Raw genomic sequence first — 72,089 nt, 5'->3', positions numbered from 1 at the left:
CTTTTAAAAGTTAATGGAACAATTCTTTTATTACACATTTTAATATTCATGGAACATGACAGGATAGCAGAGTGAAAAACAATGTTTGGAGGTAGAAGGCGAATTTAGCTTCGAGATTCTTAGCTAAAATCTTAACGCTGAGCAATTTTACTGAAGGAAAATTTTCAAATAAAGAGGCTGATAGTGAAAAAATTAACATTTCGTGTTTATTATTGTCGTAGCGTTACACACTATTAATCTGTTAGTTTCAAAAAATTGTTTCTATTATCATGAATTGTGAACAACTTTATATACCTGCAATTTAGAGTAATTTATGTTAGATTTTTTTTTTTATTTTATTGGATTATTTTACGACGCTGTATCAACATCTGAGGTTATTTAGCGTCTGAATGAAATGTAGGTGATAATGCCGGTGAAATGAATCCGGGGTCCAGCACCGAAAGTTACCCAGCATTTGCTCGTATTGGGTTGGGTGAAAACCCCGGAAAAATCCTCAACCAGGTAACTTGCCCCGACCGGGATTCGAACCCGGGCCACCTGGTTTCGTGGCCAGACGTGCTGACCGTTACTCCACAGGTGTGGACTTTATGTTAGACAAATATTCCTTTTTTTATATGTCCATGGGGTCTAATCTATCTAATGCTGATATTTAATAGCTGTAATGTAACAAAAACCATATGGCATTGTTACTTTTTATTAAATATATTGACGTATATTAAAAAACAATACTGTTTAATATTTAACCTTCTAAAGTTCAGGTATGTTTTGATGTTTTGTTTCCCGATTTCCTCTATTTTACTATGAATGAATGAATGAGTGAATGCACAAATACATAAATAAATCAATACATAAATAATTAAAAATAAATAAATAACAGAAAGAAGTAAGTAAGTAAATAAATAAGTAAGCAAATAAATAAGAAATTAAATAAATAAATAAAGAAATAAAGAAATAAATAAATAAATAACATGTTAACATATGTCGAACACTGAGTAAGGACAATAAAGGAAAAAACACTAGAGGGAAAGAATTCGATCTGGTGCTGTAGATTGAACTTCGGAGTAGCTCAATGGTTAGAGCGCTAGGTACGTAGTATCAAGGACCCGGGTTCACTCCCCAGCACCGTAGCGAATTTTTCTCCTCTAATATCAACTGTACAAAGGAACTAAAGGATTAAGGACACATTTTTAGCTCCATAATGCTATGATGAAAGATGAGTGGAACGGAGAAAAATTCTCTCCGGCACCGGGATTTGAACCCGGGTTTTCAGCTCTACGTGCTGATGCTCTATCCACTAAGTCACACCGGATTCCCATCCCGATGTCGGATCGAATCCTCTGAGTTTAAGTTCCACCTCTTGTGTTCCGTCTAGTTGCCTATCCTCATGCACTACGTCATCATGACGCAGGATATTTGCATGGATATATCATCTATTCTTCGGTACATCATCATAATATATGATATGCGATTAATCACTCAGTGATTTAAGACGGCGCTTATTCCGTCGGATCCCGGCCACTTAGTCACTCATAACGAGTGCACCTCTGCACATGTGTGTGGACATTGTGCCACTGTCATACATCTATGACGCAGTGCATGAGGGTAGGCCACTAGAGGGAACCCAAGAGGTGGAACTTAAACTGAGAGGATTCGATCCGACATCGGGATGGGAATCCAGTGTGGCTTAGTGGATGGAGCGTCAGCACGTAGAGCTGAAAACCCGGGTTCAAATCCCCGTTCCACTCATCTTTCATCATATGATGAAGCAGAATATCTGCACGGAAATATCATATGTACTTCCGGTACATCATAATAATATATATATATATATATATATATATATATATATATATATATATATATATAATGCTAGCCAATTAATTCTCTAATTGCAATATTACTTTACTCTTAAAACTAAAGAAATAAATGAGAATATGATACATATTTACATGGCAGTTTTTGCTGTGAATGTCTTCTGAAATAAGCTGCTTAGTTGGAGGTAACTCGTGAATCACCCTGTATACATTTTACGGACCAATTGGCCTACTGAGAAAGACGAGGATTATGATAAGTTATTACAGTAATAAATATACAGGCTGTTTCCGAGGTGGTGTTACAAACTTTCAGGAATGATGGGGAAGGAACACGTATCAATTTGAGATAAGGAACCCTGGTCCGGAAATGACTGAGTCGAAAGCTATAAGCAAAAATAGTTGTGTGGAAATGGAATTGTAATTTCGCACCACGTGCCCTCCTTCCCTTAACCTTTGGAACAGTCGTGGAAAAATGGTATGGGCAGGATGTCTCCTACGTGGGTACTAGACCCGATACAATCTGTGAGCTTGTCTACTGTTCCCACTGACTCATCCGTATTCGAAAATCAGTCCCGCATATTCCGCTCTCGTGTACTCCTCCATTTCACTAGGACTGATCGACTGGACACTGCAACTTGCTACACATACACTGCTGTCTACAGACGTGCATATCAGGACCGACCATGTCCGTTACACATTACGCTATCTGCATTGATTTAGTGTAGTTTCCTGTCCCCATCCCTCAGACAGCGCACTGAATGTAATACTGTAAAAAAACAGCGTAAACAACTCAGGTGAATAGAGTATGTGTAAGATGTACAGATAAATACACATAAATAAGGTGTACAGAGAAATGAAATTATTTCATTTCCACAGAACTGTTTTTGATTGTAACTTTCGACTCTGTCATTTCCGGACCAGGATTCCTTATCTCAATTTGATACATGTGATCTTCACCATCATCCCTGAAAGTTTGCAGCACCACATCGGAAACATCCTGTATACCAAAATACGGGTGCAAAACTATATGCACATTATCAATCGCTACTGTTACTAGTCCAAAAGGTCTGTTTACGTTTAACCCTGCCCTATCTTACGTTGAGTCAATGCAAAGGGACATGAAGCAGTGAGGAGACTATTAACCACCCCTTCCGTATTCGTCCGCGTCTTGGGAGCACGAGTTCGACAGGGATGACTTCAGTGAAGTTGAAATGCCCATAGTAATTCATTTATCGTAACATTTCCTACTACACAATCATATATGTAGAATAGTGGCAAAAAAACCGGACAGACTCTTGTAGCTGAATTCAGAGCCTTGTTCACTACAGAGCACGATAGACTGGTAACTAAGACTTTTGTGGTTCGAATCCTGCCTGGGAAGGAAACTTTTTTTTGTTCCTTATTCATATTTACTCCTAATTCTTTTGGATTGCAGCGATATTTTACTACTTACTTAACTTATTATTCCCAGAACATGAATTTTACCAGCAATCAAAAAGTATTCGGAATAAATTTGAATAAGGAACAAAAAAAGTTTCCTTCCCAGGCAAAATTCGAACCACTAAAGTCTTAGTTACCAGTCTATCGTGGTCTGTAGTGAACAAGTCTCTGAAATCGGTTTTTTTTGCCACTACTGTATATACTTACGCAAATTTAAGACTTTCGTGGTTCGAATCCTGCCTGGGAAGGAAACGTTTTTTTGTTACTTATTCATACTTATTCCTAATTCTTTTGGATTGCAGCGATATTTTACTACTTAATTAACTTATTATTCCCAGAACATGAATTTTATGAGCAATCGAAAAGTACTGGGAATCAATTTGAATAAGGAACAAAAAAAGATTCCTTCCCAGGCAGAATTCGAACCACGAAAGTCTCAGTTACCAGTACATCGTGCTCTGGAGTAAACAAGGCTCTGAAATCAGCTACAAGGGTCGGTCCGGTGTTTTTGCCACTACTATATTGGGTGTTCATTCAAAGTGTGTCATGGCGTCACTGTTGTGAGTTAGCGATTTGAAGGGAATTTCAGCTTTTATGTCAGAGAAGTTGCCTATTATTCAAGGCGTTGAATCTGAACTAGAGAACGTGTGCGGTATAACTTGAACGTCGTAGCAACAGATGGCGGTCTGTACGGTCTGTGTGCTACCATAACCTCTTTCGAACTGTGTTTTGCGCGGCCAAGTCGTACGCAGGGTATTTGTTATCATCGGTTGCGTACGGCAACATTCCACAATACAAATCAAATGCTCCTTGTCCATGTTGACCGTCGAAGTTGATGTCAACAAATACTGTACGTAAGTAATCGTCTTAACCCTCTCCCCATATCCCGACAGTAAGAAAAAAACTTGCCTCAGTATGTGTTTTCAAACAGTTCACATTCCTGCCACTACCGGCGTTACCGTACGTATCGGTAAGTACTCTTCTGAATGAACGCCGTACTTGCCAGGCAACTTCTCTGTTACATAGGTAATACGCCTCTGCGGAAATGTAGGAAGATTGAATTCTCTAGGCTCATCGACTAGCCACATGACGGCATACAGCGAGCCATGACCCACTTTGAAATGAACACGCAGTACATACTTATGAAGATCTTATTAGAAATTTAATGAAAGAAAGTAATTCTGCATTATAAATAATACAAAATCAAATATTTTATAATGGTTATAGTGTACAAGCAATATTAATAAAGACAGTCAGTTCTACAAGACATCGAATTGTCACAGTTAGTGTGTAGACGGACGAAAATAGGTTCCGTCACTGTGGCTGGAAATGGAATAGATATGAAGAGATCTGTGCCCATAACAGTCCAGAGCACAACTGTACAATCTTTCACTTGGACGAACTCTATCACAAAAAGCCGGACATTGCCTGCAGGTTGGAATATGAAGCACGCTCAGCGAGCAATGGCTTTGATCGGAAGCCGCACGAAATGAAGTAAAGCTCTGCGAATTTTTGCCAAAGCTGCTAGTTAATTAATGCCAACAAATATATCAAATAATTGTACTTACGCCTGATTTAACTTATTTGTTTTAGTGTAATCTTTAAATACAGAGCGTGCGTCCTAATATCCGATTTGTTGAAGTACGGGCAGACTTTACAGTTTTACGAAGAATACCAACTAAATATATTATACGAGAATATCGTATCTTCTCCTCCTGTCTGGCTGATATGATAGCGTTTTTGAATTGTACTGTATTGCATTGTATTTCATGTTCGACCATGCCGAAATGTAGTAATTATACACCTGGTAGTAGCCCTTTAATGCACCTCATTAAAGTACACCTATTCATTAAAGTTCAGGTGTTCAGCCAATGACAACTCACCTTTGCACCGTTATAAAACCGCAAGTATCGATTATTCTCGGATATGCAATCGAAAGACAATTAGCGAAAAGTCACGGAAGCTGGAAATCTAATACTGTCACAGAAGGTTATGTTCTGTTACTATAATAATTAGAGTTAATTGTAAGTAATGTTCAAATAAATTCAATTTGTCATCTCGTTTTTCAATTCTAAATAATTTTCTAGCTCATATCAGACTAATGTTCATCTTATTCTCTATCAAGGTCATTGATATTCAGCATCGGAAAAAATAAAAACTTTCGCGTCTGCGCACATCTCACAATTCAGGTCAGTTCGCACATAACCATAACATGACCTAATTTTGAATAATTTCAAGTTAGAATTATGGTCGAGCATAAAAAGTCATATGAAACTTGCCTATAATGGTAATTAAGACGCTCGTATGAAAATTATGAAACTCTCTTGCGCTTATTTTATAAACAAACATACTTGCGTCTTAATTACTAGTATTATAGGCTCGTTGCATATGTTCTATATTAACATTCCATGGTATTCATACATTGCTTCATAGCTAGAATAGGGAACAAGTCAAAAAACTTAATACTGTTATAAAGTCTTAATTTATAGTCACAGTCTAGATGAAATATATACAGAAGAGATTTACAATGTAGTCTACTAGTACAACACAAAGCTTTATTATCAATTTCATGAAGCGTTATTGAATGTCATGAATTCACCTACAGAATAGAAGGCGTGAGAAATTAGGTACTCCTTTAATTTGGCCCTAAATAATATTATGTTTTGAGTTCCATTTTTTATATCGACAGAGAGGTCATTAAAAATGTTTACTGTCATATAACGCACTCCTTTTTGATAGCAGGATAGACTTGCCGATGGACAATGAAAGTAAATTTTTTGACGTGTATTTATGCTATGAACTGTTGAATTAGTTACAAAGGTTTCACGATTACATAAGAGGAAGATTACTAATGAAAGATATACTGACAAGTCATGGGCATTATTTGTAGTTTTTTTTAATAGTCCTACAAGTTTCCCTAGATTTGGCACCTACTATTATTCCAATTACGGTACTCTTTTTTGTAATAGGAATATACTGTTACTATCTGTGGAATTTCCCCAGAATATTATTCCAAAACTCATTACCGAGTGGAAGAATGCAAAGTATATTGTTTTTAAGGTACTGATATTTACTATCTTTTGCATAGATCTAATAGCAAAACAAGCTGAATTTAGCTAGCTATTCGGATTCAATTCCAAGCAAAGGTATAAGTACTGGTGTTTATTTTTTACTATTCTGCGTTCTTAAACAATAACTTAACCTTGCCCTACTGTCACCAACTGTCACTGTGATGTGGCAGTTAACTCGATAACACCGTGCAGCATGATTTTCTACTAATTGAACCTAATAGTATTCCTTATCTACTTTTGTATGCTGATTACGAAAATGTACTTAGTTTTTGCCCATCACATCAGAATATTCCACAATTCGCAATTTTATTTTTAGTTAGGTCTATAGGACGCGGGGACTGAATTTTCAAACTTCCACATTTCTTGACAGATTTTCTTAAAATTTGTACTGTCAATTGACAGTATTAACAGTAATATTGTCCCGCGCCGTGACGTGTGGTCTAAGGTATCTGCCTAGGAATCGCGTTACGGAATGCGCGCTGGTTCGAATCCTCATGGGGGAAAACAATTTTCTCATGGAATTTCGGCAAGTGTATGGAACCGGTGCCCACCCAGCATCGTGATGCACTTGGGGAGCTACGATAGGTTGCGAAATCCGGTTGCAAATGCGAGCTATAACGGCTGGGGGATCATTGTGCTAACCACACGATACCTCCATTCTGGTTGGATGATCGTCCGCCTCTGCTTCGGCATGTGGGCGTGAAGCCAGCAGCCGGCTGGTCGGTCTAGGTCTTTCACGGGCTGTAGCGCCATAGATGATGATGAACAGTATTATTATCAAATTTGAATTTAATCGAAATAATTACTAAGTTATAATTCCTTTTAATACTTTGCAGACTGAAAACTGGAGATTATTTAGAGACTCTTAAAAAAAAAAAGACGTCTTAACCCTTCTACTACCAGAAATTTCGTGACACTGAATATCATGGGGCCAATCCTGACCCCAGTATTTAAAAAAATTCGAAAAAAAATTACTTACATTTTCAATATTGATTTTTGTGTAAAAAATTAGTCTTCAGCCATTATTTTTATAATAATTTATTCATAAAATTATTATTTAACTACATTATTAACATTTTTCTACAGTTACTGATAGTGAAGTGTAGCGAGATAATACATTTTTCAAACATTTTTCATAAGTGTTTCGAAGGTCTTCTTCAATCAGTGACTACAGTGTTCGCATAACAAAAGGTTTTGACATGTAAACTTTGAACAACTTGAGCAGAGGCGTGAATTTTTCGGTTTACAGAAGTGCCCCGAGAAAGTCTTAATCTTCCGATATTATCTATCACAACTGAGGCACTCAGAAGCAAAGTGATACAAGTGACGTTTAGTAACTTTTGAGATAACTGACTTTTAAGTTGAAAAGGAAATTAAAAAATCTGTTAGAGGTCTATGTTGCTGTGAATTTAGAGTTGTATTTGTTGGTACCTATATGTTTTAACTTCTAAATAGAAATTACCTATTCTAAAACAGTTTCGGTAAAATAGCGTCCTAAAGTCACTTGTATTAATTTCCCACGGATATACAGGGACATCATTTTATTTTTACTTGCATTTTTATTGTACCTGCATTTCTGAATGTACTTCACTCTCACCCCTTCACTAATGTCCTTGCTCCCGTCAGACACACAAACTTACGGCCGCTGTTGCATTCGAAGTCTTCAAGCAGTGAAGTAAACACTGCAGTGTATAATGTGTTTCAGAAATATGGTTGCATTTTCTATAGAAGAAAGAACCTATATTAATACTATCGTAATACAAAATTATATTCAAGAAACGCTAAATTGCATTTTTATTGTACCTGCATTTCTGAATGTACTTCACTCTCACCCCTTCACTAATGTCCTTGCTCCCGTCAGACACACAAACTTACGGCCGCTGTTGCATTCGAAGTCTTCAAGCAGTGAAGTAAACACTGCAGTGTATAGTGTGTTTCATGAATATGATTGCGTTTTCTATAGAAGAAAGAACCTATATTAATAATATCGTACTAAAAAATTATATTCAAGAAACGATAAATTCAATTTCATAGAATATGCTTCAAAATGTTTTTAATAATATGCGTACTGAATTGAAGCCTGCATTGTATTGAACGGCAACCATTTTCAGCAACTTGTTTAAAAATTCAGATTAGCTTTTTTTTGAACTGAGGTGGCTAGAAGCAAAGGAATACTAGTGACATTTGTAATAACATGAGTTAAGTGCATCCAGTGTAAGAAAAAGTATCTAAAATTTTAGTCGCAAAGGGATATTTTAATCGCATCACACATTAATATTTAAATAAAAATTTTACCGATTTTACGAAAGCTTAAATATTTAAACCCCATTTTCTCAAAAGTAACCTAAGTGCACTTACAGCCCTTTACTTATGACCCCCTCAATTTAAATGCACTCTCTATATTGTATGTTAACACGAATAATTAATATGCTAAATAAAGTAGACATTACATAACGAACATAGACGCCTGAAAAGTTGAGTTTTTGAAAAAAAATGTTACTACTCCTCTGTATTTTGATAAATTCCGTAAAAGTGATGATCAAACTGAAAATCGTAATATCGTATTTCCCTACAACATAAATGGATACACTACTTTTCTCTCCTTCTATACCCAGTAAAATGATTTGTTTACATATTGCACTAGTAACATCAAACTCTTGTAATGGAAGGGGGCAACAGTGTTTCCGAGTATAGGCAGGTTAATGTTGAAAATGTTGGTAAAAATAAAGTGATGTCCCTGTATTTTTGTGGAGAAGTAATATAAGTGTATATTTAAAATAAGAAGAACAAGAACATTGCTTATAACATTGAAAAATTTTTATCTTAAAGCATTTGAGCTTTCTTATTATCATATTATAATACAAAAATGTTTCTATATAATCGAAAGAAGTGGGTTAAGAATAATTTTAATTTTCAATAAAATTCAGCTTTAGTCGCTGTCCTTCACTAGCCTCATCTGAATCAGTCACATCTCTCTCTGCTGCAACATCTGTGTTTCTGCCATGAAGTGCATCTGTAGGCTTCCTACCTCGAGTATTCTTTTAACTTTCTCTTACATGTCCTCTCCCACGTCCACGTTCTGCAGTCCTTATTATAGGCCCCTTCTCATGCTTCAGGTCATCAAAGAAAGAGTGGTGTATGGATGGGATGAATTTCTTTAGCTCTTGAAAGTTGCTGCACTTTGCAAAAGTTGGTCAAGCTCAATGTGTACAGGCTTCTACGAGGATGTTTCGAAAAATCAGCGCTGTAACATAGTACCTATCTCCATTATGGCAAAGGAATTAGTCAAACAAAAGAAACACAACAACACTATGTAAACAACGCACTTGTATTAGTTTGCCTCTCAGTCAAAACTCTGTATGCATTATGAAGAAAGAGAGATGGAACGGAGAAAAATTCTCTCCGGCGCCGGGATTTGAACCCGGGTTTTCAGCTCTACGTGCTGACGCTTTATCCACTAAGCCACGCCGGATACAATTCCGACGCCGTTTAGAATCGTCTCAGATTAAGCTCCATCTCTTGGGTTCCCTCTAGTGGCCGCCCTCTGCACTACGTCATAGATGTCTATGAACGCAGGACCGAAGTCCATACATGTGTTGAGGTGCACTCAGATGAGTGACTGTTTGGCCGGGATCCGACGCAATGGGCGCCGTCTTTAAATCACAAAGTGATTTATTACGCATATCATATATATATATATTTTTTTTTTTTTGATGTACCGAAGTACATATGATATTTCCACGTAGATATTCTGCGTCATCACATGATGAAAGAGAGATGACGCAGAATATCTACGTGGAAATATCATATGTACTTCGGTACATCAAAATATATATGATATGCGTAATAAATCACTTTGTGATTTAAAGACGGCGCCCATACCGTCGGATCCCGGCCAAACAGTCACTCATCTGAGTGCACCTCAACACATGTATGGACTTCGGTCCTGCGTTCATAGACATCTATGACGTAGTGCAGAGGGCGGCCACTAGAGGGAACCCAAGAGATGGAGCTTAATCTGAGACGATTCTAAACGGCGTCGGGATTGTATCCGGCGTGGCTTAGTGGATAAAGCGTCAGCACGTAGAGCTGAAAACCCGGGTTCAAATCCCGGCGCCGGAGAGAATTTTTCTTCGTTCCATCTCTCTTTCATCATGTGATGACGCAGAATATCTACGTGGAAATATCATATGTACTTCGGTACATCAAAATATATCTGTATGCATTGTAATATAAGAGTAAAAAGCCAACAGGGGGTAGTTCTGACTGGAAGTGCACTTACATTACTTTTTCTTTGAGCAGAAGTGACGTTAAAGATTCAGAATATACACTTATCTCATTTTTTTTTATGTTACTTGTGTCACTTTACTTCTGAGTGCCTCAATTATTATTTCAGTCAACACAGAGATTTTAACCCGAGACACGCGACAGCGCTGATGAACTGTAAAGGCCCATTCACAATGAAAATTAAACATAACCGTAACATAAACACAGAAGTTTGCGCCCAACTACCAAATGGGATCATTCACAATGATTCACATAAGCATTGACATAAACATTACCGTAACATGAAAGTTTGCAAACTCCAAACTTTCATGCTTATGCTTACGTGATCTGCAAACAGAACACTGAAGTATACGACAGAATATGAGGAAATGGCGTCGTTGTTATGTTTCCATGGTGACCAAGTATGTTTGCTGTTGTGTGTTCCCATCGTGAATGATGTTATGACTTCTTGATTGTAATGTAACGTTAAGTTAACGCTTACGTTATGTTTAATTTTCATTGTGAATGAGCCTTAGGGTTTTATTCTATTTTCAGGACACAATAAGGATAGGACTTACTTTTTATACTTGGTTAATGACGCTGTATCAGCTAGTGGGTTATCAAGCTTCAATGGAATTGGTGATAGCGAAATTATATTTAGCGAGATGAGATAGAGGATTCACCAAAGATTACCTAACATTCGCCTTAGGGTTGCGGAAAACCTCGGAGAAAACCCAACCAGGTAATCAGCCCAAGCAGAAATCGAACCAACGCCCGAGCGAAACTCCGGATCAACAGCCAAACACGCTACCGCCTGAGGTACGCCAGTGGCCATGACTTGAAAATGCTCTAGATAGCAGCAGAATCACGTCGACCACGTTACTTTTCAAGAGGTGAAAATCTCTCCTTTAGACAGTGGATACAAGAATTCTGCTAATTTGTTGATATATCTGGAATTTGTACGAAATCGAATCTTTATGTTGCTCGATAGTAGTAGGATATTTATAGTATCAAAGCATGTTCTCTACAAGAAATGAAGAAATCGAAATATTTCAAAAGCGATGCAAAATGGTGCGTGTTGAGATAATTCAGGGAAAAAAAATATAACTAGGTCTAAGAAATTTATGCCGTTATACTACCAGTGCGCTTAGTGCGCCTCTAACTTTGAATACGTCTCAGAGTTGGGGGAGTTAACGCTGTGTCTTTCGTTCGTTTGAACTCATACTTATCATCACTGTAAGTTAGTCCTCAGCTTTTCGGTGGTTGAAAGCCACTCCTTTGACTTCGAAACACAACTATCTGCTAAAGAAAAATTTAAAGACATCATTCACTTTATTAAAAAAAATTGCACTATTTTAAAGGCATCTTATTTCTGTCTGTAGAAAATACACCTAGTATATAAGAATCAGCAATGATAAGTATCAGCCTTTTTATTTCACTATGTTAATGTTATGGTGCATTGCATTTTTGTTTTACATAATTTTTCATATCATGTATTGTTGCAGTGAATAACAAACCATATTTGCTAGAAAACACAGCCTTACATCTAGAAAAAATTCGTTCCTCTTCTGTAGAAACAATGAGGACATATTTGAATTATTTTGCACAAGCATTATCTATCTCAAAATATGTACCATTATTATAAACTTTCTCATTTGAAATCGTCACAAATTTTACATAGAGATAAATATCCATACATTTTAACCAATATTTTTTTAATCTTGTTTGCTACTTTTTTTTTTTTTTTTTTTTTGCTATTTCGTGTTCCAACTATTCGGTTCGTCACGATATCATTGACTACATGCTATTTTATGTCTGTAGAATATGCACTAATATGACTTTGGCAAGTATCAGCCTTATTATTTCACTTTGTTAATCTGATAGTGTATTACGTTTTTGTTTTACATAATTTTTTAATTTCATATATTGCATTGTTGTTAATAACAAAAGACGTTTTCAAAGGCGAATGATTGCCTGTTGCTAGAAAACACAGCCTTATATCTGAAGAAACTTCGTTCCACGTCTGCAGAAACAATGGGAGCATTTTGAAATATTTTACATAAGCATTATCTACAGTATCTCAAAATCTGTGTCATTATTATAAATTTTTTCATTTGAAATTGTCACAAATTTTACATAGTGCTATAATTTTAACCAATATGCTACATTTTTTCCTATTTCGTGTTACAACTATTCGGTTTCGTCACAATATCATTAACTAAATACTATTTTATGTCTTAGAAAATACACCAAATATCAGCCTTACTATTTCACTATGTTAATCTGATACTTTATTACGTTGTTGTTTTACATAATTTTTTTTCGTTGTTGGTAACTCTATAGCATCTATTAGATGCTTTATGGTTGTGCTAACAGATGGAGTTACTTGTCAACAATGTGACGCCCAGCGACAGTCCTGATGTCCTGATTTGTGATGATTGGTTAATTAATATTAACCCGGCACACTCACATTCATACAAATTTCTAGACTCTAGACACCCAGGGAATTCTTCTTCTACAAGAAAAATTCACTGAGCGCCGAGCCCGGGAATCGAACCCGGGACCTCCTGATCTGGAAGCCAGCATGCTGACCAACAGACCACGGAGGCAGATAATTTTTAAATTTCACATGCGGTATTGTTGCAGTGAATAACAAAAGACTTTTTCAAAGGCGAATGATTGCCGGTTGCTAGAAAACACAGACTTGTATCTAGAAAAACTTCGTTTCACTTCTGCAGAAACAATGAGAACATATTTGAAACATTTTACACAAGCATTATCTATCTTAAAATCTGTATTATTATTATAAATTTTCTCATTTGAAATAGTCACAAGTTTTACATAGAGCTAAATATTCATAATTTTAACCAATATTTTTTTCATCTTGTGTGCTACATGTTTTCCTATTTCGTGTTCCAACTATTCGGTTCGCCACAATATCATTGACAACATGCTATTTTATTACTGTATAAAATGCACTAATATGACATTGACAAGAATAAGCCTTATTATTTTACTACGTTAATATGATAATGTATTAAGTTTTTGTTTTACATATACAGTAGCGTGCAAATTAATCCGAACACGATATATTTTTGCATTTTCCGTCATTGTTGGCCTCACAGCTGCTCATACCGCTTTAATTGACATCTATAGTACGTGCAATTCCATTGTTGAAGGTCTGTCGTTATTTTTTTTTATAATAGGCCTATGTGACATTTTGCCTGTCGTTTTGTACTTATAAGCATTTCAGATGTGTTGAGGACTTAATACTGCAATCCTGTGTACATTCTGTCGTCTTCACAAATGGATACAACTCCACGAAAACGGTCTAAAATTATAACATTAGCAGAGCATTCTTCTATGACACAGAGGCAAATTGCTGCAGAATGTCACATCGGTTTGGCTACTGTTAATTCGATCATAAAACGATACAGGGAGACTGGATCCATCACACCCCAGAAAAAAGGAAACTGTGGCCGGAAATGGAAGACTACACCTGCAGATGATCGTTTATTGTCAGGAAAAGTAAATTAAATCCTAGACTAACTGCTGTCGACTTAACCCGCGAGTTAATGGCTACCACTGCCTGAGGCGAATATTCACGTCACAACAGTGCAGCGTAGGCTTTTGGAAGCTGGACGAAGGGCTCGTAAATCTATTAAGAAGCAACTGCTAACCCCTGTTATGTGCACAAAACGCTTAATGTGGGCAAAATTACATCAACACTGGACAGTGAATGACTGGAAGAATATACTTTTTTCCGATGAGTCTCATTTCGAGTTCCACGGCCACCGTGTTTCTTACGTACGGAAAGGATCCGAAAAAGTAACAGCAGCTCATCTCCAACAAGCACCCAAATACCCCCTAAAGTAATGTTTTGGGGTTGTTTTACACATGAAGGGCCTGGAGCATTAATACCTATCAAAGGAATGATGAATTCTGACAAATATATTCACTTATTGGAAACCAGAATCGTACCCCAGCTGCAAAAATCATTTCCGGATGGCAGAGGTGTGTTCCAACAAGACCTGGCACCATGCCATACGTCTCTAAAAACTGCACAATTCTTCAACAAGAAGAATATTCAGGTACTCCCCTGGTCAGGCAACTCACCCGACATCAACCCCATTGAGAACTTGTGGTCAATTTGCAAAAGAAGAATGCAAAAAATGGATTGTTCTACAAAGGAGAAGATGATTTCTGCCCTCATTGGTGTATGGTTTCGCGATGAAGAAATGAAGAATATTTGTGGGAAATTAGTGGAATCCATGCCAAATCGTCTCAGAGCTGTTATTAGGAACAAGGGAGGCCACATAGATTACTGAGGTATGTCTTAGATGCTTTTTTTTTATCCCGTTTGAGTGTTTTTGCATAAGTAATTACGTTGTTCGGATTAATTTGCACGCTACTGTATTTCTTAATTTCATAAACTGTTTTGCTGCAGTGAATAACAAACGAAATTTTCAAATTTTCAAAGGAAAATACAGCCTTATATCTAAAGCAGGAGTCGTCATCTCAGTGCACTATGGTGCAGGCACAGTTTGCTCGTCGCAAACAACTGTGCAGCAGGAGGTGGGGGGAAGGAATCAGGTGATGGCAGTGACGTCCGTTCACTTGTTCAACCCTTTTAATCAGTGTTTAATAATTATAATAAACACGAAAAAGCATGTACTTAATTTATTTTAAGAGGAACTGTGTAATAAGTAAACCACTTTTCACTTTAAGACAAGAAACAATATGTATTTTGCCGTTATGTATTGTATCGGTTTTGAAAGTAAATAGTTTTTTATATATTAAAGTAATTCAGAACTTATAGACCTATAGGCCTAATGCATTTTCACTATTACGAAATATTAAACAAATCGAATCCATTAGTAATATTTAAATCATGTCTTCCTATTCCTTTGTTCAAGTGTCGCCAATAAAACAAGATTAATTGTCCATTTTTTTTATCTGACACTATATATCACAAAACCAATTATTTGTTATTATGTATAACATAATATGCGACATATTATCGTTTCTGTTACAAGACTAAAGTAGGCTTAAATTATTTTATCATGATGTAAATAACAAATTATAAAATTTATTTTCGCTGTTCGTTAGCATTGGTTTTCCTGGTTTTTTAAATCATTTATAGTTTAAGACAACAAGCAAGTTGTACTTTTTCGTTATGTATTGCAGCGGTTTTGAAAACAAATAGTTTTTTTTCATATTAAAGTAATTGATAACTTATAGACCTATAATGCATTTTCACTGAAACCTTCACTAGTACAAAGACACACAAGAATAGGCTTGTATAAAACCTTAGCACAGCCAGTATTAAGCTATGGTAGTGAAGCGTGGACTGTGAAGAATAAAGATGTCAGTAGAATAACAGCAAGTGAGATGAGGTTTATGAGAGCAACAGCTGGATATACTCGCTGGGATCATTAAAAAAAATGAGGACCATAATGCAAGAACTTCAAATAGAACACATTATGCAGTTCATCAGCAAATATCAACTTCAGTGGAAGGGTCATCTCGAACAAATGAATCGATGCAGAATTCCAAAAGCACTGTTTCATTACCATCCGTATGGCAAAAGATCTCTAGGCCGTCCAAAGAAGAGATGGACTGAAAATTCTAGTTTGAGACCGTAACAGGCCACTTGGCCTAATACTTGTTAGGAAGACGACGACGATTGTTACAAAATATTAAACAAATCGAACCCATTACTAATATTTAAATCCTGTCATCCTATTCCACTGTTTAAGTGTCGTCAATAAAATAAAATTAATTGTCCATTTTTTTATCTGACACTATATATCACAAAACCAATTATTTGTTATTTTGTATAACATATGAAACATATTATCGTTTCTGTTACAAGACTGAAGTAGGCCTAATTTATTTTACTACAATGTAAACAACAAATGATAAAAATTATTTTCGCCTATCATTAGCATTGGTTTTCCTGGACTATTTAATTCGTTTTTCCCTCACTAACTGGTTTATGTTAGGTGTCAATGCTCGTATAGAACGCAATCGAAGAAGGCATTGTAAATTATGGTCAGAAAGTTGGCTTCTGTGATGGGATGCGTTGGCTTGGCTCGACACCCTGCACACTACTACCTCCTCAGCCAGCGTGTCGGCGCTCCGAACTAGTATGCAGTCCAGTTGACGATGGCTGATCTAGAGAAACTTCGTTCCACTTCTGAAGTAAAAAGGGGGAATATTTTTAATATTTCACACAAGCATTATTTATCTCAAAATCTGTATAATTACTACAAATTTTCCCATTTAAAATTAAGTAAAAAATTTCGTCTTCGGCATCTTGCTATTATTCTTCTTTACAGACGTTGAATGTTGCCTGTTACGAATAACAGCATTCGGTCGTAATGTAACCGATCAACTGAAGTTCACTGCTGAACGAAACACACTGACATCCCCCACCCTAAATCAATTACGTACTGGTACCTAAAGTCAGAGGCTCATGAAGCACAATGTAACGGCATACAATTCTTAGCTGTAAATACAGGGACAACACTTTATTTTTACCAACATTTTTAACATTAACCTGGCTATACTCGGAAACACTGCTTCCCCCTTCCATTACAGGAGTTTGATGTTACTAGTGCAATATGTAAACAAATAATTTTACTAGGTATAGGAGGAGAGAAAAGTAGTGTGTCCATTTATGTTGTAGGGAAATACGATATTACGATTTTCAGTTTGATCATCGCTTTTACGGAATTTATCAAAATACAGTAGAGTAGTAACATTTTTTTTCAAAAACTCAACTTTTCAGGCGGCTATGTTCGTTATGTAATGTCTACTTTATTTAGCATATTAGTTATTGATGTTATCATACAATATAGAGAGTGCATCTAAATTGAGGGGGTCATAAGTAAAGGGCTGTAAGTGCACTTAAGTTACTTTTAAGAAAATGGGGCTTAAATATTTAAGCTTTCGTAAAATCGGTGACATTTTTTATTTAAATTTTAATGTGTGATGCGATTAAAATATCCCTTTGCCACTAAAATTTTTGATACTTTTGCTTACACTGGATGCACTTAACTCACAAATATCACTAGCATTCCTTTGCTTCTAGCCACCTCAATTCAAAAAAAGCTAATCTGAATTTTTAAACAAGTTGCTGAAAATGGTTGCCGTTCATTACAATGCAGGCTTCAATTCAGTACGCATATTATTAAAAACATTTTGAAGCATATTCTCTGAAATTGAATTTATCGTTTCTTGAATATAATTTTTAGTACGATATTATTAATATAGGTTCTTTCTTCTATAGAAATCGCAATCATATTTATGAAACACACTATACCCTGCAGTGTTTACTTCACTGCTTGAAGACTTCGAATGCAACAGCGGCCGTAAGTTTGTGTGTCTGACGGGAGCAAGGACATTAGTGAAGGGGTGAGAGTGAAGTACATTCAGAAATGCAGGTACAATAAAAATGCAAGTAAAAATAAAATGATGTCCCTGTATAACCTTTAAATGTTTCACATCAAATGTATTAATATGGCAATTATATCAACTGAAATCATTGCTTCACAAAAATTATTGTGTTTTTATTTTCAGTAATATTGCACAAGGATAAAAGTTACAAAGATTCACAGAGTATCTCTTTAATAACTGGATGATTGTTAGCTTCCAATGTTTGAAATGAATAGACTAATGCTTGTAATAATAGTCTCTGTAGTTTTGTATTGAATTCAGAATATTATATATTTATTTTAATGATACTAATAAAATGAAATGAAATTGGCACATCGACATTTGACTAAATTGTAGTACTCCAATTATTTCTGTCATATACTACATACTGCAATATTGCAAACAAAATTATATAGGGTACATCCATAGATATTACCGTACTTTAACAATTGGAAGCTGTATTCCCATCAAATAATTAAATACGGAATGGAAGTGAAATAGCCTTGCAGATTTCTAGAGAGAAGAGCTCATGTTGTATGTAACAAATAAATATAATATTACTGGCTAAAAGCACCCAGCATTGCTCGGGTTTTCCTTTTCGCTTCAGATTTAAGGAGATCTCGGCAAACCAACTATAGAAAAACAAAACGAATTACTATCTTTACTAAGCTTTCCTAGTCCCAAAAGATGAATCTTTACATAGCGTCACTTACATGAATTAATGACCTTCTTAGCCAAAACACTTGCCAAGATTAACAGAATTTAAAACGCCTGAAGATCATGCACCGAAGAGAAAAGATGTCATCATGTACCTTACTGATTTTGTTTTTAATTAGTTTTGTCTTGTATTTTAGTTAAACAAAAAAAAACCCTTCTCGGTCCCTTTACATCAGTATAGCATAGACTCAATGTTCTACTTCGGTTTCTTCCGAGGCTGTCCACAGCCGTGGGACTGAAGCCGGATGGTCTATGGCGAGTCCTTGGCATCATCCCCTTTGAATAGATTACCCTTCTTTGATTTGATTAACTGGTTGGGTTTTTCCGAGGTTTTCCCCAAACCAAAAGGCAAATGCCGGGTAATATTTTGGCGAAGTGCTCGGACCTCACCTCATCTCACTACATCTCGCCAAAATATTGTAAAAAATTGCACAAAATTGTAAAAATTGTAGAAAATTACTGAATTGTAAAACTATAAATATTTGTAAAAATTGTAATTGTAATATTGTAAAATTTTGACTTTTTCCACATCTTAAAGCTTCATTGCTCATGTAAGATCTATGGAATAAAATGAATGAATGAATGAATGAATGAATGAATGATCTAAAGCTGTGCTGACACAAATTTAGTGTAATTTCCTGTCTACATGTCCTTTCGCTTGACGTTTAAAGACAGTTGACGATAAATAGGGAATTCTTTTGTTCCCAGTCTGAACCCCTTGGGGTCTCATGGTGAGTTACAATTTACCTCTTTATCGCTCGTATCAAAGAATCAATATGGAAATAGAAAATATATATAATAGGATTGGAGAATTGTGTACCCTTTGTCCGCTTTACGCCTGCTTATGTCATTCCCGGTTTCTTAAATTTGACTTGAAAAATGACGTCTTATAAATACTCGTACATAATACTGTATATTAATTATGTCATTTTTATTTTATGTTACAGAACAGGCCATACAGTATAATCTCGGAATTACTGAGCTTGAAGAATAATATTTTGAGAGAAACTTATTTTAAAAATTAAAAGATTGTTATTTCCAATAGGCTTAACATACATACTACTGCACATTCACGACTGATTGGCCACCGCCTCCACCAACCAGAATGCGCCTGGCGGACGGAACTAGGAACTAGCTCCTGATTGGTCTGCAGCAGGAAGCCCTGCAGTTGCATATATACCGGCGAGACATGGTCACAAATCACTTCATTTCCTGAAGAAGATGGCAGAGCTAGCCGTCGAAAGTTTGGAAGCAAATCTCCAACTCACCTGGCTGAGAACCCGAGAAGAGTTATTCTACATCAAACGCTGGGAAAGCCTCAAGTCATACACAAACTTTTCCTATTGCTAATCCACGTGTTACCTTTTCTTTACAGTGAGAGTAGAAAGTAATTCCTTTACCTTTCCCAGGTAATGCACTCCACTGATGGTAAGAAATGACACGAAGTTGTTTACGGATGTTACATGGATTAATGGTTCCAATATCGTTGACATTAATTAGTAAGTGGCGAAGACTGTCAGTAAATTCGGTTTGAGGGTTTCTAGTTTGATTAATATAATATTAATATAGCATACTTCTGAATAGTTCATTTTCTATTTGTAATATTTTTTACCCTTAAAAATAAGAAAAAATGTATTTTATAAAAAAAAACTTCAAATTGTGTAACTCTGAAAATATTGAGATTAGGGAACACTTTTATATGACATTTTTGCTCAAAATGTCTTTGGAAATACCTTCCGTAAGTGGCGGTAAATTTAATTTAATTTAATTATTTAACTAGCCAGTAGTGCATCAGTTATTCATATATTTCAAAAAGGCATATGACTCGGTTAACAGAGAAATTTTATATGATATTCTTATTGCATTTGGTATTGCCAAGAAACTAGTTCGATTAATTAAAACGTGTCCCAGTGAAACGTACAGCAGAGTTCGTATAGGTCAGTTTCTGTCAGATGCGTTTCCAATTCACTGTGGACTAAAGCAAGGAGACGCACTATCACTTTTAATTTTTAACTTTGCTCTAGAGTATACTATTAGGAAAGTCCAGGATAGCAGATAGGGTTTGGAATTGAACAGGTTACATCAGCTGCTTGTCTATGCGGATGATGTGAATATTTTAGGAGAAAATCCACTAACGATTAGGGAAAACACGGAAATTTTACTGGAAGCAAGAAAAGAGATAGGTTTGGAAGTAAATCCCGAAAAGACAAAGTGTATGGTTATGTCTCAAGCCCAGAATATTATACGAAATAGAAATATAAAAATTGGAAATTTATCTTTTGAAGAGGTGGAGAAGTTCAAATATCTTAGAGCAACAGTAACAAATATAAATGATACTCGGGAGGAAATTAAACACAGAATAAATATGGGAAATGCCTGTTGAGAAGCTTTTATCATCTAGTCTACTGTCCAAAAATCTGAAATTTAGAATTCATAAAACAATTATATTACCGGTTGTTCTGTATGGTTTTGAAACTTGGACTCTCAATTTGAGAGAGTAATATAGGTTAAGGGTGTTTGAGAATAAGGTGCTTAGGAAAATTTTAGGGGCTAAGAGGGATAAAGTTGCAGGAAAATGGAGAAAGTTACAGAACACAGAACTGCAGACATTGTATTCTTCACATGACATAATTAGGAATATTAAATCCAGACGTTTGAGATTAGCAGGGCTTGTAGCACGTATTGGCGAATCCATAAATGTATATAGAGTGTTAGTTGGGAGGCCGGAGGGAAAACGACCTTTGGGAAGGCCGAGAAGTAGATGGGAAGATAATTTTAAAATGGATTTGAGGGAGGTGGGATATGATGATAGAGAAGGGATTAATCTTGCTCAGGATAGGGACTAATGGCGGGCTTATGTGAGGGCGGCAATGAACCTCCGGGTTCCTTAGAAGCTAGTAAGTAAGTAAGTTAAGTAGCGAGTACAAATTGAAATTATAAAATCACCCTGTGTGTGTACATATACAGGGACATCATTTTATTTTTACTAACATTTTTAATATTAACATGCCTATACCTCTGGATCAACGCCGTTTGCTACCCCCTTCCACGACTGGATTTCGATGATACTGGCGTAATATACAAACAAATCACTTTACTAGGTATAGGTGGGAAGAAAAGTAGTTCATCCATTTACGTAAACTAGGAAATATTGCGATTTTGAGTTTGATCATTTTCATTATATTTTTGTTTAATTAAAATACAGTACAGTATTAACAATGAGTGTTTTTACTCACGAACTGAGCTGTCCATGTGGACGTATTCATTATGCAGTGTATATTACACTGTCTTCAGCACATTAGCGTACACTATACAGAAAGAAGTTAAATTGAAATATAATCATAATATGGATATTTAAACACATTTTTTAAAATGGTGGCCGCTCGTTTCGACATAGGCTTCAGTTGTAATGTGAATCTTATCGCAGTATAGACTATTGTACCTAATCCCAATTACCAGTTTCGTTCTTCGTACTAATAACTGAAGTTGAAATAATTGTGTACCTACTCTATAAAAGAGTACCTTACGTACTGTAAATTCAATCTTCACTTCTGCTCGATCGGAAAAGATAAAATTATTCAGACATACCATCTATTGTCCGTCCAAGTGGTTATGCCGTAGGGTCGTAGAAAGGGAGGAAATCACGTGACAGTTAATTACTTAACGAGGCCCTTTTATTTAAGTTATTTTAAACAGTTGTATAATATTACTTAGACATCCAATTCCTGACAGAAATTAACGTTCTCAGAAAAGACCTAAGACGGCCTAGCTACTAGCTGGCGAATAAAAGCTGGTGGGAAAACCGGGATACGACGTAGGCAAATGGACGACATTATCTGTGCGAAAATGATTCAATATTGAAAGCTCTTTCGTCACTGGAAAACGCGAACATATTTTTGGAACGTACTGTTTACTATGACCGTAAGGCTACTATGACTGTATACGCGGTCTTGGATCTGTTGAACTTCATTAGTGGAAGGGGTGGGAGTGAAGTACATTCGAGAACTCAGGTACAACAAAAAATTGAAGTAAAAATAAAATGATATCCCTGTATAAATTTTAGTAACTACCTAGTTACGCATTTGACAATAATTTTAGTTAAACTAAGTTGCAGTAAAGTACAAAAATCTTGATACAAATATAAAACAAAATATTTGGGTGTAAATAAATCTTTCAAGTATGTTTTTTCTTAAAATTCTATTCTGTAATGTGGAACAGCTTAAAATGCTGGCTCTAGAACTGACATAAATATGTCTGGACCGTAAGACAAGTAATTCAGATGCTTACTTCTCCCTTATGTGACTCGAATCTGCAATCGGAAAATATGTGTTATTATAAAACGTGGCTGAGGACATTATTTTGAGTAAAAATCCACTTTCCTAATACGGAAAATCTGTTGAACTTATCTCTGCTTTCCATCACTCCGATTGTAACGCCTGAGAACGTCTCAACACTTATTTAGCGGTCCATCGCGCACAGTGTGTGGAAATACGATCAAAATAAGAAGACGCTTACCGCCGCTCTCTCTCTTCAGCTTCTGGCAATGTAGCGGCATTGCAACTCTTTTTATTGGCGCATCTTCCACAACCATAGAATGATAATAGCGCGTTAGCACAATCGTAGATACAGACATCTCCTTTTCTTTGTGAATAGGAGACACCTATTTCGGCTTCTCATCTTCGACTGTAAAGTGACAGATCTGAGACAGTTTATTTGAAGGGATTCAATAGCGCTCGTCTCTTTCTATACGCTTTTTATTATATTTTGTACGTTTCTTTTCTGGCTGTGGAACTTTTGGCTTTTTGGGTCTCTTTATCACCGCTGAACGGATGTCGGTTGTCCCACTAGAGAGATGAAATGATCCTCCGCTCCTTAAATTCTAGTGCAGATACATGTCTCACAAATATTTCCACAACCAAACGCGCCAGCCGATTTAAAAGTAAGAGTGTATTCAATTCCCTCCTTATTTCTGACTGTGTCTCGGAAGGTTTCTTCTTGAGTTCAGAGTAAGTACAGCAAAATTAGACATAAAATAAATCAAACTAAAATACATATCCGTGAATACAGTTCATATGATTTTATTTCTTGAAAATATAATTGATTAAACGAACTCAGAAGAGGAACTAAATCAACGGCATATCTCAGCCGGATAAGCCGTTTGCCTGCTGACCCGAAGTTGCGCTCTGGCCCGGGTTCGATTCCCGCCTGGGCTTATTACCTGGCTGGGTTTTGCAGAGTAATTCGAATGTCAGGTAATCTATGGTGAATCCTCGGCCTCATCTCGCCAAATACTATCATGCTATCACCGGCTGCTGATCCGGAGCTGCGTTCGAGCTTGGGTTGGATTCCCCTTTGATCTCAAATGGTTTCTTCCGAGGTTTTCCCCAGCCGTGGGACTCAAGCCGGATGGTCTATGGCGAGTCCTCGGCACCACTTCATTGCATCCCTTTGATCTGATTACCTGGTTGGGTTTTTTCCGAGGTTTTCCCCAACCAAAATGCAAATGCCGGGCAATCTCTTGGCGAATTCTCGGACCTCACCTCATCTCACTACATCTCGCCAAAATATTGTAAAAAAATTGCAGAAATTTGTAAAAAAATTGTAGAAATTTACTAAATTGTAAAACTGTAAAAATTGTAAAATATTGTCAAAATTTGTAAAAATTGTAATTGTAATACTGTAAAATTTTGACTTGTTCCACATCTTAAAGCTTCATTGCTCATATAAGATCTATGGAATATAATAAATGAATGACAACTACATCGACGCTAAAATCGCAGTTTTCCATTTTTTCATTTCGTTTATTCTATTCCATAGATCTTACAATAGCATTGAAGCTCTAAGATGTGGAATAATGAACATTTTACAAGATTACAATATTTCTGGAGAGATGAAGTGAGAGGAGATGAGGCTGAGGATTCACCATAGATTACCTGACATTTGCCTTATGGTTCGGGAAAACCTCGGAAAAAAACCAACCAGGTAATCAGAAAAACGGGGATCTATTCCAAGCCCGATCGCAGCTCCTCATCAGCAGGCTAGACAGTCTGCTGACTGAGCTACATTGGTAGATTTACAAAAAATATATATAGTACAGTTCTTCAGTTAAGCTATACACACTACTATTCAATATACACCAAGCACAATTCATCTGTTAAGCTATACAAAAATATACAATACATAGTAAACTGATTAATTTAGCAATATCTATGCACAATAAACTGTTAAATGTAACATACGCCTTGATATGAAGAATAGAGGCACACATAATGTACTTTACTCGTATATGCAATAGTAATATACGTTACAAGAGCGGTATGTTGACGTTTTCATGGTCGAGGAAAAGATTGAAAAAGCGAAACGTAGTTGAGCTTTTTTAATTTCCGAGAACATGAAAACAAACATACCGCTCGTGTATCGTACATTATTTTGTCCGAAGATAGTTTATTACATACCTGAAACACGAATTTCTAATTAATTGCAATGAAATCTCCTTGTTGGTTTCTGTTTAATGACGGCAACTTCGGAAAACCAAAATATCTTTCTTCAACAATGTTGCTATAAAATATTTTCTGTGTTTACTATTCTTTAGCAGGCCGTGATATACGTCTGTCTTTTTTTCCCCCCAGTCTATAAATGCGAACTTAAAACAAACGGTAAGGTTATGTAATGATTTATTTTTCATTTTAATATTTTAACAATATTATTTATATAACATATTGCAGTAATAACATCGGCATCTGGAATCTTGTTGATTTTTTCACGGCTTCCTTAATGTTACTTGTATCAGGAATGCAATAAGTTTCGTGGAGTAGTAGACTTTACTTAATTTTTATAAATATTTAAAAACAATAATTAACATTGCAATTTAGGTGAAATTGCAGTGGTAAGTTTCCAATTTATAATTATTACTATGTTAAACGTCTCTAAAAATAATATGTTAAAAGCCTAAAGCAGTAAAATGAATGTCGCGCTTAAACGGTAAGAAGAGGGAATACTGAATGTGGTATTTCACACTTACCGCGTATTGGTTCTGTGCGGAAAACAAGCAAATACGCACGATCTCGCACAAAAGTATATTATATAATTCTAAAATTAATATAACATATTGTAGACGAAAGTTGAAAATTGAGAAACTATTTTTGCTGTTCATAAGTGCATTTTTTGCTATTCCTCATATAATTTCTCTCACTTTTTTGGGTCAAGATTCCGGTTTTGAAATTGCATTTTTAGCTGGTGTAACTGCAATAATAGGGCTAGTCACTTTATACCATTTTATATAACAATATCAGTAAAACGATTTAATGATATCTAAAAAATGTACTGATATATATAAGTATCTGGAATTCCATCACATTACTGTTACTGTCATAATCATCATCATTATCATCATCACCATCATCATACCATCGTCTTAGGGCTTTATAAATGATGAAAATTTTCTGAATGCTGAGTTAACAGTTCATAATAGGTATGATAATTTAAAAGCGATTCCCCACAAGTAATTGACTTTATTTTATTAGATAATTATTTATTCTCAAAATATCACAGAGAAAGGCTTTGATAATTAAAAATTTAATATGTCCTAAAATTTGAACTTGGATAATTACTTCTCTGCGTTCAATTCAGTGCCACTGAAAGCCATTGCTTTTGTTTTAAAGTCGATAAAAAACTTAATATTGTAACTTTCAGTAATATTATATAGTCTAAAAACCGCTATTTCAGTCCACCTTCTTTTTACTTTGTTATTTAACACAACTGACAAATTATTTATGTTTGTAAATTACATTGTTGTATTTTATATGAATTATACAATTTCGTGCGAGATCGTGCGTATTTGCTTGTTTTCCGCACAGAACCAATACGCGGTAAGTGTGAAATACCACATTCAGTATTCCCAACGTAACACACATAACAATTTCCCTCTTCTTACCGTTTAAGCGCGACATTCACTTTACTGCTTTAGGCTTTTAACATATTATTTTTAGAGACGAATAACATAGTAATAATTATAAATTGGAAACTTACCACTGCAATTTCACCTAAATTGCAATGTCAATTATTGTTTTTAAATATTTGCAAAAATTAAGTAAATTCTACTACTCCACGAAACTTATTGCATTCCTGATACAAGTAATATTAAGGAAGCCGTGAAAAAATCAACGAGATTCCAGATGCCGATGTTATTACTGCAATATGTTATATAAATAATATTGTTAAAATATTAAAATGAAAAATAAATCATTACATAACCTTACCGTTTGTTTTAAGTTCGCATTTATAGATTGGGGGGGGGAAATAGACGTATATCACAGCCTGCTGGAGTATAGTAAACACAGAAAACATTATATAGCAACAATGTTGAAGAAAGATATTTTGGTTTCCCGAAGTTGCCGTCATTAACCAGAAACCAAGATGGAGATTTCATTGCAACTAATTAGAAATTCGTCTTTCAGGTATGTAATAAACGATCTTCGCACAAAAAAATGTACGATACACGAGCGGTATGTTTGTTTTCATGTTCTCGGAAATTAAAAAAGCTCAACTACGTTTCGGTTTTTCAATCTTTTCCTCGACCATGAAAACGTCAACATACCGCTCTTGTAACGTATATTACTATTGCATAGCTCAAGAACATTGAGTCTGGACCTGGTAGAGTTCCTGGATAGCGTTGTATAGGTAATAAACCTAACAGAAAACCACATATTTAAGTCACAGAGAAAGTGTGCACTCAATGCTAAGTCTCTGAAGTCTTGTCAAACCACTTGAGGTACCAGGAGATAAAGTGAATAATTTAGGGTGAGCCTCTTAGAGTTCCGGGTAGTTCAGTCGGTAGAGCGTTTGCGCGGTCAGACAAAGGTCCCAGGTTCGACATCCGGCCCCGGAACAATTTTTCCCTTGAAATATAAAAAATACTTTCGGTCCTTTTAATGGTTTCTTAATGTCACTCCAGATAGGACAATTAGCTCATTCGTTACCATGGACACCACCGTGTACCGAAACCAAATATACATCAAATGAAATTCATGAATATTTTAAGTTGGTTCAGGTACTGCGAGCTCAAATTAAATTTGACTGTAGAAAACTGAAATGTTTTCTGCGTAGCTTCAATTTTCAGATATTATTACTCTGCTTGTAGGCCATAACAACACTCTCATAAATTCTTGCCAACATGACAATTATACTAAGCTTGAAAGACTGCAACATATATACTTATACTGAAGGAGAATTTAATTTTGCATCAACAACGACGCTGTATCAACTATGAGGTTAATTAGCGTCTATGGAATTGGTGCTGCTAGATGAGGGCGAGGATTCGCCATAGATTACCTGCAATTTGCTTCAAGGTTGAGGAAAACCTCGGAAAAAGCCTAATCAGGTAATCAGCCCAAGCGGGAATCGAACCCGCGGTTGAAGGCAACTCCGGATCGGCAGGCAAGTGCTACTGAGCTACGAAATAAATGCACAATATCCTCCCTTTCTTCGCATAGCTAGGGTTAAGGGCAAAATTTACTGCCCATTTTTCGCTTTTCCTTGTTTATCATTCTGGCATAATCAGCTGTCGGTATATTCTGGATTAATTTAAAAAACTGGAAAGCAATCACACAAATATTGTAACCTAATATTATATTGCCTCAATATTATTCTTCATTTCGGAAAACATCATGCTAAGAAATGGTTATAGAGCTTATGTACAGAAGTGGCAAAAAAACCGGACCAACCCTTGTAGCTGATTTCAGAGCCTTGTTCACTCCAGAGCACGATAGACTGGTAACTAAGACTTTCGTGGTTCGAATCCTGCCTGGAAAAGAAACCTTTTTTTGTTCCTTATTCAAATTTATTCCCAATACTTTTCGAATGCTGGTAAAATTCATGTTCTGGGAATAATAAGTTAATTAAACAGTAAAATATCGCTGCGCTCGAAAAGTATTGGGAATAAATTTGATTAAGGAACAAAGAAAGTTTACTTCCCAGGCAGGATTCGAACCACGAAAGTCTTAGTTACCAGTCTATCGTGCTCTGGAGTGAACAAGGCTCTGGAATCAGCTACAAGGTTCGGTCAGGTTTTTTGCCACTACTGTACCGCATTTAAAAATATGAAAAGTATGTAATATTTGCAGTATTTCTGTGACTCTCCAAGCAAATTCATGAAAATCGTCCAATTGACTCGAATGTACGAGTAGTTATGGTAAATTACTCGTACATGTTGACACACATGATGTATATGGCGCAATTTACAGTGCACTAAAATCTCTTTCCTTCTCTCAATAAAGAGACTAAATAACGAGCTACACTCTGATTAAGTTTTGATTTCCACACTAATATGCGAAAGAAAAAGTGAAAGCTACTGATGTCTATTAAAACACACTCTAGTGTTTGCATAAAATCGCATTACTTCAAACTTCCCTTTCCCTTTAAACTTGGAAAAACTTAATGATCGCAAAATGTTGCACAGACGATCTAATTTACACGACTGAAAGTGACGTTGCATGTAAAATTCACTTACAATCTAATTATGAAAAGCGAGATATTTGTAATCGTATTATGTACATACGTAATTAAGTATTCACAGAAGATTAATTTTACCTTAGAATAATTTATATTAATCAACACTTATTACCCAGTCTGCTCTCTAAAATGCTGGAAGTTAGAATTTACAAAACAGTCATATTACCCGTTGTTCTGTATGGTTGTGAAACTTGGACTCTCACTTTGAGAGAGAGAGAGAGAGAGAGAGAGAGAGAGACAGAGGTTAGGTGTATGAGAATGAGGTGCTTACGAAATATATGAGGCTAAGAGAGATGACGTTAGAGGAGAATGGAGAAAATTACACAACCCAGAACTGCACGCATTGTATTCTTCACCTGACATAATTAAGAACATTAAATTCAGACTTATGAGATGAGCAGGGCATGTAGCACGTATGGGCGAATCCAGAAATGCATATAGATGTTAGTTGAGAGGCCGGAGGGAAAAAGACCTTTGAGGAGGCCGAGACGTAGATGGGAGGATCATATTGAAATGGATTTTAGGGAGGTGGTATATAATGATAGAGAATGGATTAATATTACTCAGGATAGCGACTGATGGCGGGTTTATGTAAGGGCGACAACGAAACTCTGAGTTCCTTAAAATCCATAAGTAAGTAAGTAACTAATCAATAAGTGTTGATGAAAATATACACTATCTACCAAAAAGTAATTGGGCACTGCTTTTGTCTCTTTAGAACCTCGTGGTACCACCTCTTGTTGCTATAACAGCAGCCATCCTGTCAGGCATTTGATCCACTAGTTTGTGTAGGATATCCACTGGAATGCGTCGCCATTCCTCTTGCAACATGGCACTCAGTTGGACAGTGGAAGTTGGCCCCATGTTTCGGAGGTTACTATGCAGTGGTATGCAGACAATAATGTTCACCGGTTGGACTGTCCTGCACAATGTCCTGATCTCAATCCCATTGAGCACCTTTGGAACGAATTGGACCGGCGATTGAGGTCTCGGGAGATGCGGCCAACTTCCATTGTCCAACTGAGTGTCATGTTGCAAAAGGAATGGCGATGCATTCCAGTGGATATCCTACACAAACTAGTGGAGAGCATGCCTGACAGAGTGGCTGCTGTTATAGCAACAAGAGGTGGTACCACGAGGTTTTAAGAGAGAAAAACAGTGCCCAATTACTTTTTGGTAGTTAGTGTATAAAGGAACAAAATTTGTATTTGTTCGAAAAAGTGCAATACAATATATAGGTGACTTATTTACAAATAGCTTTTAAGAAACTCGAGGTTCTACGTCTAGGCCTCCCCAAATATCATTTTCCCTCCGGTCTCCTAACACTCTATATGCATTTCTGCATTCGCCCATACGTGCTACATATCCTGCCCATCTCAAACGTCTGGATTTAATGTTCCTAATTATGTCAAGTGAAGAATACAATGCGTGCAGTTATGTGTTGTGTAACTTTCTCCATTCTCCTGCAACTTCAACCCCCTTAGCGCCAAATATTTTCCTAAGACCTTATTCTCAGACTCTCTTAGCCTCTGTTCCTCTCTCAAAGTCAGAGTCCAAGTTTCACAACCATAGAGAATAACCTATATACATGATACAGTATATTATACGAAAAGTAACAAAGCAGCAAGCTGGATGTAGGAGACCAAGGCAACATAGTTTTATTAAGCACATATCTCCGATTATTCGTCGCCTTTAGTAAAAAGTTCTTCAACCTTGCCGGCAAGTTAAGGATTGCGTGTACGTGAAGGATGTCACTAAGAATTTATGCACTACACACTCTTGCCCCAGTGATTAAATATAAAGATTCTATTAGTATGCGAAGAAGAGCTGACTTTATGATAAGGATTAAAGTTCCATTTTTCACTAGGACGTTACAGAAACTGTTCAAATTGACGATCTTCAACATCAGCACACAAGACCTCTGCAGAAACTGTCGGCTATTAAAAAAGCACTGAAGTTATTTGTGATTTCAACATGGACCACAGATAAATAGATTTTAATTTAAGGAATCCCATAATCGCACACTAGTATTTTATGCAGTCCTTTATATAATAACGGAAAAGAAATCTATCTTTATAATAATACTGCATGAATTTATGAAAAAGTTTGATGTTTCATGTAGATCTGCTTATTTTGATGGCCGCCAAATTGACGAGTTTCTGTTATGTTCTAAGATCTTCATTGAACGTGTCAGGAAGTCAACGAAATTCAATCTGACATATATACATATATACACATATATACATATACACACATATATATATACATATACACACATATATATATATATACATATACACACACATATATATATATACATATACACACATATATATATACATATACACACATATATATATATACATATACACACATATATATATACATATACACACACATATATATATACATATACACACATATATATATACATATACACACATATATATATATATACATATACACACATATATATATACATATACACACATATATATATATACATATACACACATATATATATATATATATACATATACACACATATATATACATATATATATATACATATACATATATACACATATACACACATATATACACATATACACACATATATATACACATATACACACATATATATACACATATATATATACACATATATATACCCTTATACACATATATAAACATATACACATATATATATACATATATACAGACATATATATACATATATACACACATATATATATACATATATGCACATATATACATATATACACACATATATATACATATATGCACATATATACATATATACACATATATATACATATATGCACATATATACATATATGCACATACATACATATATGCACATATATACATATATACACATATATACATATATACATACACATATATATACATATATACACATACACACATATGCATTTGAGGACGGGAGAAGGGAAAACCCGGTGCCGGTGCGTAGGCTACTCCTGCAAATAGCACCAAGGGGAACGCCAGCCTTAACGTCTCCGTCCGACGGACGAATCACTATCAACAGTGACATATATTATACCTTCTCTTCATATGCACTGCCGAGAGGTTTTGGACTTAACCCACGCTTAATGGTGCACAATTCACTGATTAGAAGTTCTGCACCGCCATCTCTCCCAGTTCCGACGTACAAATTTTACATGAAAAAAATTCTGACCCCGCCGGAATCGAACCCGGGGAGGCTAGTCTGGAGCCAGACGTGCTACTAAAGAGCTAACTGGTCGGACTGGTAATATGAACATTATTTCTCGTACTTGAAATTGAGGACACATGAGGACATCTTAATTGAGAAATCTAAAATAAAAAGAAAACTATCTTTAATATTTAATTTTAGTTCTGTAAGGGTACTTTAAATGAATAAAAGCTTCTATGTCTTGTGCAATGTACGAAGTAGGTCACAGCTTTAAGTCGGTGGCTGCAGAAATATTTTTCTCCATCAAGGGTCGAACAGAGATCTCTTAGTGTCCGTTAGTGTTTATAGAGCTCTCAGAACATCATTGCCTTGACAGATATTCTGTGCTGTGAAAAAAATAGTGGGTCACTTGAAAGGATAAAGAAACGAAAGAGGAAGATATATAAAAATAAGAAAAAAGGAAGAATAAAACGAAAATTTAGAAGGGAAAATAAAGAAGGAAAGGAATGAAGCTGAAAAAAGAGAGTAATTGCGGGAGAGAAGAAAAAAGAAAAGAAACTGATAAAGAAACAGGAAGAAACGCAAGACTAAAGGAAAGACGAAACAATTTAAACAGATTATTTAAAAAGAGGAATAGAAAGAGATAAAAATTACTGAAAGCATAATAAGCAAAGAGGAACAGAAAACAGAGAGAATCATAGAATGTGAAAAAAGAGATGAAGCTAATTTTATCAGAGGCTCTGAAGAAAGAAAATCGACACTAGAAACGAAACTTAAAATTCTCTAAAAACTAGAAAAATGAGGTTACAATTTCATTTATTTAAAGGACAATGAAATACTCCTATGTTAATATTGTGAAACATTGTAACATAGATTAAAAGCTTAATTCTTAATAATTCTTAAGCTTTCTTGAAAACTATTAATTATGATATCTTCCAAAGTTTCTTCATTTTCTATTGACACGTACTTTTCCATTTATAAGTTAATACAGTAGAGATCGGTTAATTCGACATTCGATAATTCCAGTTATCCAGTAATTCATACAAATGTTTACTTCTCCTATGATTTCTACTTAAACCAATGTAAATTTCGCATTTAATTTGAAATTCCGAAGCTTATATCTGAATACTTCGAACCCAGAACTTCACTGCTTTCAACGACAATAGTGCTCAATCTGAAATTCTAAACAAATTACAAAGATTTTCTTGGAAATTATATATATTAACGGATCCAAAAATTAAAATTTTGTTTGCTTTTATTTTGTTGTATTTGTATGTGCTTTCTGGTAGAATGATGGACTTAATCCTGTCGGATTAAAAATAAATAAATAAACAAATAAATAAACCAACAAAGAAACGAATAAATAAACAAGCAAACAAATACACAAAGAAACAAATAAATACACAAAGAAACAAACAAATACGCAAAGAAACAAAGAAATACGCAAAGAAACAAACAAATACGCAAAGAAACAAACAAATACGCAAAGAAACAAACAAATACGCAAAGAAACTCACAAATACGCAAAGAAACAAACAAATACGCAAAGAAACAAACAAATACGCAAAGAAACAAACAAATACGCAAAGAACCAAACAAATACGCAAAGAAACAAACAAATACGCAAAGAAACAAACAAATACGCAAAGAAACAAACTAATACGCAAAGAAACAAACAAATACGCAAAGAAACAAACAAATACGCAAAGAAACAAACAAATACGCAAAGAAACAAACAAATACGCAAAGAAACAAACAAATACGCAAAGAAACAAACAAATACGCAAAGAAACAAACAAATACGCAAAGAAACAAACAAATACGCAAAGAAACAAACAAATACGCAAAGAAACAAACAAATACGCAAAGAAACAAACAAATACGCAAAGAAACAAACAAATACGCAAAGAAACAAACAAATACGCAAAGAAACAAACAAATACGCAAAGAAACAAACAAATACGCAAAGAAACAAACAAATACGCAAAGAAACAAACAAATACGCAAAGAAACAAACAAGTACGCAAAGAAACAAACAAGTACGCAAAGAAACAAACAAATACGCAAAGAAAGAAACAAGTACGCAAAGAAACAAACAAATACGCAAAGAAACAAACAACTACGCAAAGAAACAAACAAATACGCAAAGAAACAAACAAATACGCAAAGAAACAAACAAATACGCAAAGAAACAAACAAATACGCAAAGAAACAAACAAATACGCAAAGAAACAAACAAATACGCAAAGAAACAAACAAATACGCAAAGAAACAAACAAATACGCAAAGAAACAAACAAATACGCAAAGAAACAAACAAATACGCAAAGAAACAAACAAATACACAAAGAAACAAACAAATACGCAAAGAAACAAACAAGTACGCAAAGAAACACACAAATACGCAAACAAAAAACAAACAGAAACAAAAAAATAAACGAAAACAAAAAATAAACAAAAACAAAAAACAAACAGACAAAAACAAAAAACAAACAGACAAAAAAAACAGACAAAAACAAAAGATAACAAACAAACAAAACAAACAAGCAAATAAGTAAATAAACAAATAAATAAGTAAACAAATAAATAGATAAGTAAGTAAACAAATAAATACATAAGTAAACAAACAAATAAATAATATTTATCGACTGTACAGAAATTTCCTTCCCGCAACCAGTTTGGAGAAGGAATGCAAAAAAACCGCTAAAAATAAAATAGAAAAGATTGGGGATTAAGAAAATACACTTAAAGCTGTAGGGTGCTATGCATAGACATTTCGCTAGCCCGCGCTATGGGCGTGCTAAACTAGCCCCGGCTATCGACTGGTTACTTGTACAGGATTCATATCATGTTGCTAACACTGGTTTATGAATACTGAAAACGTTGGTTCGCTGATCATCCAACGGAAGCCCGGGCTAAGAATGTGTATGAATATGCCCCTACATAATTAAGACTTAAGTCATCACTGGCCTTTATTTCGTATTAATCAGCTCCACGTACCCCACCGAAAAAGATTGGAATGCGGAACACAGAATACTAAAATAGTGACAGAAAAATAGTTTCCAAGTTACGAGTATAAGGAATGAGATGGACTCTAAAGCGAGGTGGCCTGAAATGGAAAAGAAAGGAATAAAATAAACGGATTTTACGACAGACGAAATGAAGTGGACGAAACTGAGGCATCATGAAAAGGCGGATTGAATTTACAGTGGAGGAAATAAACATAAACAGAGTGGGGCGAACACTTCTGGACGTACGGTTACGAGTCTCATGGATAGGGCTTCAGTCTTGTGCCGCTTGGTGAGTTAGTAACATATTAAAGATGCAAGGATATTAAGTACTGGCTGAAAACGTTCAATTGAGAAGACTATTTTCGTGACAAATACAAAACGCTCAACTGTCGAAAATAATCCGATTATATCAACCCGAAGGACAAAGTATCCTGGAAACGATGAGGGATGCTGAAATGATGTCTCCTATGGAAGGAAGAACAGCTATTCCAGGCAAACTGAGAATTCCAATGAAAAAGTCTTTCAGAAATACATACACACATACATACATACATAAATAAATACATACATACACACATACATACACACATACATACACACATACATACACACATACATACATACATACATACATACATACATACATACATACATACATACATACATACATACATACATACATACATACATACATACATACATACATACATACATACATACATACATACATACATACATACATACATAGACATCCTTTTATTTTTACTTCAATTTTTATTGTACCTGAGATTTTGAATGTACTTCACTCCCACCCCTACTACTAATGAAGTTCAACCGTCCTCCACACAGATCCAAGACCGCATACAGAGTCATAGTAGCCTTACGGTCATAGTAAACAGTACGTTCCAAAAATGTGGTCGCGTTTTCCAGTGACGAAAGAGCTTTCAATATTGAATCATTTTCGGACAGGTACTGTCGTCCATTTGCCTACGTCGTATCCCGGTTTTCCCCACCAGTTTTTATTCGCCAGCTAGAGGCTGGGCTGTCTTAGCTCTTTTGTGAGAAAATTAATTTCTGTTAGGAATTGGACGTTTACGTAATATTATACAATTTTTTAAAATAACTTAAATAAAATGGCCTCGTTAAGTAATTAACTGTCACGTCATTTCCTCCCTTTCTACGACCCTACGACATAACCACTTGGAAGGACAGTAGATAGTACGTCTGAGTAATTTTATCTTTTGGGATCGGGCAGAAGTGAAGATTGAATTTACAGTACGTAAGGTACTCTTTTATAGAGTAGGTACAGAATTATTTCAACATGAGTTACTAGTATGAAGGACGACAGTGGCAATTGGAATTAGATACAATAGCCTATAAAGCGATAATGTGCACATTAGAACTGAAGCCTGTATCGAAATGAACGGCCACCATTTTAAAAAATGTGTTTAAGTATCCATATTATGATTATTTTTCAATTTAACTTCATTCTCTATATTGTACGCTAATGTGCTGTAGACAGTATAATATGCACTGCATAATGAATACGTTCGCATGGATAACTCAGTTCGTGAGTAAAAACACTTATTGTTAATACTGTACTGTATTTTGATTAAACAAAAACCTAATGAAAATTATCGAACTCAAAATCGCGATATTTCTTACTTCACGTAAATGGATGAAGTACTTTTCTTCCGTCCTATACCTTGTAGAGTGATTTGTTTGTGTTTTAGGCCAGTATCATCGAACTCCAGTCGTGGAAGGGGGTAGCAAACGGCCTAGATCCAGAGGTATAGGCAAGTTATATTAAAAATGTTAGTAAAAATAAAATGATGTCCCTGTACATACATACATACATACATACATACATACATACATACATACATAAAGTATTCTGCCCATGATCAAGTCTTTCTCTGCAAACCCATTATTCTCTAATCTTTCCTATTTTCTGCCTTCTTCTCAGTCTCTTCATATGATCCACATAACTTAATGTCGTCTATCATCTGATATCTTTTTCTGCCCCTATCTCTTCTTTCGTGCACCATTACTTCCAGTCCATCCTTCAGTACACAGTTTCTTCTTAGCCAGTGACCCAACCAATTCCTTTTTGTCTCTCTGATCAGTTTCAGGATCATTCTTTCTCCACCCACTCTTTCTAACACAACTTCATTTTTTGTCTGTCCACTACACACGCTCCATTCTTCTCCATATCCACATTTCAAATCCTTCTATTCGCTTCTCTTCATCTTGTTATAATATCCATATTTCTGCACCATAAAATTCCACATATATATATATAATGGATAGTAAGTTCTGCACCAAAATGAAACTGGTAATGGATCATGAGGAGGTATTTGAAAAGTCAAAATATTTTTTTTCTCTAACATTCACTGTTTTGGAGGAAAACGTTGTATTTCTATAATAATAATAATAATAATAATAATAATAATAATGATAATAATAATAATAATGATTTATTTTTGCTGGCATAGTTAAGGCCGTAGGGTCTTCTCTTCCACTCAACCAGCAAAAAGTATATATACATATGTATGAACTTACAAAGAATTCAACAATTTGATTTAGATAAGACCTACATGTATACAAGAGTTATTTACGAATTAAACAACAAAATACTATGAACTATTGATTAAACACTGAAATACAAACTATGTAGCAGAATTAAGCTAAAATACATAGAATGTTAATATATTTCAAATAATGTTAGATAATAGAAAGAGATTATTATGAGACAAATTTGAAAATACAGCACTATCAGGATGCATGTCTAAAGGAAGGAGTAACAATGTAGACAGTCATAGTTTGTCAGTACGATTGGAGTGAAATACTAAGAAGGTTATTTTTGAGCTGTTTTTAAAAGCGTTTATTGTCTTGCAGCCCCTAACACTTTGTGACAGGTAATTCCATTGTCGCGAGGTGGATACTGTAAAAGATGATTAATAATTTCTATGAAGCATTTGGCAACATCACTCTACTGCAATAACTCTACCAAACGAGGCCTGCATTTCTTACCTTCCTCTCCCCTTCTGCTGTACTCAGTCGGTGTCGCGCGACAGTCCGCGACGTTGCAAGATTTATTTTAACGATTTTCGCAATTATTCAACTTAAATTCATGACTAAACGTTTTGGATAAGCAAAATATATATATATATATATATATATATAAAATACACTAAAATCAAGACATTAAAGTTGATTATTATATTTACCTATCTGCTTGAATAGCAATCAGCCATTTCTCTTGAGCCATTACCGTAATAGAGCGCTGCAAACATTGTGCAAAGACTGTTTCTTTCCTGCTTAACGGTGCTTCATCGAAGGAAAGTGTAGTAAACATTTTGTTACATTTAACATGTAGAAACACCTCTTAAATGTTGGTGCATCGATCCCCTTCCACCCTATACATGTAATAGTCACAATATTCATTACTAGGCTTCGTATTTCAGCTACCTAAAGACTGAAGTTAAAGACACATTGGGTATATAGTACGCCGAACACAGGTAATCCAACGGATAAGGATATAAACAAACAGGTCGTCGCTGCGTGTTCGTGGAGTACAGTCAACTCCCGACATTCTGAAGCTGTACTAGTAAACACATGCTTGAGCCGTGATGGTCATTTTCGTCGTGATATTTGCAGTGAATAGGTCTAATAACTTGAACATATACGAATGTCACTACAAATGATTCTTTCAATAGCACATGGTGTTATTGGTGCATGATGTAGTACAAGATATTCCTATTGTCTAATATTTTTTCGTGTTTCATTAGGGTACTGCATGTCCCTCATCACTGAAAACCACTAATTTTCTATGTGCGTATCTAGAAATTCCCTAAAATGTAGATTATTTAATTTATTAATTGGGATGTTGGTACCGAACATCATGGTAGGCTACACAAACCCATCCTAAAAGTCGAGTTAATATCTTCATGATGTTAAGACTGTGACGGTACTTTTTTCTTTTGGATTAAGTTCAAAACACTTTTTGTGCCTTTTGTTATTGCAGTGGCTTTCAGTGCACTGTTTTTGTCACTTTTACGTTTGTTTTACAAAATTTATATATAATGTTGTCTATATTTACAGTCAAACTATTAGTTCAAATATCCTCATCTATGCCCTGCAATAATACACGATTGAGCGTCTTACCTAAGGCATTTTACCTATGAAATAAACCTTCAATCAGCCACAAAGCTGTAGTTATTTACATAATACGACTAGTAAGACCAGTGATCGATAAGACTACTCGCTATAATATAATTGCGTCCCGGTTTTGACTTTCTAGAGGAAGAGAGCAGAGGATGCGTAACTATTTTGTATGCGAACGTGCCTTTACCTGCCCTGTGACGTCACATATACTTCGAAACAAGACAACTTCATTCCAGTTTATAGGTAGCTGAAATACGAAGTCTATTCATTACATAAATGATTCTAATAGCATAGTGAGTATAATGTCCAAATTATAATTAGAACGGCTTAGAGTAATTAGTAATTATCTATTTACGATGTAAAATCCAAGAAGATGTATTCTTGCCGTTTCTAAAATGGCACTACACATTTTTGGCAGCGGATAACCAAGATCAACCTACAAACACAAGGGACGCACAATTGCTGATATGCCACTCAGAAGCAGTCGATTCTCAGAGGGACACAAACCTGAGCTTACACGGGATCCACACTTGAGCTTCCACCATCTACAATCTTGTATCTTCCCAGGAAAGCTAATATTTACCATGCTAAAAGGATGAAGGTAGATAGCGGCAGATGTTGAAGACTCTGAGCCTAAATGGGGTTTCATCAATACGAAATTCTTGCGTATAAGAAGCTAACATCGTACCATATTGATCCAAGTGAAAGGAGGTTAAAAAAAGGAGGAGAAAAAATCTTCAAGAGAAAGAAGAGAGAAAAGACGAAGAAAATGCGCAACCAGGGACGGCTTAGCCTCCTCTAAAAAGGGGAATGAATGTTATTTTAATCTGACAGCCCACGTTATACCTCCCTATTCCAAATCCCAGCAAGTCACTCGCGGACGAAACAAACCGTGCTTTGCTCAGTGTGAATGCTGGCATTTCAACAGGCAACCACACTCCGCGTCAACATTCTATGGATCAAAACTCGAGCTTGTAACATGTTTTGTGTACGCCGTAGGGAGTCTCGGTTTGACTTCTCTGCAATCAATGGATAATACAACTTGAAGACAACTGATTGACTCTAAATAGACGAGAGTTTCAACGCTCTAATGAGGGAGACTATTTAGAGTTATTCATTTGTTTACACAAGGAGTCTGGAACAAAGGTCATAATGTGTAGGTATGAGTTTAATTAAAATAAAATTTTCATTTTTGTTGATTCTGGTTCACGTTAAAAAAAACTGAAAATTGTTTAACGACAAATGGAAACAAAAGACAAATAGAAAACCTACATGAACAACTCAACAAAATACTTCTCAAATTAAAGTATGCAATAGAAACAGAACATATCCAAGCTATAAATTTCTTATACCTACATCACCATAACCAAAACAAATAATAGACATGAATTCAAAATATACAGGAAACCCACCACAACTACAGGGGCAGAATTTTATTTTTACTAACATTTTTTAATATTAACTTGCCTAAACCTCTGGATCAACGCCGTTTGCTACTCCGTTCCACGACTGGAGTTCGATGATACTGGCGTAATATACAAACAAAATCACTTTACTAGGTATAGGAGGCAAGAAAGGTAGTTCATCCATTTACCTGAAGTAGGAAATATCGCGATTTTGAGTTTGATCATTTTCATTAGGTTTTTGTTTAATCAAAATACAGTACTGTATTAACAATAAGTGTTTTTACTCGCGAATTAAGCTGTCCATGTGGACGTATTCATTATGCAGTGTATATTATATTGTCTACAGCACATTAGCGTACAACATAGAGAATGAAGTTAAATTTAAAAATAATCATAATATGGATATTTAAAGACATATTTTTTGAAAATGGTGGCCGTTCATTTCGATACAGGCTTCAGTTCTAATGTGTATATTATCGCACTATAGACTATTGTACCTAATCCCAATTACCAGTTTCGTACTTCGTACTAGTAACTCATGTTGAAATAATTCTTACCTACTCTATAAAAGAGTACCTTACGTACTGTAAATTCAATCTTCACTTCTGCCCGATCCGAAAAGATAAAATTACTCAGACATACTATCTAGTGTCCGTCGAAGTGGTTATGTCGTAGGGTCGTAGAAAGGGAAGAAATCACGTGACAGTTAATTACTTAACGAGGCCCTTTTATTTAAGTTGTTTAATATTACGTAGACGTCCAATTCCTAACAGAAATTAATGTTCTCGGAAAAGAGCTAAGACAGCCCATCCACTAGCTGGCGAATAAAAGCTGGTGGGGGAAACCGGGATACGACGTAGGCAAATGGACAACAGTACCTGTGCGAAAATGATTCAATATTGAAAGCTCTTTCGTCACTGAAAAACGCGATCATATTTTTGGAACGTACTGTTCACTATGACCGTAAGTCTACTATGATTGTATATGCGGTGTTGGATCTGTGTGGAGGACGGTTGAACTTCATCAGTAGAAGGGGTGGGAGTGAAGTGCATTAAAAAACTCAGGTACAATAAAATTGAAGTAAAAAGAAAATGATGTCCCTGTATGAGACCTAAAAAAGGAGACTAGCCTCATAAATAGCAGCCTCAACAAGAAATACAGGATCAACACAATTATCATCATCATCATCCTGGGATAATCTATTTTTATAATAGTCTGCTAATGCTTTATTCAATAGGCCTACTTGGAATGACTCGCAGTGCAGTGGATCCCAAATTGGAGGTCGCTACGTCCTCTCCCCAGACAAATATTTCAGAAACTATAGAGTAAAGAAAATAATACGATATTTGTGCCTGTTTTTCAGAAAGTAGTTTCTCAAATCTGAGTTCTATATTTGACACACACACACACACACACACACACACCACACTGATATTTGAATATCAAATAGATTTATCTCTTTTGTTTTGATGGAAATCATAGACGAGAAACTTATGTTTCATAAATTACCAGGTTAAAATTGATAGGAAAAATTGAAGAGCTTCTTTTGCAAGCTCGAGGTATTCTTGCACCCTTTTGATTTAAAATATGTCTACGCTCTACGATAAAACTATAGTTTTAATAGTACAACAGTAGGTACATATTCAGTCTTTCCTTAATAATCTTTGGAAATTCAACCAGTTGAATGCGATTGTCTAAAAACGGATTCAGGATTCTTCAGTTATTGTCATAATTGTTTTGAGATTATTTCGGAAATTTAAAAAAAAAATTATTCTTTAAAATTGTGCAAATTTTACTTCATGTCCGCAAAACTAAACAGTGTTTGCCGTAACATACGGTACGTAGGCTAAATTTTTTTATAAGTTCTTTAATAAACTGGAATGTATGAAATTTACTTTTGTAAAGAGATGTCGACAAGAAATCCTTTATAAATTCATCAATTTTTTTGTCTTATTATGTTAATATCTTGGTCTTGTAAACTACTATCAAAAGCGTTTAAGTGTTCAGAAAATATGTCAGCAAGGAATGCGTGTCTATGAAGACAAAGAGAATAGGAAAAAGGATTTGTATATACTCATTTCTTGTCTTGACAGGTACATTAGAATTTAACATTTAATTATGGATAAATAAAAATTATAAATTAAAAATATAAACCTATTAAAAATATAAATCACAATCTAAACAAATTTATACAATTTATTTTGGAGTTTAAATTTTTTATGCTCGACCATGCCGAAACGTAGTAATTATACACCTGGTAGCAGACCTTTAATGCATGTCATTAAAGTACACCTACTCATTAAAGGTCAGGTCTTTCAGCCAATGACGACTCAGGTTACAACTGTTCAGCCAATGACAGGTCAGCTTTCTACCGTTATAAAACTGCAAGTATCGATTATTCTCGGATATGCAATCGAAAGAGAATTAGCGAAAAGTCACGGAGGCTGGAAATCCAACTGTCGCAGAAGGTTATGTTCTGTTACTATAATAATTAGCGTTAATTGTAAATAATATTCAAATAAATTCAATTTGTCATCTCGTTTTTCAATGTCTAATTTAATTTCAATGTTATCTCTGTAGGTTCTTATGGCCTAGCAAGATCAATGTGGACATCTGTTCCTCGGAAAAAATCAATACTTTCGCGTCTGCGCACATCTCACAACATACGGAACATTGCTGAAGGTCAGATACAATTAAAATTAATAATATCAAGTTAGAAATATGGTCGAGCATAAAACGTCGTATGAAACTCGCCTATAATGGTAATTAAGAAGCTCGTATGAAAATTATGAAACTCGCTTGCGCTCGTTTCATAAATATCCATACTCACTTCTTAATTACCTTCATTATAGGCCCGTTGCATAATGTACTATTATATAACTGCATTAACAAACTATATCAAAGCAGATGAAATTTCGCTCAGATATAGTAAGTTTTATGGAATAAACAACCATCTCGTACAATTAAATTGGACAAAAATACGTTGAGGGATAGCACAATTTAATGATAAGAACCATTTTTAAAGTTAAGTGATCCCAACAAATTAATTGAGGTATTACATTTTTATTCCGCCCACTGTAAATGCTTATTATATTGAAAATAGTTCAAAAGGATTAAAAAAACCAAGATTGTAGCCAAACTCTTGTTTCAGTCTTAGTAGGTCAACAGCATAACAATCTCAAGTTTGAATTTATGCACTTAGAAAAGACTGGATATTTAAACTGAGAAAATGAAAAAGGAAATCGACAGAAGTTTAGAGGTAAGAAAATGTTTTCTGTCAAACGTTTCTAAATTAATGAACTGCTACCTTGTAAACGTAATTACAAAGAGGAGATTGGCAAAACAATTTCACTACTCACGTTTCTTACAGACGATTCATTTTTAAAGAAACGAGGAAGATTATTGAAAGGATGAAGTTAAGAGTTCATAGAGAAACCTTCAGGCAAAAGGTTCTTATCAATATATTACTTAAAATAATGTCTTTGTCATAAGATGAGACACTTTACAGAAGTTAAAATTCTATTTGACGGATCAAAGATTTTTGCTCGTTATCGTAATACAGCCCATTAATAAGAAGGAATTCTTCCTATCTTGCAATCAAAGAGTAGTCTACAAAAGAAGTGGCATGGGAGGATTTATATTACAGGTTTTTCAAAAGAAAAAAGAAATAACACGCTCCTAATACAGTTCGACAGAAATTTTATTGAAACGCATTGTGGATGACCAACACTTCGAACTTCATGGAGAGGCTAGGTCGACCAGCCGATTCCTGATATCAAGTCCACATGCCTCAACAGAGGTGAACGATCATCTACCTAGCAGAGAAGTAACGTGTGCTTAACATGACGTTACCTCTGCCGTTCTAACTACCGGGATTTCGTTACCTACTCTGAGCATCTGTTTTAGTATCGTTCATTGTTCGAACTTGAGAGGGGAAAGGAATATTATAGGGTGAATCAAAAATTTGGAAACATAAAAGTATCTTCAGATGCTTGATTTTTGTTTACTACAGGTGTTACCGTTATATGTAAAATCAAATGCTCTACCAGTGACACATTCGATTCTAGCCCTCAGCTAGCTCAAAAGCCGCCATTTTGGATGCAACTTTGAAATTTTAAATGCAAAGGGGTTCATGTAGGTATTCAAAATCATATGATAGTAATAATAATAATAATAATAATTAATAATAATAATAATAATAATAATAATAATAATAATAATAATAATAATAATAATAACAACGTTGACGTACAAATGTTATGTTTTATTTAACGACTCTCACAACTGCCGAAGTTATATCAGCGTCGCCGGTGTGCTGGAATTTTGTCCCGCAGGAACTCTTTTACATGCCAGTAAATATACTGACATGAGCCAGTCGCATTTAACCACACTTAAATTTCATCGACCTGGCTCGGGATCGAACATTCAACCTCGGGCACAAAAGGCCAGCGCTATACCAACTGAGCCAACCAGGCCAATGACGCCGTACAAAATTTTGTCCAATATTCTTTTGAGAAAATTAACTCCATTCGTAGATGAAATTATTGGGGCTCATCAGTGTGGTTTCCGGCGTAATAGATCGAATATTGATCAGATTTTTTGTATTCCACAGATATTGGATAAAAAATGTGAGTATAAGGGTACATTACATCAGTTATTCATAGATTTCAAAAAGGCATATGACTCTGTTAAGAGAGAAGTTTTATATGATATTCTTATTGTATTTTGTATTCCCAAGAAACTAGTTCGATTAGTTAAAATGTGTATCAGTGAAACATACAGCAGAGTCGTAAAGGCCAGTTTCTGGCAGATGTTTTTACAATTCACTGCGAGATAAAGCAAGGAGATGCACTATCACCTTTATTTTTCAACTTCGCTGTAGAAAATGCCATTAGCAAAGTTCAGGATAACAGAAATGGTTTGGAATTGAACTGTTTACATAAGCTGCTTGTTTATGCGGATAAGGTGAATATGTTAGGAGAAAATTCACAAACAACAAGGGAAAATACGGGAATTTTTCTTGAAGCAAGTAAAGAGATAGGTTTGGAAGTAAATTCCGAAAAGATAAAGTATATGATTATGTCTTGTGACCAGAATATTGTACGAAATGGAAAAATAAAATTTGGAAATTTGTCCTTTGAAGAGGTGGAAAAATTGAAATATCTTTAAGTAAAAATAGTTTAATTTTCAATATATACAGTTTGAAAATATTAAAAATGTGAAATTCGTGGTAACTGGAACGGTTGAGTGAGAATTCGTGGCTTGTATTTGAAGTTAGTTCTAAGTTTCATTATATTTCTATTCTAATAGCGAGTATCTTAATCGTGGCTTCACGAAGGAAAAAAATTAAATCATAAGGAAACCTATAGCTTACACCATTTCTGACCACAACAAATTCTAATTTGATTCCCTGTAGGTGAAGCAGAGTGTCCAGCGAGGAAAGTCGTCGCTTTAGAATAGTAATGTCAATTGATACCCATAGGAGCAAGCGCGCTCTTTAGAGCTCAGGAGAGCCTGAGCGCTATACAGAGGAAAGGAAAGAGACAGACGAAAGAGGTAATATATGCTGCTTGGTCGAGCTATATTCAGGGATGGCCAGCACGTATTCAATAAGCTAAATAAAGGGAAGAAAACTTATTAAAACTGTATCCTTGTTAATTTTTAGATTTGCCTGAGAAGTATAAGTGCATTATAAGAAAGCAAGATTTAATTTTAATTCTTATTTTTCAGAAGTTTGATTTTTCATTCAAAGAAATATTTTCTCAATTTTTTATAGCAAAATGAAATTTTCAGATATAGGCCTATTTATTTAGTAGCCTTATAGAATGTTTTCGTAAATCGTATATACCGTATATACGTATTACTGAAGATAGTGTATTGACAATTTTGAAAATATTCGCATGGAAATTGTTTGAAAGGAAATGAATTAAGAAAGTAACTACTGTTACATCATAAGCAAAAGATACGTGCCCATGTGTTGTAAAAATGTCAGCTCTATAGCTTCAGCACATTTCGAGAAAATAATTTAATATTCTGATGATAGGAAGTTGCTCACAAATATCACCTTAAAAGCATAATACGATAAGAGTTTTGTTACGGAATATTAGTTACACTTAAAACATATACAGCACCTAGGTAACCTCGCTGTGTACTGTAATATTGTTTTGATTAGTTTATTGATTACTTTTATAAGGCTAAAAGTACCATGAATATCAATTCCAAATTATCATAGCATAGTCAATCTCTTTTTTTTTTTTGGTATATCACTTTCTTTATGAATGATGTGTTTAATCCATTTAGTACAGTAACTTCTTAACTTTCTATTATGTTATTAACATTTAAAACACAACTGCAATATTAAGAAATCAGTGTTAGTACTTTTGCTTTACAGACAATATAGATAATATCAAACAGAAAGAAGCCATATAAAAATAACGACATAAATTTTCTCGTTCCGTTTGAAGTTTGTGCACCACTGTTTTCCTAATCCAACAGGCTGCTTATTCATATACACAACCCTTCCTCTCTCCATACCTAGCGGTTGATGCTCGCGCACGACGTCAAGGTCAGAAAAATGCGCTTGCTTTGACACCACTGCTTTAGACATTTGTTTAACCTTATATATTTCGTTTCATATGTAAAGTCTGTGAAAAACCACAATAAATATCATTGTGGACAACCAGCCACACGGTTCGAACTACGGACCTCCCAAGAGACAAAGTGCGCTGGCTGGCATCGTTGCAACAGATGCAGTCTTCAAACCGCAGAGCATTTATCTGTGGACAAGGAGAGACATAGCGACCTGCCAGCACAACATGCTTATCAATACAGGAAGTGTACGTGAGTGCCCCATTACACGAGTCAGAGGACCGAGTTCAAAGTCAGATTAGGTTAGAGCCCTAAGAGCAATTTAATGGAAGACGGCCATGGGGCAAGTTTAGATTTTCCGCATTTTCTACCAGTCCCTAATTCACAATAGCCTATTTAATGTGACTAATATTAAAAGTGTGTTTGTCTAATGACTACCCACTTCACTTGCGTGATTCGGTTTCCGCATACTGCGGATAGATAGCAGAATTGTGACCCATTTTCAAGTTGCATACCAATTCGGCGGACCACGTTATGCATGATATATCTGTGAAGAGTTATGTCGTGTACCTGGGTAAGTGTTTGTGTAAGGGCAATGTAAGGAATGGGTGAGGATGATGATGAAGATGGTGAGAAGAGGAAACTCGGTGCCGGGACGTAGACTAATCCTGTCGAATAGCACAAAGGGGGCCACCTGGCTTAACGTCCCCATCCGACGGACGAATCACTATCAACAGTGACATATGCCTTCTCTTCATATGAAGTCTGGAGAGATTTGGGATTTAACCCAGAGCGCACCGTGGCAGTGAACTGTTTTGCAGCGAAACTACAAACAACTTGTAACTGCTGCGGATGGCTCCGTCTGTCTTTCTCCCTTTCAAGACTTTTTGGCACTTTGTGAGCAAGAGTTGCCCATCCCTGGTCATATGCCTTCTCCTGATGAATTTGACGTTAAGGTATTTATTTAAAAAAATAGAACGAGCTAACACGTGACTGCAGTCTGTTCCAATTGTAACTTAGAGCTATATCACAGTCTAGTACAAACGTCTCCAAAAGCGTACTCGCGAGTAAACCCCTGAACGGAACCGAAGACAACACGTAATGAGCGCGCTCCGCCTCACCCATCCCCACCTGTACCGTACTCAATGTTTATGCGCAAACGAAGAGCAGTGGCGGACTGTCATTATCATTGTGTTGGTCTTCTAATCATGAACATAGTACATTCAAGGATGAATTGGAAAAGAAATTTTTTTGTGTTAGTGGGGAGAATGTGAAATGCTTAATTTGTTCGAAAATTCTTAAAGATGTGTTAAAATTCAACACTAGATTTTTCACAAAGGATATCATACAATTACAGGCAAGTTGGACATGTGAAAATAATTTATTTTGGAGCTATCTGTATAACTGTTGGTTATACATAATAATCAGTGTGTACAATACGTTTACACTCAGTTCCGCATGACAAACATATAGTTTTTCGTTTAATTTTAGGTGAAATGCGTAGGCCTACAAATATTTTGATAAATAAAAAACAAGAAAATACAAAGAAAAATCATACACGTGTCCTCAATATTAAAGAAAAAAGCTTCTTGCTAGCTATGTTGTAGCTTGGAATATTGGAAAATCAATGAAGCCCTTTACAGAAGCATCATTTGTAAAATCGTGCATACAGGACGTTACTAAAGTACTGTGTCCAGAACAAAGTCAAAGTTTAAGAAAATTAAATTGTTTCTAATTACAGTTCAGACAAGGAATGTCAAGATTGTATAATTGAATCTGAAGTAGAAACCACAATTAACCAGTTTGTAGCTTACTCACTTGCATTGGACGAAAGCACAGATAGAAATGACAAAGCTCACCTAGCCATTTTCATCCGAGGAGTTAATGAACATTTTACTGTGTCTGAATGTCTTCTAGATGTAATTACAAAATACAACTGGAGAAGATCTGACGGGCACCATAGAACAGAATAGGTTTAATTTGCAATGGCTTGTGTCCATAGCAACAGACGGGGCTCCAGCTTCATAGTATGTCAAAATAATATACAAACGTATGATATTTCTTATTCTTTTGATGTGATTATTTGTAAACATAAGCAGACCGTTGCCGCGATCCCCCACTGATCGCTCCCATCTGTTGAGGTATGAGTCCCTTCCCCTGCTCTAGCCTTACAGCATACTGTGTTCGGCGGGCAGCATCGAGAGCACGAATGACTATACGCATTTTGGAGACCTCTGGTCTAGTACATGAAGCTTGAGTTGTGAGGGTGCTAGGAACAATAGACTGTGCAGGTACTATTTCGCATTGTCTGTAATGAGGCGATATTAGCGATCCTAGTGGTTAGCAAATATCTATGGATGCATATGTACTACGTATTGAGCTTCGTGACTGTATATACTAGACCAGTGTTCCGCAACCTTTTTATACTCACGGCACACCCTAGACGGGCCTAGACTCAACATGGCACACCAAAATATTAATCCCGTCAAAAACATATGATGTGACTCTCTTAATGCAATTACGTAATGTAATTAAATTTAGTATTAGTATTAGTATTTATTTATTTAACCTGGTAGAGATAAGGCCGTCAGGCCTTCTCTGCCCCTCTACCAGGAGATTCCAACTACAATATCAACAATAAAATTACAATTAGTATTAAATTTACAATTACAATTACAAATAATATTACAGTTAGTATTAAATTTACAATTACAATAAAATCAAAGTATGAAAAGATTACCTGAATAATTAAAGCTAGATAATTTATCATAGAGAAACAAAGAATATTTTGTTATTATAAAACAAAAATCGACTCTTGCATTTATTTAGATTTTATGAACTTCAATTGACTGTAGAAAATACGTATTTTTATTACTAATATTAAAGCAAATAACTTCAATGTCCAGTTTAGCTGCACACAAGTGGCTGATCCGTGGCGGAATCATTAACAGTGCAAGCCTCATTTCTTCATCGATGGATTTGAGTCTGTCCCTCTTTGATGTTTTAATTTTCAGTTAACGTCAAGAAGCCCAGTTCACACACACATATATAGTTGAAAATGGCAATAACATATTCGCTGCCATCTCGGAGATAGCCGGGTATTCACTCCTTATTGACAACCAAAATGTTTCCAAAGGCACTTCGAGAAGTTTTAATTTCAATATTCTGTCTGCTCTTAAGGCTGCTAGTTCCTCTTGTACGAGTATATTATTCGGAAGATGTTTTGACTTCACAATGAATGAATCACGAACCCAGTAAAAATCTTGAACCCTCTCTCCGAAATAATTCTTGAACTTTTGCTGCGAGATTACTAAATGTTCTTTAATTAAGTCCATCAACACTTTATTACCGTCAGCAAGGGATCATACAGTTGAGAACATCTCAAATGACCAATTTTTAGGCATTAACAACGTTTCTGCTATTAAGTGTGTTTTTTGGCCTTTACAATAAGTTCGCCTACCTTATAGCTAGCTTCCTGCACTTTTTGTGAAACCTGTACCGACATTGTCATGAGCGTCACTTGTTTTTCTTTTATTTTGTTCCAACAACCGACTATAAATAGTAAACAAAATAAACGAAGACTTGAATTCAATTTCACTGTGGGCACACAAATTTGGATTAAGGTTAAATCCAGAGAAATCGCAAGCAATTGTAATGGGACATAATCGTCTACGAAGCGCTCTTGATTGTAGTACTATACCACATATAAAAATGAATAGGATTATTATTAAATACAGTGAAACAGTTGAAAATCTTGGCATTTTTATGGATAGCGATCTAAATTGGAACACTCAAGTAACACACATTTGCAAAAAAATATTTTCTCAACTTCACTCCTTGTTCCATATGATAGAATTTCTACCACTTAGTCTAAAAATGAATCTTATTCAGACGCTTGTAATACCCCATTTTGATTATTGCGATTCCTTGCTAACTAATATAAGTTCACTCTTTGCTGAGAGACTACAACGTGTTCATAATGTGTGCATACGATTCATCTGCAATACTCGTAAATTTGATCATATAACACCTTCCCTCCAGTTACTTTCATGGGTGCGTCTGAAGGAACGAAGAACAATACATTCACTGTCTCTTCTGTTTAGAATCATGCATACTTCTACTCCGAATTATCTGTTATCGCGCTTTCAGTTTCTTACAACTCTTCGAAACCGACATCAAGCACTTCTTTCTATCCCTCATCATAGAACGTCTTTATACTCATCTTCCTATACTGTAGAAATACCTCGCCTCTGGAATTGGTTACCTAATGACGTCAGGGACTGCCGGACGTTATCACAATTCAAAATTAAATTAGAAAATTTTGTCTTAGTTAATGTTTTTTAGGTATTGCTAGAAGTATTGATTTGTTTTTTTCCTTGTTCTTTTTTAATCTAAATTAAAATTGCACGTTTCTTTTTTATGTTAGTTAATTAGTTAGGATAGAATTAATTATGAAACTTAATCACTCATTTAAAGTTTGTGTGACTGCAACCTGTGTGTATTTTTGTGTGGCTTTACTTTGTTTATAGTGTTTTTTCTGTCTCTCTTTATTTCTTGTGTAGCTTTACTTTGTATACGAGTATAGTGTATTTTTTTCTGTTTATTTCTATTATTGTATTTGTATTCCTGGTGTCGTGGAAGTTCTGCCTGATGGCCTTAACTAAACCAGAATAAATAAATAAATAAATATATATATATATATATATATATATATAAATAAATAAATAGACTGTGGCTATATCCTCCAAGTAATAATATCGAAGCTGCTGTACCAACATTACCCAAGCCCTTCTCCAATATCAGACTTCTCAAATGACAAAATGTATATGACAGATTGTAAACACAGAAAATTACGAAATTGTCTTTAGAATTTGGCTTGTAATTTAAACAGAGTCCACCAGCTTTGAGCAAATTAGGCTTATCTCGATCTACTACTTGCACCCTAAGAGACCTCTGGAGCATTTAGACATTTCTAGTTACTTTCAGAATCCAACGCGGAGAACGAAAAAAATTAACTTTCCAATTACAGACATATCAGGCAATAGTAATTTAACTTTGCTAGAAACGTACGCAGATACTATGCGTACACGTATGTGTGTGATAGAGAGGGAGCGGAAAGGGAGATGGGAGAGGAGGGGTACAGGACGGAGAATGTTGGAGATACGATAAAAAGCGGATATTGGTCCTTTGATCTTCCATCCATGAAATTTCTTTTATCCCTAACATAAATGCTTTTCATCTACTGATAGTGTGTAGGCCCCATACATTATTTGTGGGTGAATCCACCTTTCTAGAGGGTAATAATTACTGTATCAACATTATCCACTTTGAAGGCTCGTTTCAAAATAAAGTGACGTAAAAAGAGCCGCTGAAAGTAAAGAGGGTTAGATATGGCGAGGAAAGAGAATTGCGGGGAAAAGGGAATTGATGGATAAATAAAAGGCAGAAAAAATTGTTTCATCATTTTTAAATATAGCTAGTGTAACTTGTGTTTGAAATTTGTGAACAACGTCCTAGGAGTGCCGGGCTTTCTACAACGAATGTAAACATCTCGCCGTGTTTGTCTGCTGGTGTCCACGTGATCCTAAATCCTAAAGAGGCGCTTCCTGTTATCGAACAAACAATTCAAGGTAAACAAGGTGACGTCCACTTTACTCAACCAGAACACGTCAATGCAACTTTGAAAAAATTTCACAAGCTCCTGCACCTTCTATAGTCCGGATCAGCTTACTTCATACCCCAAGGTTGAAACCACAGTCTACTATATACAGTCGCGAAGCTCAATATGTACTAAAAATGCAAACATGGGTAGTTGCCCACCACTAGGATCGCTACTATCGCCTCATCATCGCAGATCTCTCTCCTAGTAGACGACAAAATATGTTACACTTTCGTTGTGTTCTTTTACAAAAATTAACATCTTCCTTCCATTATTGAAATACTAAATGCATAAAGTTAATTTATTATTTTAATCAAGTATATTAAATTCCACCATAAACTCGAAGATACCTGCAAGAAATAGGTTAATATTATTTTTGTTTGTGCAATACGAACTGAAATTTACTATAATCGCTTCACTCATTCAAGATTATAGCGATAATTAACTATGAAATCAATAAATATTAATTTGTATTTCCCTTTACAACAATAATAATGGAAATATGAATTAATGGAGTAACTTACGCGTACCGGTACTTGTAGTGTAGGCTTACGTAGTTAACAAAGTGAGATGAGGTTACGCAATAATAATCACACCAGAATTGGAAATAAAACGTGATCAATAAATTTTATTGTAACAGACTTTTTCTACGTTTCTAGTAAAGTAACAAATAAAAATAACAACAAAATTAACAACTATAATTAAAAACATATCCTTTGAAGAGAAAAGTAGGCCTAAGCAATAATAATCCCACCAGAATTGAAAATAAAACGTGATCAATAAATTTCATTAAAACAAACTTAATTTTTCTAAGTCTGTAGTAAAATATTATTATTCCAATTATTGTATTTTAACCATTAACATTTTCATTATGACGAACATTTCACAAGCATCAATGTGAAATACGCAACGAGCTAGCACCCGATGGAAATACGACACAGTCCAAAGTCGACTGTGGACAGTCTATTGTTTCTAGTTGCTAACAGCTTGGAGCGCTTTATCACGAGATTTGCAACAAATCACCTCAAGCTTCGCGACTGTATATAGTAGACTGTGGTGAAACCTAACCATTTTTCCCCAATTACTATATATGTTAGTGTATTGTGGTGATTTTCTAGTTTGCAGGTTGAGTTTTCTTTTGCCAACTGCGTTTCGAATTTCGACACTGACGAATATTACAAATGTTAGTGATTTTGTAACTGATATGTTGGCAGCTGGGACAAATGTGGACAATATTTGTCAGTATTGGAGTTCCATGAAATTAAAACTGTACTAGATTTCTGAGCCGATTACTGGAAGCTAGTGAATTATGAACATACTAATAATTAATTAAAATCAGTATTAATATTAACACATAATAGTTATTTTATGTATTGCGTTGTGGTTTATTATTCAAGACTATAGTCAGGTAAGTTTTCGGAGTTAGTACTAATAATTTCTTGTGGTCAAACAAAATACATTTTTAGGTTAAGTTTCATGAGTCAATTGTTTAGTCAAACCAATAAATTTCGTATTGCCAGACAAAATACTTGACATGTTGATTCCTTTCTCGTATAGTTTGCCTACGACAATATGTTACAAATTATTGAATTATTTAGAATATTCTTCCAACATAAAGTACCGTAAGTAATAAGTCATTTAGTTCGTAGGATCGTGTGATATCTGGTAACAGTTGGCAACACTGACAATATTTGCTGTTTAGGAACTGTTCTTATGTGGCCCTCACTATAGCTAACTCAAGATTAGGGTTGCCAACCGTCCGAAATTTTTCTGGATTGTCAGAAAATCAGTCCTCTATGTAGGAAAAAAATTGAATTATTTTGAGAACGTTTAATGTCCGGAATTTTGTTCATTGCAATGTTATACTGTGAAATTTCGTATTGATATTTCACTATTAGAGATTCGACGTAGTTTTTAATGGCTACCAAAGACATCTATACTAATAATAAATCTGTAGCCGAAATTTTTCTGGTAATTTTCGATTTTCCAAAAATAATTGGTCCTAACATATATAATTAACCACCCTGAAACCGAAAATCGTTTTTTTGAAATTTTTGTTTGTATGTCTGTCTGTCTGTCCGTCTGTCCGTCTGTATGTTTGTTACCTTTTCACGCGATAATGGCTGAACGGATTTCGATGAAAATTGGAATATAAATTAAGTTCGTTGTAACTTAGATTATAGGCTATATGGCATTCAAAATACATTTAAAAGGGGGGTTATAAGGGGGCCTGAATTAAATAAATCGAAATATCTCGCTTATTATTGATTTTTATGAAAAATGTTACATAACAAAAATTTCTTTAACAATCATTTCCGATAAGTTTTAGTCTTTGAAAAAATTTGATAGGACTGATATTTAATGAGATAAATGAGTTTTAAAACTAAAATAACTGCCATCTATGGCCGTGTAATGAAATAAACAAATGACTTCGTCTATAAGGGGCCTTGGACAACAACAATCAAAAGCTATGAATCACAGCCTACAGAAAATGTTTCTGTGTTCGTATGAAGCTATATCGGAAGCTAAATTAACCGATTTGTATAATTAATTATTATTTCATCATCGGAAAGTGTAGTTTCTCTGTATGGACATAATGCTATAATGTTATTACAGTAACTTCTGAGTGAATTGAGGACAGGTAAGATTAAAATAGCTTCTTATGCACAGAAAACTTGATAGGCTATTCTGTGTATTCGTTTCCTGTATTTCTTAAAATAATCTTTATCTCAGAGAATTAACGACCAACGAGAGTGTATTGATTTAGTATGCAGTAATAATACGTTAGCTTAGCATTTCATTATTTTATAATCCAAATTTTAACTATGCTCAATTGAATCGAGCTAAAATACATAAAATACATATGCATTAAATGGAATGCAAAAAAATTGGGTAATGAGCCAAGCAGATTATTTTGCCCTGTTGTAAAATAAAATTTGTTCTTCCTGAGATTCAAGAGCCCCCATAACAAATTGAAAACTTACTTATCGGGGTACATCCGTTATCAACACAGTTTTTATATAATATAATATAATATAATATAATATAATATAATATAATATAATAGAATATAATATAATTTAAGTTATTTATGTTATTTGAAGGGTTCAAAACCATAGTGGGCCAAGCGCCATTTACTGAATACGTAGATAACAAGAGTTAAAATTAAGTTATTACCATAATTCAATGGAAACATATAACAAGTAAAATAAAGTATACACATTGAATGTAAATGATGTCAATATTCATTGAACTATGGATGCATGTAAAAAAATTAAGAATAATGTTAAAGAAATTGTCACTGCAACAAATGAGTGCTCTGTGGACCAAAATGATTCCATTTTAATTATTTAAATATAATTTAAATTAAGTAACATATTAAACGATTTATCCTTCTCTCAAACACGAATATTCCCTGGATCAAATGTCCTATTTTAATTATGTAATTACTTTATATTTATTTCTAACTGGTGCAGCGAAGCGCACGGGTACGGCTAGTTTTATAATATTACGATACTAGTGGCTTGTGCAGCGAATGCTGCAACTAAGTTCATTAGACGCTCAAATATAAATTTTTCAGATTTATTTTCAATGAAGAATACCAGACATTTTGAAAGTTATTTGCTTCCATAATAATGAAACATACTCTATCTGAATGTTTTTTCTGCCAAATACTTTTTCTTGAACCTATCCACCTTAGTTTTTCAGTTTCAACGCGAAAACGCAAGTAACAATGTCAGGACTATCAGTGGTTTTTCGTGTGGGAGTAGAGCAATAGCTATTTCAGGTCATTGTGGATTGTAGGTGAAAGTTAAAAAAAGTCATGTTCGCTATGCTTTCGAACAATAGACATCATCCCTCTTGGTATAGCTGCTGCATGTAGAGCTTGAAATGTAAAGAGTAAAATCGTTTTATCCTGCTAAGAGATCTTGCTGAAATGATCGGAAGACTACAAAATCTTGTAGGCCTCTTATTTTATCAGTACATAATACCTTTTTGTCTTTCCTTAGGAACTGTAATTTTTGCGCTCTCTTGAGCCAATACTGAAGAGAATGACGCATATAAATATCTACATCACACCGCCATTAAGTGTATGAAAAACACCCAACCCCACTGATTAATAACTACAAAAATAATATTATTTACGCCAGTTTTGTATAATAGCCGCCACTCAGTAAATTATAGAAATGAAGATCTAATTTAAAATATTCTCTACGTCTACTTACATAACCCCAAAACGTTTCAGTTTCATATCATCAACATAGCATTAATATGTATAATTAATTAAAAGTAGTCAGATCATGGCATTACTTATTTACTTATTGTCATTTAAGGAACCCGGAGGTTGATTGCCGCCCTCACATAAGCCCGCCATTGATCCCTATCCTGAGCAAGATTAATCCAGTCTCTACCATCATATCCCACCTCCCTCAAATCCATTTTAATATTATCTTCCCATCTACGTCTCGGCCTTCCAAAAGGTCTTTTTCCCGCCGGCCTCCCAACTAACACTATATATGTTTTTCTGCATTCGCCCATACGTGCTACATGCCCTGCCCATCTCAAACGTCTGGATTTAATGTTCCTAATTATGTCAGGTGAAGAATACAATGCGTGCAGCTCTGCGTTGTGTAACTTTCTCCATTCTCCTGTAACATCATAGCTCTTAGCCCCAAATGTTTTCCTAAGAATCTTATTCTCAAACACCCTTAATCTCTGTTCCTCTCTCAAAGTGAGAGTCCATTAACTATAATAATATTTCATTTCTAATGGTAATAATGTCATGAAACAACCTCAATTTTTGTAGATTTTAATATCCAATACACAGCTGTACTCAAGAAAATTACACACCGCAGAATCAGACCTTTAAATTATTTTAGCTAAGTCTTGAAGTTTTTAATAACTAGTTTAATTTGAGCTCTAAATATGTCAGCAATCCTGCAGGTCATGGCCTCCGTGTAATAGCCTATTGTTTATTGTAGTGTGTGTTTTTTGTTTTATTCTGAAACCCATACTGAAATGCAATTAGTTCTCAAAACTGACGAAAGATGGATTTTGGAAAAGAGGAAAATTATCTAGGAAAACTAACGCTTCACTAAAAGTTGCTATTTTTCTGAATATCCTTCGGTTCCAAGCTTCAAAATGACAGGCCATTCATTAAAATCCATTCAGCAGTTTTCTCGTAATTTCCATTAACAGTTCAAATTATATATATATACTTTTTGATGAATAGAAGCAAAGAGTTTGTAAGTATTATAAATATAAACTCTTTGGATAGAACAGAGATGCGAGTTCGTGGAGCTCGTTAGTGACGTGGCTTGGTAGTAAACCAGCATTTGAATAACTTGAGTAAATCTGATGTGCATCTCTTTAAGAAGGAAACACTGAATATGTTTATCAGAGAGCCATTGACTATTTGCAAAATTGGTTTGATTACTATTGTTCACTTCTTAAGAAAATCACTTTTCTAAGCCTTAATGATACTTTCACATTTCATTCTTCATTTCGTTTATTATATTCCATAGATCTTACATGAGCAATGAAGGTTTAAGATGTGGAACAAGTCAAAATTTTACAATATTACAACTACAATTTTTACAAATTTTTACAATTTCTACAATATTTTCAATTTTTATAGTTTTACAATTTTCTACAATATTTTACAATTTCTTACAATAATTTGGGGAGCTGTATTAAGATGATGTGAGGCCCGAGGATTCGCCAAAAGATTACCCGGCATTTGTCTTATAGTTGGGGAAAACCTAGGTAAAAACCCAACCAGGTAATCAGACCAAAGGGGGTGAAATGAAGTGAGGCTGAGGACTCGCCATAGACCATCCGGCTTCAGTCCCACGGCTGCGGAAAACCTCGGAAGAAACCATTCAATGAGACCAAAGGGGGATCCAACCCAAGCCCGAACGCAGCTCCGGATCAGCAGCCCAGCGAGTCTGCCGACTGAGCTACATCGATGGCTCTACTAGAAATATAGACATAGCCAGTCAGATTACTTAAATTTACAAACGCAAACGATTATTCATCAGTTGATCCATAACATATAATACAAAACAAGTAAGTTAATTCAATTTAAGGCATAAACAATTCAATCAGTTGCGATATACAGAAATTGATAATATATATCATGCAAATTACTTCAAATTACAAACACAAACAATTCATCAATAGAGCTACATATATTACTATTCAATTTAAAGCATATACGATTCATCGGCCAAAACTATAGTAACATATACAACACAAAGTAAGCAGATTAATTCAATTTACAGGCATACTTTCATTAAGCTATACAAATTTGTACATAATCATAAACAATTCTTCATTTGAGCTATACAGACTACTATACCATTTACAGCATAGCTGTACAATTCATCAGTTGAGCTATACAGTCTACTATTCAATTTACAGCATATGTAATTCATCAGTAGAGCTATACAGACTACTATTCATTTTAAAAGCATATACAATTCATCAATTGAGCTATACAGACTACTATACAATTTACAGTATATGCAATTCATCAATCAAGCTATACAGACTACTATTCATTTTAAAAGCATATACAATTCAACAATTGAGCTATACAGATTACCATTCAATTTACAGCATATGCAATTCATCAGTAGAGCTATACAGACTACTATTCATTTTAAAAGCATATACAATTCATCAATTGAGCTATACAGACTACTATTCAATTTACAGCATATGCAATTCATCAGTAGAACTATACAGACTACTATTCATTTTAAAAGCATATACAATTCAACAATTGATCTATACAGACTACCATTCAATTTACAGCATATGCAATTCATCAGTAGAGCTATACAGACTACTATTCATTTTAAAAGCATATACAATTCATCAATTGAGCTATACAGACTACTATTCAATTTACAGCATATGTAATTCATCAGTAGAGCTATACAGACTACTACTCATTTTAAAAGCATATACAATTCATCAATTGAGCTATACAGACTACTATTCAATTTAAAGCATATGCAATTCATCAATTGAGCTATACAGACTACTATTCAATTTACAGCATATGCAATTCATCAATTCAGCTATACAGACTACTATTCAATTTACAGCATATGCAATTCATCAGTAGAGCTATACAGACTACTATTCATTTTAAAAGCATATACAATTCATTGAGCTATACAGACTACTATTCAATTTACAGCATATGCAATTCATCAGTAGAGCTATACAGACTACTATTCATTTTAAAAGCATACACAATTCATTGAGCTATACAGACTACTATTCAATTTACAGCATATGCAATTCATCAGTAGAGCTATACAGACTACTATTCAGTTTAAAAGCATATACAATTCATCAGCTAAACTATACAAACGTATACAACACATAGTAAACAATTTAATTCAATTTACAAACATGTCTTCGTTAAGATATACAAAATTGTACAATTCAGTGCCCTTACTGAAATTGTGAATATATTGCATGTTAATATACAACTAGACTTGAAATTAGTGATGCATTGTACCAAGAGTTTTGCCTATTGAAAGAGATAATGCCGATACTGAAAGATCTACCAACTCCTCAGCAACGCTGGGACATTGTTTTGAAGACACGTAATGTGACAAACTTAAAGAAAATTGCTGAACACATACATGCTCTTCCAATTAGCAGTGCTCATTTGCAGCTAGTTTAAAAAATGCAGAATCTATGAACTGACTAGAAGAACCAGATGAGGTCACAACTTGTAAAATCAAAACTCTTAATAAAGAAGAATTTTAATATGTCATGTAGAGAATCGTTATTATATTTCAAGAAACAAAGAACTAATAAACAAAAACAAAGGAAGCAACAAGCATTCTTTCAATGTTAATGTAGTGAGTGTAGAGCAGCGGTGACCAAAGCGGGTGTCGTGATTAGAATGTGTAATCACAGACATTCAAACGGGTACGAGGAGTTTCCTGTACATTGCTGTGCTTTTCATTCACTTACTGAAGGCAAAAGTGGCGGTATCCTGTCGCTCTACAAATTCTGTCTCTACAAGCGGAAAGAGGTGGTTTCGTAAAGAATGAGAAAGAACTTTTTTTCTAGTTCTGTCGGACAAAATGTAATATGTTTACTATGCTCAACAGTTCAACTAGGAGTATATAGAAACATTAATTGGCACGCAGAATGTATTATTATTAATATTAATATTATTAATAATAATAATATTATTATTATTATTATTATTATTATTATTATTATTATTATTATTATTATTATTATTATTATTATTATTATTATTATTATGGGTTATGATGTTGGAGACTGGATCAATCTTCTCAGGATAGGGAACAATGGCGGGTATGTGTGAGGGCGGCAGTGAACCTCCGGGTTCCTTAAAAGCCAGTAGGTAAGTAAATATTATTATTATTATTATTATTATTATTATTATTATTATTATTATTGTGGGTTATGATGTTGGAGACTGGATCAATCTTCTCAGGATAGGGAACAATGGTGGGTGTGTGTGAGGGCGGCAGTGAACCTCCGGGTTCCTTAAAAGCCAGTAGGTAAGTAAATATTATTATTATTATTATTATTATTATTATTATTATTATTATTATTATTATTATTGTGGGTTATGATGTTGGAGACTGGATCAATCTTCTCAGGATAGGGAACAATGGCGGGTATGTGTGAGGGCGGCAGTGAACCTCCGGGTTCGTTAAAAGCCAGTAGGTAAGTAAATATTATTATTATTATTATTATTATTATTATTATTATTATTATTATTATTATTATTGTGGGTTATGATGTTGGAGACTGGATCAATCTTCTCAGGATAGGGAACAATGGTGGGTATGTGTGAGGGCGGCAGTGAACCTCCGGGTTCCTTAAAAGCCAGTAGGTAAGTAAATATTATTATTATTATTATTATTATTATTATTATTATTATTATTATTATTATTGTGGGTTATGATGTTGGAGACTGGATCAATCTTCTCGGGATAGGGAACAATGGTGGGTATGTGTGAGGGCGGCAGTGAACCTCCGGGTTCCTTAAAAGCCAGTAGGTAAGTAAATATTATTATTATTATTATTATTATTATTATTATTATTATTATTATTATTATTATTATTGTGGGTTATGATGTTGGAGACTGGATCAATCTTCTCAGGATAGGGAACAATGGCGGGTATGTGTGAGGGCGGCAGTGAACCTCCGGGTTCCTTAAAAGCCAGTAGGTAAGTAAATATTATTATTATTATTATTATTATTATTATTATTATCATTATTATTATTATTATTATTATTATTATTATTATTATTATTATTATTATTATTATTGTGGGTTATGATGTTGGAGACTGGATCAATCTTCTCAGGATAGGGAACAATGGTGGGTGTGTGTGAGGGCGGCAGTGAACCTCCGGGTTCCTTAAAAGCCAGTAGATAAGTAAATATTATTATTATTATTATTATTATTATTATTATTATTATTATTATTATTATTGTGGGTTATGATGTTGGAGACTGGATCAATATTCTCAGGATAGGGAACAAATGGTGGGTGTGTGTGAGGGCGGCAGTGAACCTCCGGGTTCCTTAAAAGCCAGTAGGTAAGTAATTATTATTATTATTATTATTATTATTATTATTATTATTGTTATTATTATTATTATTATTATTATTATTATTATTATTATTATTATTATTATTATTATTATTGTGGGTTATGATGTTGGAGACTGGATCAATCTTCTCAGGATAGGGAACAAATGGTGGGTGTGTGTGAGGGCGGCAGTGAACCTCCGGGTTCCTTAAAAGCCAGTAGGTAAGTAAATATTATTATTATTTTTACTATTATTATTATTATTATTATTATTATTATTATTATTATTATTATTGTGGGTTATGATGTTGGAGACTGGATCAATATTCTCAGGATAGGGAACAAATGGTGGGTGTGTGTGAGGGCGGCAGTGAACCTCCGGGTTCCTTAAAAGCCAGTAGGTAAGTAATTATTATTATTAGTATTATTATTATTGTTATTATTATTATTATTATTATTATTATTATTATTATTGTGGGTTATGATGTTGGAGACTGGATCAATCTTCTCAGGATAGGGAACAATGGCGGGTATGTGTGAGGGCGGCATTGAACCTCCGGGTTTCTTAAAAGCCAGTAGGTAAGTAAATATTATTATTATTATTATTATTATTATTATTATTATTATTATTATTATTGTGGGTTATGATGTTGGAGACTGGATCAATCTTCTCAGGATAGGGAACAATGGTGGGTATGTGTGAGGGCGGCAGTGAACCTCCGGGTTCCTTAAAAGCCAGTAGGTAAGTAAATATTATTATTATTATTATTATTATTATTATTATTATTATTATTATTATTATTGTGGGTTATGATGTTGGAGACTGGATCAATCTTCTCAGGATAGGGAACAATGGTGGGTATGTGTGAGGGCGGCAGTGAACCTCCGGGTTCCTTAAAAGCCAGTAGGTAAGTAAATATTATTATTATTATTATTATTATTATTATTATTATTATTATTGTGGGTTATGATGTTGGAGACTGGATCAATCTTCTCAGGATAGGGAACAATGGTGGGTATGTGTGAGGGCGGCAGTGAACCTCCGGGTTCCTTAAAAGCCAGTAGGTAAGTAAATATTATTATTATTATTATTATTATTATTATTATTATTATTATTGTGGGTTATGATGTTGGAGACTGGATCAATCTTCTCGGGATAGGGAACAATGGTGGGTATGTGTGAGGGCCGCAGTGAACCTCCGGGTTCCTTAAAAGCCAGTAGGTAAGTAAATATTATTATTATTATTATTATTATTATTATTATTATTATTATTATTATTATTATTATTGTGGGTTATGATGTTGGAGACTGGATCAATCTTCTCAGGATAGGGAACAATGGTGGGTATGTGTGAGGGCGGCAGTGAACCTCCGGGTTCCTTAAAAGCCAGTAGGTAAGTAAATATTATTATTATTATTATTATTATTATTATTATTATTATTATTATTATTATTATTGTGGGTTATGATGTTGGAGACTGGATCAATCTTCTCAGGATAGGGAACAATGGTGGGTATGTGTGAGGGCGGCAGTGAACCTCCGGGTTCCTTAAAAGCCAGTAGGTAAGTAATTATTATTATTATTACTATTATTATTATTATTGTTATTATTATTATTATTATTATTATTATTATGGGTTATGATGTTGGAGACTGGATCAATCTTCTCAGGATAGGGAACAATGGCGGGTATGTTTGAGGGCGGCAGTGAACCTCCGGGTTCCTTAAAAGCCAGTAGGTAAGTAAATATTATTATTATTATTATTATTATTATTATTATTATTATTATTATTATTATTATTGTGGGTTATGATGTTGGAGACTGGATCAATCTTCTCAGGATAGGGAACAATGGCGGGTATGTTTGAGGGCGGCAGTGAACCTCCGGGTTCCTTAAAAGCCAGTAGGTAAGTAAATATTATTATTATTATTATTATTATTATTATTATTATTATTATTATTATTGTGGGTTATGATGTTGGAGACTGGATAAATCTTCTCAGGATAGGGAACAATGGTGGGTGTGTGTGAGGGCGGCAGTGAACCTCCGGGTTCCTTAAAAGCCAGTAGGTAAGTAAATATTATTATTATTATTATTATTATTATTATTATTATTATTATTATTGACCACTAAGTATGTGTTTCCATAATTCTTCTGTATATGCATGAATACTGATATTATTAGATATTCTTCCCAGAAGGAAAAAAATTAAATTTTATCTCAGTTTTAATCTTCTTAATCTTTAGATGAGGGTAACTATTTATTAGTTACTAATTTAATAATAATATTGTAGACAAACTGATTCAATATTATGTGTCAACGAACTGTTAAACGCCAGGAACTGACATGTCTTAACGCATAGCCAGGAAGAGACAGATGAGATAAATACATGTAAGGAAGTCAGCTAGCTGCTGGGGTTTGAAATATCTAGTGCACTAAAACCTTTTAAAAATACAGAATTTCTCAAAAGATTAACGCTTAAAATAGTTTAAATAACTTGTCCATAAGAAGTTCTTAATTTTAGAAAACTGCGAACTTCTCGACCAAGTATCGACAGAAAAATTTAGAAAATTCCTTATTATATTCAAGAGGAAGGTTAAAAAATGAAGCAAGAAAAATCGCATATTATTCACTGGCTCTTGATGACAGCAGTGACATTACTGATACAGGAAAGCTTGAGATTTTTATCCGCCGGATTGATCAAGATGTCAGTACAGGAACCACCACTAGTTGTAGTTTTCATACCAAGTACCTTTCCTCCGTCTCCTTACTTCATAGGCTGTCTGTCGCATGTAATCACTGCAGCTCGAGTTTTGGTCACCGCTGTTATAGAAATATGAATACTTATCAATCCCTGTTCTTTTCAATGTGTACAGATTTATAGCATATTCTTTAATATAGGGCTACACAGCTACAACCAAATAATAACACGAAGGCAATTTTAATCAATTGAGTGTCAAAATACTTACTTACTTACAAATGGCTTTTAAGGAACCCGAAGGTTCATTGCCGCCCTCACATAAGCCCGCCAGCGCTCCCTATCCTGTGCAAGATTAATCCAGTCTATATCATCATACCCCACCTCCCTCAAATCCATTTTAATATTATCCTCCCATATACGTCTCTGCCTCCCTAAAGGTCTTATTCCCTCCGGTCTCCCAACCAACACTCTATATGCATTTCTGGATTCGCCCATACGTGCTACATGCCCTGCCCATCTCAAACGTCTGGATTTAATGTTCCTAATTATGTCAGGTGAAGAAAACAATGCGTGCAGTTCTGTGTTGTGTAACTTTCTCCATTCTCCTGTAACTTCATCCCGCTTAGCCCCAAATATTTTCCTTAGCACCTTATTCTCAAACACCCTGAACCTATGTTCCTCTCTCAGAGTGAGAGTCCAAGTTTCACAACCTTACAGAAGAACCGGTAATATAACTGTTTTATAAATTCTAACTTTCAGATTTTTGGACAGCAGACTGGATGATAAGAGCTTCTCAACCGAATAATAACACGCATTTCCCATATTTATTCTGCGTTTAATTTCCTCCCGAGTGTCATTTATATTTGTTACTGTTGCTCCAAGATATTTGAATTTTTTTACCTCTTCGAAGGATAAATCTCCAATTTTTATATTTCCATTTCGTACAAAATTCTGCTCACGAGACATAATCATATACTTTGTCTTTTCGGGATTTACTACCAAACCGATCGCTCTACTTGCTTCAAGTAAAATTTCCGTGTTTTCCCTAATCGTTTGTGTATTTTCTCCTAACATATTCACGTCATCCGCATAGACAAGAAGCTGATGTAACCCGTTCAATTCCAAACCCTGCCTGTTATCCTGAACTTTCCTAATGGCATATTCTAGAGCGAAGTTAAAAAGTAAAGGTGATAGTGCATCTCCCTGCTTTAGCCCGTAGGGAATTGGAAAAGCATCAGATAGAAACTGACCTATACGGACTCTGCTGTATGTTTCACTGAGACACATTTTAATTAATCGAACTAGTTTCTTGGGAATACCAAATTCAATAAGAATATCATATAATACTTCCCTCTTAACCGAGTCATAAGCCTTTTTGAAATCTATGAATAACTGATGTACTGTACCCTTATACTCCCATTTTTTCTCCATTATCTGTCGAATACAAAAAATCTGATCAATAGTCGATCTATTACGCCGAAAACCGCACTGATGATCCCCAATAATTTCATCTACGTACGGAGTTAATCTTCTCAAAAGAATATTGGACAAAATTTTGTACGACGTCAACAAAAGTGATATTCCTCGAAAGTTACCACAGTTGGTTTTGTCCCCCTTTTTAAAAATAGGTACAATTATGGACTCCTTCCATTGTTCTGGTACAATTTCCTTTTCCCAAATAGCAAGTACAAGTTTATAAATTTCGCTATATAATGCACTCCCACCCTCTTGTATTAATTCTGCTGGAATTTGATCGATACCTGGAGACTTGTACTTTTTCAGATTTTCTATCGCAATTTCGACTTCTGAAAGTGTGGGTTCGGGTATAAATGGCTCAGCAGTTTGTATTTCAATTTCGTCCCGATCATTTCTATTTGGCCTATGTACATTTAGTAGTTGCGCAAAAGAGTTTTTCCATCTGTTTAGGATTGATGGAGAGTCTGCAAGCAAGTCACCAGTCTCATCCTTGATCACGTTTACCCTTGGCTGATATCCGTTCTTAAATTCCTTTATACCCTTATATAAATCTCGAATGTTTTTATTCTTACTATTTGTTTCTACCTCATTCAGTTTTTCCTTCAAGTAACCTCTCTTTTTATTCCTAAGTGTACGACTTGCTTCCCGTCTTTCATTGAAATAATTATCTCTCTTCTCCTCAACTGGATCCTGTAAGAATTTCAATTTTGCCTGTTTCCTTCTTTCTACTACCATGCAACAATCTTCATCAAACCACGGTTTCTTTTTCTTAGTTTCATAATAACCTATGCTCTGCTCAGCTGCAATTTTGATACTATCTCTGATATTTTTCCACACGCTATTAACATCTAATTCTTTCTCAACTTCGTCGGAACTTTCTAAAGTGGCAAACCTATTCGAAATTTCGACCTGATAATTTTGCTTAGCTTCCTCGTCCTTTAATTTCAAAATATTGAATTTAGTAATATTAACTTGTTGCTCTACTCGCTTGGCTACTGATAATCTTTCTCTTAATTCTCCAATCACCAAATAATGGTCAGAATTACAGTCTGCACCCCTGAAAGTTCGAATATCTACTATACTAGTATGTCTCCGTTTATCTATCAAGATGTGATCTATTTGGTTGTGTGTCAATCCATCTGGAGAAGTCCAAGTATATTTATGTATATCCTTATGGGGGAATGTTGTACTTTTGACAATTAAATTTTTCGATGTGGCAAAGTTGACTAATCTAACTCCATTGTCACTACTAATTGCGTGTAGGCTCTCTTTTCCAATAGTTGGTCTAAAAATATCCTCCCGTCCTACTTTAGCATTGAAATCCCCCAATAAAATTTTCATGTGATATCTAGGGAACTGATCAAAAGTATGTTCCAATTCCTCATAGAAGCTATTCTTTATATGGTCGTCTTTCTCTTCTGTAGGGGCGTGAGCATTTATAACTATGATGTCGCACCATCTACCCTTAAGTACTAAATATGATAACCTGTCACTGATAAATTCGACCTTTTTTACTGCTGATTTTATTCTTTTATGAACAAAGAATCCTGTTCCTAATTGGTGATTATTGTTTCCTTCCCCATAATACAACAAGTAATCTCCTATTTGTGATATGCCATTCCCATCTAACCTAACCTCTTGTACTCCTACGAAGTCTATTCTATATCTAGCTAGTTCTTTTGCTACTAATGTTACCCCTCCTGTTCTATAAAGACTAGTTACGTTCCAAGTGCCAAATCTCAAATCCTTATTCCTTTGCTGGGGTGTCAAAATACAGTGTGTTTAAATTGAAATTCATTACAAGTTTATGTGCTTCTATATTTTTTTTAATGTGTCTTGAAATTTCGTCCTCTAGAGTCGGCAACCCTATCGAGACACAATGTAGAAGACCAGCACAATCGGCTATTTGATAGAAGCGCGTGGTTTATCAGTAGCTAAAGGTATTCGTTTTCAGTTTTGAGTTCGAATACCGCAAAATCTAAAATTTCCTGTCTGGTTTCCATCTGGGCTTTCCTCAAATCAAGGTATATATACCATTGTTAAATAATAGATTATAAATTGTTAAAAACTAAATATGAATTTAAATTATATATTTTACAATATTAATGATGCATCTCTCACACCTCGTGTCTAAATAGAAATATGACACATTTTCACAGAAGATAATATTGGCCAAAACATAATAAAAAGTCACCAAAATATTTATTAGGAAACAAATATCATTTTAGATGTGCGTAATTCTTAATTACAGCTGAAGGTTGGTTCGCAATAAAACGGGAACGGAAACGTCAACGAGAAAGGAAATATTGTTGAAATAAATCTATTAGATGTGAGCATTTATAATTAAGTAGAGTAACATATTACGCTAATCAGACAGATTTTGTTTTAGTGTAAGATATTGCAGAAAGACATATATTGCAGGATCAAATGAAAGAACACATACTTATGAACTCAATTTTACAGGGGAAAGGAGTGAAGCGAAGAAAAGTCGCTCAAAAGAAAAAAAAAATTCGAAATCCTTCCTGCCCAAATGCTTGAGAGTAGGAAGTAAACCAAGTTGCAAAATGAAAGCGCATAAGTCAAATGATTCTAAAGAAAACTTGAAACATTGCGTGAACAACAGCGAACACTATAAAAGAACTGTGGAAAATTTAGCAGCCCAAATAGACCACCTCAACTTGGAAAAGGAAGAATTACCCTTCTCATTAGCTGAGGAAAGGAAAATAATAACTAAAATGGCTAATGAAATTGGATCATTGCAGAAGAAAAAGAACATACTTGCTTTACAATGTAAGCTAGAATCATTATCTTTGAGAATATGCTATTTATTTCGGGCTAGATAGATTAGTAGGTTACAGAACATAATGGCTCTACTCTGAAGTGAAGTAATATCATATTTACGTAATAATCGTTGTACGGATAATTTCTCATTATTATTATTATTATTATTATTATTATTATTCACTTACTCTTTGTACAGTCTAAACCAAGTGATAGTCCACAAGATATAGAAAGAAAGTGTGCAGTTAAATTTAAAATATCGAGACAGGATAAAGATTTGTTGAAGCAGTCGATATTTTTCCTAGTTGAATGGAAGAGAAGGCTTTGGGGCCGTAACTTTCCCATCAAAAATAAATTATTGTTATTATCATTATTATTATTATTATTATTATTATTATTATTATTATAAGATTCTATTACATGTTTTTTTTTGCCTTTGAATGTGTACAAAGTTCATGAATATTGAATGTCACTAACTGATACCATAGTTTTCACTGGGAGTGTGACTTATATAAAATATTACAGCAAATGAACTGGAAGAAGAGATCCGACGTCAATCTCTATCAATTCGAGAACTAGAAGAGAAAAGAGAACTCCAGAAAGAACAGTTCTCATATATGGAGTATAGATTGTATCACAACTGTGAAATAATACTGAAAGTACCGGATTGATAGGTTTAATCTTTATTCCACACAGATCTACGTTTAGAGCATATCCTTACATTGCTTATGGCTTTAGAGAACTCGGAGGTTCATTGCCGCCCTCACATAAGCCCGCCATCGGTCCCTATCCTGAGTAAGATCAATCCAGTCTCTATCATCATATCTCACCTCTCCCAAACCCATTTTAATATTATCCTCCCATCTACGTCTCGGCCTCCCCAAAAAGGTCTTTTTCCCTCCGGCCTCCCAACTAACACTCTATACGCATTTCTGTATTCACCCATACGTGCTACATGCCCTGCCCATCTCAAACGTCTGGATTTAATGTTCCTAATTATGTCAGGTGAAGAATACAATGCGTGCAGTTCTATGTTGTGTAACTTTCTCAATTCTCCTATAACTTCATCTCTCTTAACCCCAAATATTTTCCTAAGCATCTTATTCTCAAACACCCTTAACCTATGTTCCTCTCCCAAAGTGAGAGTCCAAGTTTCACAACCATAAAGAACAACCGGTAATATAACTGTTTTATAAATTTTAACTTTCAGATAATAACAATAATAATAATAATAATAATAATAATAATAATAATAATAATTATTATTATTATTATTATATTTGTTTCCATGCTCCTTAGTTCTTATTTCTACAGCGAGACGAGAGAGAAAGTCTTTTTATATACCACCAGAATTCAAGATGCCTATACCACAGTCAAATGAACGAATTTGTGCATTTAGTCGATAGAAATACTCTTCAGTTACTTGTCTCATTTTTAGACTAGTATTTTCCCTGAACCAGAGATACAATATAAATGAAGTAAAAAGTAACCAACATTTAAATCGACACCAAGCTATTTCATTGTCCATTTTGTACTCTGACAAGGGAAGGGTTTCGGCTCGAACAGGAATTTCGTAACCAAAATTTGTATAAAGGCCCATCTTTACATCTCTGTAAAGCTCCCAAAAGCATTTGTTTGTGTAATGTGTGATTTGTCTGTTAGAGCACTGTACAAGTTGAGGGGTGGGGAGAGCACTGCACAAATTAAGGGGATGGGACACCTTACCCGTAAGCCTAGACTAGTCTAGTAGCTAGTGCGAGTGGTAAAATGTCTAAAGCCCATTTAAGAACATTTTTCTCCAACGTTCTGTTTGAAAATATTGCAGCTAATAAAAAATGTACACTGTTGTGAGAGTCATTGAACGCGCACAAGGACACAATCTTAAGAAATGAATCATTCCAAGGCTCGGACATGGAATGTATGGTCATTCCACCTAAACAAACTAAATATTTCCAGCATCTGGATATGTATTTCCTTAGACAATACAAAATATATGCTCGGAGGGTAACAGATTACATAAGGACTCTTGCTGAGAATCCAGAACTTAACTTGGGAAATCGAGTGTTTATAATGAAAATGCACTCTGTTATTCATAACCAGTTGTCTGCTCCAGTATACCGCCCTATGCTTCGTTATTCCTGGCAGTCAGCTGGTTACGTGAAGCCTGAACAAGTTTCGGACTTAAAAATGTAATTCAGGTGGCATTTGATTTTTCAGCACTGGAGTGTGGTTCAGA

The sequence above is a fragment of the Periplaneta americana genome, chromosome 13 (assembly GCF_040183065.1).
Source record: "Periplaneta americana isolate PAMFEO1 chromosome 13, P.americana_PAMFEO1_priV1, whole genome shotgun sequence".
Lineage (NCBI taxonomy): Eukaryota > Metazoa > Arthropoda > Insecta > Blattodea > Blattidae > Periplaneta > Periplaneta americana.
This window is presented reverse-complemented; position numbering follows the sequence as displayed.